The following is a 72,089-nucleotide window of genomic DNA, read 5'->3' on the forward strand; positions in this document are numbered from 1 at the left end:
TTGAAAATCCCAACATAGATCTACCTAATTTTATTTAAGAATTTCTGATACAGATATTTAATTCAAATTATATCTATAATATCCAAAGCAACTAAAAAGATACTGTCATCTAAAGGCATTCTCATAAATCACATTACTATTAAAAAACACTTCTTAGTAATTTGTTGCATGAATTCAATTTTTTATTTAATAGCTAGCATTTGAGTGCTTACAATGTGACAGGTACTCTGCATATGTACATTATCTCATTTAATCCTTATAACCCGATCAAGGCATATGGAAACTAGTTTTTAAGTCACGATAAAAAAAACTTTTTAATGATGTAGTCTTTTTAAAGAACTTTATTAAGACATTTCTCACAAATTAGGGAAAAGCTTATTTGCCAGTAAAAGAAAAATCCTTATTTTACAACATAAGTGAAAAAACACCAAAGAGAATTTGGCACCATAACTTTCATAAACTCCAGAGTTCCTGGTTTCCAGTTCTTTTAAACTACACTCTTACGTAGTACTCAAAGCTTTCAGAAAGAATACCAAGTCCAGCCACTCCTGAAATGACACATAATAGCACTGAGACTACTCTTTTAATTTCTTCTATGTTTACACACATACACTAATATAGCTCATCAAACACAAATCTTCCCTTTCATTAAACAGAGATTAAGATTAAATATGATATACAATACTGTTTTTTTAACAAGATTACTAGTACCAAAGCAGAGTAGAACACAAATGTTACTAATTAAAGAATCAATAAATCTTTTTTTACTTCAGATGACATCCAATGTTCAATAATATTTTAAAGACTTTTACATATAGGCTAAGATATAGCCTATTTTTCTCTTATGAAAGAAATGTACGAACAGTACCCTTAATTATACCCCTGCAAATAGGACACTTTCTCAGAGCAGGGGCACATTCCTGGCATACTACCAGATGACCACAAGGAATGAACACAATAGAAACTTCTTTGTCCATACACACTTTACAAGTTCTTTCTTCCTGGAGCCTCCTCAATTGTTCTTCCAGCGACAGACCTAGTAACAACAACAAAAAAAACTTTAGTGCAATTCAGTTTCTACCTTATCTCCCATTAAAAAAAGAAGAAGAAGATTTCATGTTGGTCTTAAGTCTTAATTTTGTTTTACCTGAAACATCTTCTGTTGGAACATACTTCATATTTTTTTCCACTGAGGAAAGAAAAACATATGAAAAGCATCATCTACCAAATACAAGAGTGCTTCACCTATTACCTATTTTTTTTCACCTATCATCTATTGAACAACATAGATTCTAGCTATATATTATCAGGAATTATTTAGCCATACTATTTGGGTAATAAAAGAGTTCACTTTTTTAGAACAAGTTAAACATATAGACTATAGTTTGCTAATTGGATTTGTTTGTCAAACACAAAGATAAACATAATCCCAAGGATTTCTAAACTAATTTTACCAACAAACTCACCAAATAAGTTCTCATATAATGTAGCGTCAATTTCTTTTAGACAGTTTTTGAAGATGTTGGCAGCAGCATTTCCTTTAACTAAAATGGTATCAATAAGTTCTCTTGCTTGTAAAGGTATCTGCGTTTTTTGTTTAATAATATCATGTTCCTGCTTATTAATTACATTGGCCTTTAAAAGATTATCCAGGATAGGAAGCACACATGTCAACTGTTGAAAGAGAGCCATTCTATTCCTCCGAATTAATGACAAATCATCTTCATTTTTAAAAAAAAAAAAAAAGAAAGAAAGAAAAAATCCATTAGATTTTAAACTGCTCCGATTACACTCATATAGTCACTAACCCTACAAACAATTTAGGCACTACACAAACAGGAGATCAAAAAAGAACAAAATTACTTGTTTGCACTTTAATGTCTGTCATTTGGAAAACTTCCAGAAGATTTAGCTAAGGCATATTATACAGTACACATAGGGTTTCTCTTTTTGTCACTTTCTAAAGTCTATATATTTACGTATCTTAAAACCCCGCTTTATTCTGTTGAAAGTAAACAGAGAATTTTAGAAGATAGTAAAATTTTCCCACCTCTATACTTTCCCCCGTACAATTAATAATACTGCCTTCTATTTGCATGCCTTCTATTTGCATTCTATCAGTTGACTTTTATAAGCATTCTCATATAAATTGTCTCACTTGATACAAAGATCCTGTCAATTAAACAAGGCTTCTCATTTTCAGGTAGGGAGAAAAAGACTCAGAAAAGAATGAGTGACCTGTCCAAGGTCACAGAAGGAAATCAGTTGCAGAACCAGGTCTCCTAGATAAGCATTCTTTTCAACTCCATGCTTAAGACGCAGTACTGCAGTGCTGAAAAGTTTGAGCTGTAAGGTCAGGACAGATCTCGCTCCATGCCAGCCTAGCCACTTACCACCAGCTATGTGCCCTAACCTCCATACACCTCAGTTTCCTCATCTGTAAAATAAGATAATAGAACTTTCCTCAAAGAGTTGTAAGGATTGTATGAGATACATGTAAAGTATGTAACACAATATCTGGCACATAGTTAGCTACCAATATTATTTTACAAACGTCTAGGTTTATACCAATTTAAAAAAAACAAACTGCATATGAATCACGCCTAACATTTTTATAAGAGCAAATGTTTTCTCCTTTAACCTCAAGTCACATAAAATCCATATTAACTTCCTATATTTACGGAATATGGGCATGAATTCCTGAGGTATTCTTCAAAAAGTTCCTTCTTTTGGTGTCCTAATCACCATAATATTTAATTGCCTTTTCAGGCTTAAAAAAAAAAAAAAAAAAAACACATCTCTACATTTTCATGTTTAATGAGAAATAAGTTTTAAAAAGAGAAGTCTATTTTCCTTCCCCATTTTACAGATGAGAAAGCTGAGGTATGGTTAAATAAACTGCCAAGCTGATAACTGTCAGAGCCAGGATTTAAACACAAATCTGTCTCAATCTAGAAGTCAGACTTGAAACAATTTGCTATGTGGCCCCACAATAAAGTTCTCTTAAACTATTCCTATCATTGCAAGTTTAAATAGAAAAAGTGTCTTCCAACCCAAATACCCCAATTTAGACTATATATGCAACCTTCACCTCTGCTGGCTCTTTAACCATGTCTTTTGCACACTAGTCTCCAAAGCTAGTCTATAAGCTTCTTCAGAGCAAGCACCATGACTAGTACAGTATTTGACATAGGTGCTCATGCTCAATTAATATTTGTTGAAGGAATGATAACTCAAAAGACTTGTTTTGGGAGTCTGAGGCTTAACATAATCTGGATGAATACCAAAATCAGTTCCCCACTATCTTTGGGTTGGGCAGGGGTTTCTCATTAAGCTCTACGATTTCATCATCACTTCTATCTTTTGTATAAGAATCACTAAGCAAGGATTAGAAAGTCAAACACCATATTAAGAATATGATTTGAAGGAACTTAAAAAAAAAAAAGTAGAAACAAGACTTGTATCCAACTTTAAAATCTTGCTTTTTCAAAACAATTTGAATTTGTTATATATGAGGAAGAAATGCAACATAGCTCAAGAAAAGAGTTATACTAAAATCCTCTGATTAGTATAAATCAGGGATCTTACTGGAAAATAAACATATAGAAAAAAGCTGTAGTCAATGGTTCTCAACTCGGGCACTACACCGCCCACAGTGGAGACGGGAATGTGTGGTTTGGAAATGAGTGGTGGCTGCTCTGAGCAGTTAGCGGACAGACAAGGATGTTAACTGTCCTGCAACATGTGAGACAGTCCTATGAGCCCCACTGAGAAATAATGCAGATGACTAACACTCCCAAATACCTGATGCTGTCTCTTCAGTTTGTCTTTCCTTCTCCTCTTCCCTTTTTTCATCTTCAGCATTAAGAAGTGCTGACACAATGTCATTAACTGTTTTGTAATTCTCTCCAGTTGTTAGGATTTTACTCTGAACTGTCTGTTTTACCAGGCTTCTACTGAAGCCCATTTCCAAGGCAGCTTTAACCACAGGTGTATTCATCATGACTGCATCTTCCGAAGAACTTTCTCCAGGTCCAAAATGAACAACTATTTGAAAAGATATGTACCAATGTTAAATTCTACAAACACAAAATATGGAGAAAAATAAAGACTATGACACAATCTTTAATCTCATGCTGCTTATATCCTAGTAAGGGAGATGAGCTACAGGCACCAATTACCTCCAACAACCTCCAATCAACTCCAACAAAAGTTTGACCTTTTGATAAGGATCAAATGAGAGTGTAATAATATGCTGTACTTTTTTGAAACACCACTTCCAAGGCTACATCCTAGACCTACTTAATGAGAGACTCTCTAGGGATGCAGCTTGGGAATCTGTACCTTTTAAAAATTCCCCAAATAACTCCAATGTACAGTCATTTTTGAAAACCAATACGCCACACAAATTTAGAAGTGAGAAATTATCTCACTTCAGCCAGGAAAGTTGGGGAACTCAACAAAGACTTTCTGGAAAAGATGGCATTAGCGTTTGGACTTGAAGGATGGACAAGAGCAGAATCTAGGAGAGGTGGACAGATGACGCAGAGAGAATAACAAAGACGGGAAGAACAGTAAAATGGATACCTAGTTCATGCAAAATATTTCTAAAAATGTGGTTAAAGAAGTAATGTGATTTCAGATAGCAACACATGCTCTGAAGAAAATAAAGCAGTGTAAGGTGATTAAAACAAACTAGGAGGCAGGAGGACAATTGAGATAGGGGGGTCAGGGAGGCATTCTCTGATAACAGGGTCAATGCTGGCCAATATGGCACCTCTGTGAAAGATATAAAAAGACATCCTGGGCCGGCCCCGTGGCTTAGCGGTTAAGTGCGCGCATTCCGCTGCTGGCGGCCCGGGTTTGGATCCCGGGCGCGCACCAACCCAACGCTTTTCTGGCCACTCTGAGGCCGAGTCCCACATGCAGCAACTAGAAGGATGTGCAACTACGACATACAACTATCTACTGGGGCTTTGGGGGAAAAAAATAAATAAATAAAATTATTAAAAAAAAAAAAAGACTCAGTTGAGCCACAGTTTAAAAAAAAAAAGACATCCTTCTTTAAGACACTTTACTGCCATCTGCTGGAAAACTGTTATAATAAACATATAAATATACAATGGCTACGATGTATCCTGTGCTCCCTTGCTCAAACATATGTGGAAATGCTATCTGAAGAGATAACACCAGAACAAACCCTTGAATGATAAGGAATGAGCTATGGGAATATCTGAAAGAAGTCTTCCAGGCAAAGAGAAGAGCAAGTGTAAAAGTCTTAAGTCAAGAGAAAAGTCTCATATATTTAAGAAACAGAAAGAAGGTGGTGGAAAGTCAGAGAGGAGGGTGATGCCCAGATCATGTAGAGCACCTTGTGAGGAGTTTATATTTTATTCTAAGTTTGCTAGAATATTCTAGGAGGATTTTAAGCAGAAGACTGAAAAACCTGATTTGTTTTTTCAAAAGATGATTCTGGCAGCTCTGTCATCAACTTTTATGAGGTAAAATGGAATCAGAGACCAGTTAGAATATTATGACAGAAGACGACGACAGTCTGGATTAGGTTGATAGTGGTGGAGATGGGGAGAAGTAATAGGATTTGGGACATATTATGAGGGCAGAGATGAAAGGACTTCTAACAGATTAAATATACAAAGTAAAGAAAGGAATCAGGGATGATGCCTAACCTGAGTCAACTTTTTGACCTTAGCAAGTGGGTGCCATTAACTGAGATGGTGAAGACCAGAGACGGAGCAAATTAGAGGGATGAAGGACAGGGAGAAAATGTTTGCTTTGGTCATATCAACTCTGAAACACCCCTTATAGCCAACTAGAGATTTAAACGGGTAGTTGGACATGCTAGCCTAGAGCTCAGGAAATGGAGAAATAAATTCGGGCTGAGTGTTGAGAGGTACTCCCTCATTTAGAAGTTTGAAAAAGGAGTAGCCACCAAAGGATATTATTCATGATCAACCAGGGAAATAGGGGAAACCAAGAATGTGATATCTGGGAAGCCAAGCGAAGATGTCTTAAGAAGGATGCAGAATAGTGATGTCAGCAAGATTGCTAAATAAGATATCCCCTACTTGTATCCCCATTCAACAACATTTGGAAGCCATCCACGGACAAAAGTGCCTTTTTGGGAGCTTTGGGATCCAGGTAGAAGATTACAAAACCCCAGTGCAGTCCAAGACCAAGGAGAGACATTTTGAGAAGACAGGCCCGTACCCACATGGCTGACTCACCAATCATGGTCCTGGCTACAGACCCGAAACAGTTCCATACCTCTCAGGACTTGGGTACAGCCCCATTTGGCTTGGTCCTGTCACCAGCACCATATACCAAGGGAATGGGAAGGAGCCATGCCTACCCATGCTTTCGGTAACAGGCATACAGACCTCAGCCCAGCTGTGGACACTGAAGTTGCCTGTAAACCAGACCCAGCCAGGGTCTGGGAGCTGCCGGAGGTAAATCCGCCACAATTGTCAGACTGCAGATTCTGAAAGGGCCTCATAACTGAGTTCCAACCATCCCAGCTGTAGTCCACAAACAGTACTGCTGGCACAGGAACCCAGCAAGAGACACTCCCAGCTGTGTACCCTAGGCTCCTGAAAAGGGCCCTATACTTGGTTCCAGTCCTTCTCAGCCACAGTTCACGAGCGGTGCTGCTGGCACATGGAACCAGTGGGAGACACTCATGTCTGCACCTCAGGCGATCCTGAAACAGCTCCAGCCTCTCCACCCGCAGTCAGGGAGCAGTCTAGGCACCAAAGAGATGGGCAGGAGACATGCCTCCAGAGCCAGGTCTGCAGACCTCAATCTTGGCTGTAGCACCTGAAATAGCCCTGGGTCTCAGTTCTAGGCCCTCTCAGCCACAGTCTAGAACCAGTCCTGGCCACCAAGGGACCCATCGGTGACCAGACAGGAGCCTTCCCAGGAACCCAGCAGGAGCCATACCCATCTGCACATCTGGTAATGGGCCCGCTGTCTGAGGACTAAACTGTGGACCTTGACGCAGACCCTTGTCCCAACAACATCCTACTAAACAATGTACTGGAGGCAGTCCCATCCACCAAGGGGTGAAACAGAATCCACAACCAGCCCAAGCCCCTTGTAACAAGCCCACCAACCATGGATCACATCACAGACCCAGCAACAGCCTCGTAACCAGCTCCAACTAAGCACATCTGTGATTCCAGAGGTAATCCCACCAGCCAAGGGAAATGACAGAAGGTCTTTACCTGCCAAAACGAGTCTGCAAAGACTGTAGGAGGCATTTGCTCCTTCAAATACACAGACACCAAAGCAAGGCTACACATACCATGCAAATCAGGCAAATATGACAACACCAAAGGAAACTAATGAAGATTCAGTAACCGACCCCAAAGAAATGGAGACCTATGATTTGCCTGACAACAAATTCAATATAATCATCTTAAAGTAACTCAATGAAATTCAAGAGAACAAAGACAGACAACTAAATGAAATAAAGATAACAATGTATGAACAAAATCAGAAGTTTAATAAAGAAATAGAAACCATAAAAAAGAACCAAACAGAAATTTTGGAGCTGAAGAATACAATGACAGAACTGAAAAATTCAATCGAGAGCTTGATCACGCAGAAGAAAGACTCAGAGAACTCAACGGGAGATCAGCTAGTTATAGGAACAAAAAGAAAAGAGAATGAAAAAGAATGAAGAAAGCCTACATGAATTGTGGGACACCAACAAGTAAATGAACATTCACATCATGGGAGTCCCAGAAGAAGAGAGAGAAGAAGGAGGAGAAAGCTTATTTAAAGAAATAATAGCTGAATGCTTCCCAAATCTTGGGAGAGATATGGATACCCAAAAACAGTAAGTTCAAAAAACCCCAAGCAAGATCAACCCAAAGATTACACCAGGACACATTACAGCCAAAATGTTAAAAGTCAAAGACAAAGAGAGAATTTTAAAAGCAGCAAGACAAAAATGACTCATCACACACAAGGTAACCCCCTAAGGCTATCAGCAAATTTCTCCGCAGAAACCTTGCAGGCCAAGAGAGAATGACGTGACACACCAAAGTGCTACAAGAAAAAAACCACCAACCAAGAATACTAGCAAAACTGTCCTTGAGAAATACAGGAGGGATAAAGACATTCCAGACAAACAAAAGTCGAGGGAGTTCATCAACACTAAACCTGCCTTATAAGAAATGCTAAAGGGATTTCTTCAAGTTGAAATAAAGGGACGCTAAGTAACAACATGAAAACACATAAAAGTATAAAATTTACTAGTAAAGGTAAATACATAGCAAACTCAGAATACTCTATACTGTAACTGTATCTTGAGTATAAAAGTTAAAAACAATAATATTAACTATCACTACAATAATTTGTTAATGGATGCATAATACAAAAAAATGTAAAGTATGACATCAATAGCATAAAATGTGGGGTGAGAAGTAAAAGTGTAGAGTTTTGTATATGATTGAAGGTAAGTTATCAGCTTAAAATGGAAAACTATATCTATAAGATGTTTTATGTAAGCCTTATGGTAAATACAAAGAAAAAGCTATAATAGATACACAAAATATAAAAAGAATGGAATTAAAGCATACTACTACAGAAAATAAAACAGAAAGGAAGACAGCGAGAGAGAAAGAAATGAATAAAGGTACTAAAAAACAGTTTGAAAACAATTAAAATCGTAATAATAAGTCTTTACATATCAATAAATAATTTAAATGTAAATGGACTAAATTTCTCCAATCAAAAGACACAGAATGGCTGAAGTGATTAAAACAAAAACAGGATTCAACAATATGGTGCCTACAAGAGACTCACTTTAGCTTTAAGGACACAGGCTGAATGTGAAGGGATGAAAAAAGATATTCCATGCAAATAGTAACCAAAAGAGATGAGGCATGGCTACACTTGCATCAAATAAAATAGACTTTCAAAGAAAATCAGCGACATGAGACAAAGAAGGTCACTATATAGTGACAAAGGGGTCAATTAATCAAGAGGCTATGACAATTATAAACATATACGCACCAAACACTGGAGCACCTAAATATTTAAAGCAAATACTAACAGAAGTAAAGGGAGAAATAGAGAGCAATACAATAATAGTAAGGGACTTCAATACCCCACATTCATCATTAGATAGATCATTCACACAGAAAACTAATAAGAAAACAGCAGACCTGAATAACTCTATCCACCAAACAGACCTAACAGACATACACAGAACATTCCAAAAGCACCAGAATACACATTCTTTTCAAACTCACATGGAACATTCTTCAGGATAGATCATATGTTAGGCCACAAAGCAAGCCTTAACAAATTTAAAAATACTGAAATCATATCAAGTAATCTTTTCCAAGCACAATGGCATGAAACTAGAAATCAGTAACAGGAAGAAAACTGAAAAATTAACAAATACAGGGAAATTGAATAACACACTCCTGAACAACCAATGGATCAAAGGGGAAATCAGAAAATAACTTGAGACAAACAAAAGTAAAAACACAACATACCAAAACTTAGGGGATGCAAGAAAAGGAGTTCTAAGAGGGAAATTTATAGCAATAAATACCTAAATTAAGAAAAATGAAAGATCTCAAATAAACAACCTAAATTTATACCTCAAAAATAGAGAAAGAAAACAAACTAAGACCAAAGTTAGCAGGAAGGAAGGAAATAATAAAGATAAGAGCAAATAAATGATATAGAGATTATAAAGACAATAGGAAAAAAAATGAAGCTAAGACTTGGTTTTTAGAAATGATAAACAAAATCAACAAACCTCTACCCAGACAAACCAAGAAAAAAGAGAGAGAGGACTCAAACAAAATAATAAATGAAAGAGGAGACCTTACAAATGACACCAAAAATACAAAGAGACTACCTTGAACAATTACACACTAACAAATTGGATAATCTAGATAAAATGAATAAATTCCTAGAAACATACTACTCACCAAGACTGAATCATGAAAAAATAGAAAATCTGAACAGCCAAATAATAATTAAGATGATTGAAGCAGTAAGCAAAAACCTTCAAACAAAGAAAAGCTCACAACCAGATGGTTTACTGGTGAATTCTACGAAAGATTTAAAAAAGAATTAATGCCCATGCTTCTCAAACTCTTCCAAATAACTGAAGAGGAGGACACAATCTCAAACTCATTTTATGAGGCTAGCATTACCCTGATACTAAAGCCAGATAAGGCTACTACATGAAGAGAAAACTACAGGCCAATATCTTTGATGAATATAGATGCAAAAATTCTCAACAAAGTCCTAGCAAACTGAACTCAACAGCACATTAAAAGGATCATACATACAACCAAGTCGGATTTACCTCTGGGATGCAAGGATGGTTCAACATACGAAAATCGATAAACCATATTAATGGAATGAAGGATAAAAATCATATGACCCTCTCAATAGACGCAGAAAAAGTGTTTGAGAAAACTCAACATCCTTTCATGATAAAAGCTCTTAACAAATTGGGTACAGAAGGAACATACTCAACATAATAAAAGCCATATATGACAAACTCACAGCTAACACCATAATCAATAGTGAAAACCTGAGAGTTTTTTCTATAAAATCAAGAATAAGACAAGGGTGCCCACTCTCACAACTTTTATTCAAAATAGTACTGACAGCCTAGCCAGAGCAATTAAATAAGAAATAAAAAGCATCCAAATAGAAAAGGAACAAATAAAATTGTCTCTGTTTGCAGATGCCATGATCTTATATATAGAAAATCCTAAAAATTCCACCAAAAAACTGTTAGAATAAACGAACTCACTAAAGTTACAGGATAAAAAAAAAAATCAACATACAAAAATCGGTTACTTCTATACACTAACGATGAAATATGTGAAAAAGAAGTAAAGAAAACAATCCCATTTACAATACTATCAAAAACAATAAAATATAATTCTATCTCAATTTAAAAAAAATACTTAAGAAGACATTTAACCAAGGAGGAGAAAGATCTGGACATTGAAACTATAAGACATTGGTGAAAGTAACTGAAGACACAAATCAATGGAGAGAGATCCCATGTTCATGGTTTGGAAGAATTAATATTGTTAAAACATCCATATTACCCAAAGCCATCTATAGATTCAATGCAATCTCTATCAAAATTCCAATGACACTTTTTCACAGAAAAAGAAGAAACAATTCTAAAATCCATATGTAACCACAAAAGACCCCAAACAGCCAAAGCAATCATCAGAAAAAAGAACCAACCTGGAGGCATCACACTTCCTGGTTTCAAACTATTTTACAACGCTATAGTAATCAAAACAGTATGGTAATTGGCATAAAAACAGACATAGACCAGGGCTGGCCCGGTGGCGCAGTGGTCAAGTTTGCATGCTCCACTTTGGCAGCCCTGAGTTTGCAGGTTCAGATCCTGGCACGGACCCATGCACCACTCATCAAACCATGTTGAGGCGGCATCCCATATACAAAATAGAGGAAGACGGGCACAGATGTTAGCTCAGGGATAATCTTCCTCAGCGAAAAGAGGAAGATTGGCAGCAGATGTCAGCTCAGGGCTAATTTTCCTCACCAAAAAAATTTAAAAAATGGGCAGAAGATCTGAATAGACATTTGTCCAAAGAATACAAATGGCCAATAGGTACATGAAAAGATGCACAACATCACTAATAATCAGGGAAATGCAAATCAAAACCACAATAAGATATCATCTCACACCTGTTAGAATAGCTATTATCATAAAGACAAGAGATAAGTGCTGGCAATGCTATGGAGTAAAGTGAACCCTTGTACACTGCTGGGGGGGATACAAATTGGTGCAGCCATTACGGAAAATGGTATGAAGATTCCTCAAAAAGTTAAAAATAGAACTACCACATGATCTAGCAATCTCACTTCTGTGTATAGATCCGAAGGAAATGACATCACTGTCTCAAAGAGATATCTGCACCTCCGTGTTCACTGCAGCATTATTTACAATAGCCAATACATGGAAACAACCTCTAAGTATCCACCAACAGATGAGTGGATAAAGAAAATGTGATAATATATATATACAGTAGAACATTATTGACCCATAAAAAAGAAGGAAATCTTGCCATTTGTGACAACACGGATGGACCTTATAAGATGAATAAGTTATAAGATAAATAATTTCTGGGGATCTAATATACAGTGTGGTGACTATAGTTACCAATATTGAAATATATACTTGTAAGTTACTAAGAGAATAAATCTTAAATGTTACCATAAAAAAAAAACTAATTATGTGAGGTGACAGATGTGTTAACTAACCTTAATGTGATAATCAGTTAGCAATATATGTGTATCAAATCATGCCATCGTACACTTCAAACTTACACAATATTATACGTCAATTATACCTTAATAAAGCTGAGGGGAAGAAACAGAATGAAGCACTCAACCGTTTCAAATGCTGATAATAGGTCAAGTAGTTGATCTGCTAAGATGGTGGTTCTTGGTGACCCTGACGAGAACAGTTTTTAGTAGAATAAGTTAAAGAAAGCATGGAAGATGAAGAAGAGAGTAAGCACAGATAAAGCTATCTAGGCATTCTGTTGTAAAGAGAAGCAGAGAAATGAGACAATAGCTAGATGGGGAAAGGAAAGGTTTTCTTAGGATTGGCTATAGTACATTATGTTTGCATGCTGAAATAACTGATTTGGAGAGATTGAAAAATCTATGATGTGAGAGAGAAAGCATAGATCACTGCCAAAGCAAAGTTCTTAAATTGGCAGTAGTGGATGAGATTCAGAGGACAGAGGACAAGTGGAGAAGCTGGCCTTAGATAAGGGCAAGGACAGTGTATCCTTATAAAAGAACAGAAAGGAGAGTATATGAATACATTATGTAGACCGGTGGTTTTGCTGGTGAGAAGATGAAGTAGTTCCCTCTTCACTGTTTTTTTTTTGTGTGTGTGAGAGGAAGATCAGCCCTGAGCTAACATCCATGCTAATCCTCTTCTTTTTGCTGAGGAAGACGGGCTCTGAGCTAACATGTATTGCCAATTCTCCTCCTTTTTTTTTTTCCCCAAAGCCCCAGTAGATAGTTGTACGTCATAGTTGCACATCCTTCTAGTTGCTGTATGTGGGATGCGGCCTCAGCATGGCCGGAGAAGCGGTGCGTTGGTGCGCACCCAGGATCCGAACCCAGGCCGCCAGTATCAGAACACGCACACCCAACCGCTAAGTCACCGGGCCGGCCCCCTCTTCACTGTTTTTATTTTCTCAGCGAAGCAAGGTTATGAGCTGAGAATAAGTAGGAAAGAGAGTCTTAAAAACTTATGAAGAGAGAAATGTGAAACAGTCATTTGGAAGTTTAGCAAAGTGATTTTATTAGGGAACTGCAGTAGGATTGCAGGGCAGCTCACTAGAAAGCTGCAGTTATAAATTTAAAGTAAGAACAATGAGGACTACTGTCTATCATTTCCAGCTCCACTACCCAGGAGACAGTAATCCTGTACCCAAGTAACTCTTTTTCTTTTCCAAGTCAAATACTAACAAATCCTCAACAATCCTCCTGAGTCATAGTTTCTAGGACTCTTATACATCTTGGTCATCTTCTTCTGGTCCTGCTACAAATCTGCCAATATCCCTCTTTGAAGTAGCGTGCCAAGAACAGAACACCTCTTTCTAGAGCAGTGCAGAAAACAGTGGACTATTATCTTCACTATTTTGGACACCATAACATATGTACATTACATACATTAACTAAATGCCAGACGTGGCTAAAATTAAGTTTTAACCAGAAAATATATTCCCTGTCTTACACTAAAATACTGTATGCTTGACAAATACCTAACATCTAGTCCAATTTTTAAATCATAAGTGAATTGGGCCTTTTCAAACATGCCAGCTTACAGCAAACTTTTCCTGTTCGGAGGGCTTTTTATTTGCACCTCTCATTCTTTGAGCTATCTGCTATGGTTGTTTTTCTTTTGCAGGTGTCTTGTCTCTCCAGTTGGAAAATCAGCACTTTAAGAACAAAGACCAGCATACTTCCTAGAATCCTCTAAAAATGTCATCAATCTTGGTAGACATAATATTTATTAGTTAACTCCCTGGCACTTTTTCCTATGACCTCAGAAATCCTTTATTTACATACTTTCATTCTTAACATTCTTATAAAAATTCCTATTCCATATTTGAAGTATTTTCATACATACTTGGTGGATCAGCATTTTCATCTCCAGGAGTGTCTGAAGTTGACAACAGCTATAAAATGGAACAAAAATTAATAGGTAAACTCAGAAATCTCAAACAATTGAACAGAGCAACAATTAAATAAGTTTACATTAAGTAATGTACATACTCTTTGGAAAACTGGGTAATTTACATACTTCATTTTGCTTTGTTTTACCTTAATCATCATAAAAATTTCCTTAAACTTCACCTACTTCCAAATTATAATTCAAGTATTTCTCTAGTTTCAGGAAAGTAGGAAAAAGTATTAATGGTTTCTTTTTCCATTTAGAAAGTCAGTTGGATCACTCTTAGAGGTTCCAAACTCCTAACAAGTTATTTTTTGTTTGTTTTTCTGAAAAAGATGGAGGAGATCTTAAAGATCCTCCTCCAATCCCACCACCAATTTGTACAATGGCAAGTTGAGTGATTTTTCGAAAAACTAAAAACAATCTTTTTTGTTTAGCCCTGAAAAGGTAGTTACAAAAATAAAAATTAAAGGTGTCATTAATATGGATACAAAACATGTAACTATAATTAATAAGAAAACAGATGTAAATATCTACTTATATTTTTTGTAATTATTATTTAGAATTCAATGTTGCCAATTATAAAAACTTATTTACCTGTTCAAGAAGATGAGGATACCTAGCTTGAATCTCATCAACAAACTCCTGCCCTTTCATGCGTATCAAGAACTCACATCTAAAACATAAAAGGAAAATTATTTTTAAAAATTGTTTTATACCAGAAATATAACCTGACCATTCTAGAAAAGTGGCTTTCAACCTCTTTGATTGTACCCCATAGTATAAACATTTTACATCATAAGCTACCACACACACATACCTAACACAAACAAAATTCTCATAAAACACTACAAACTCTTAAGTATGTGTTGATGCATTCTGATATTTTCTATTTAATTGCATTAACATAATAACAACAATAAAAGGGTCTGGACCTCAAAGGAGCACAAGCTAAGGCTTGACAAATGCTGTTCTAGACAATATACTTTGGGGGCTTAATATAGTTTCAGAAACTGTAATTCAGTATTTAAAATGTGATCTTTTACAATATAATAACTGCTAATCTTTCTCCAGTGTCTACTCTTCCATTACATTTGAAGCATCAACACTCCCTTCAAAAACACTGAATCATTTTCATCTATACATAATGTGACAGTGTTTCCCAAATACTTGTTTTCAAACTACTAGAACGTCTCAAAGGTGTTCCAGGAAGTTCACATAACGTGTTTCCATTTCATTCCTTTTGTTTTTCAACAAATGGTGCTACACGTCTTGATATCCATATGCAAAAAACAATGAACCCTGATCTGTGCCCATGCTATATACAAAAATAAACTACAAATGAATCATATACCTAAATGTAAAACCTAAAACAATAAGACTTCTACAAGAAAACACAGGAGAAAATCTTTTTTTGTCCTTAGGTTAGGGAAAGATTTCTTAGCTAAGAAACCAACAGCATAACCCATAAAAGATAAAATTGATAAACTGATGTCATCAAAATTAAAAACTTCTGTTCATCAAAAGACACTGTTAAGAAAATGAAAAGACAAGCCACAGACTGCAAGTTTTCAAAACACATCTAATAAAGGACTTGTATCTAGAATACATTAATAACTTTCAAAACTTAGTAATTTAAAAAAAAACAACTTTAAAGTGGGCAAAAGATTTGAACAGATCTTCACCAAAAAAGATATATAGATGGCAAAGAAGCAAATAAGAAGTTTACCATCGTTAATCATTAAGGAAATGCTAATTAAAATCACAGTGAAATACCACTACACATCTATTACAATGGCTAAAATCAAAAGGACTGACAACACCAAGTGTAGTTAAAAATGTGGAATATCTGGGGGCCAGCCCCAGGGCGTAGTGGTTAAGTTCGGCACACTCTGCTTCAGCAGCCCAGGTTCAGTTCCCAGGCGTGGACCTACACCACTCTTCAGCCACGTTGTGGCGGCAACCCACATACAAAGTAGAGGAAGACTGGCACAGATGTTAGCTCAGGGCTAATCTTTCTTAAGCAAAAAAAGAAAATGTGTAACACCTGGAGGTCTCATACATTGCCAGTGGTAATTTAAAATGGTGCAGCTGGGGCCAGCCCAGTGGCGCAGCAGTTAAGTTCGTGCATTCTGCTTCAGGGGTCTGGGGTTCGCTGCTTCAGATCCTGGGCGCAGACCTACTCACCACTCATCAGGCCATGCTGAGGCCACGTCCCACAAAGAAGAGTTACAACTCTACAACTATGATACACAACTAAGTACTGGGGCTTTGGGGAGAAAAATGAAAAAGAAGAAAATTGGCAACAGATATTAACACTGGGCCAATCTTCCTCAAAAAAATAAATAAAATAAAATGGTACAGCCATTTCAGAAAACAATTTAGCAGTTTCTTATACAGTTAAATCAAAACTTGCCATACAACCCACAAGTCCCACTTCTAAGTATTTATCCAAGCAAAATGAAAACATATGTTCACAAATGTTTATTAATGTTTAGAGTGATTTTATTCATTATCGCTCCAAACTGGAAAGAACCCAAATGTCCCTCAACTAGTGAATGGGTAGAATCAGTAGAGATCATACAGGCATGCTCAGGACTCAAGGTTATCACCCAGATAACAGAGCTACTTGTCATTGTGTTCTTCATCTTTATATAATTTTAAATTATTTTTATTCCGGGACTGATTAATTTATATTCATAATGATTAAAGACAGGAAGTATAACGAACCCTGGCTGCTCCATACTTCCCTTTTCTCCAGTGAATTCTATGAGGACACAGATTTTTGTCTGTCTTATTCACTGTTACATCCCCAGTATCTAAAATAGTATCCAGTAGGCACCCAAATATTTGATAAATAAACAAACTGTGTTAAAATAAAGTGATAACAATTATCCATTTTGACTTTTCATTTACTGAGATTTAAGATTATCCACAATTGAAATTTGTTGATTTCAGAAGTGATTACAAAAAGCACCCCTAAGCCTTTTGTGTTATTTAACCATTTAAAACAAAACACAAATTACAGAAACAAACCAAGATTTTGTTTTGTTTTGTTTTGTTTTATAAAGGACAAAATGCAGCAATTCAAACACTGAAATTGGAAAGCTGTTTTGGTCTCTTTAATACTATATTAGTTAAATTTCAAATTATATGTACACAATCCCATAGAGCCAGGCATAATTAGGTCATTTAAAATTCTGACAATAAAACATGCTTTTTCCTACATAAATGATTAAAAACAAACAAAATATATATTACTTTCCAGAGTTAGAAAGTCAAAATTTATCTTGATATATTATGAATATTAAAGATATAATTTTAAAATACAACTTTTAACAATGTACTAATCCATAAAAAAATATTTCTCACTTCATATTTCTTTTGTATCTTATATTATACAAAAATGACAAAAGGATTTTTTAATTTCCTGAAGGGGTTCAAGAGATTCCTCATGATTGTGAAAGGTACTCACAGGTCAAACATTATCTACATTATACAATTCCACTTATATGAGGTGCCTAGAGTAGTCAAATTCATAGAGACAGAAAGGTGAATGGTGGTTGCCACGGGCTGGAGGGAGGGAGGGAGGAATGGAGAGTTAGCGTAATAAGTGCAAGTTTTAGTTTGGAAAGATGAAAAAGTTTTTAAATGCACAGTGGTAATGATTGAGGAACAATATGAATGTACTTCATGCCAAAGAACTGCACACTTAAAAATGCTTAAAATAGTGAATTTTATGTTAGGTATATTTTACTACAATTAAAAAAACAACAACAACATTATCTAGTCCAATCTCCTGATTTTACAGATGAGGAAAGAGGTTCAAGGGATCACATGGCTTGCCCAAGTCGACATAGCTACTCAAAAACAAAAACAGAATAAATTTCTAATTCTATTTCCACTAACAACATTGCCTCTAAATTCTTTCTAAGCCATGGTAAAAAATAAGAGATACTGCTAGAGACAGAGTGACTAAAAGGACATAAGTGACATATCACAAGATAAAACTGTATAGAAAAAATAATTTACAATTATAATAAGACTTAACCAGCTTTTATTATATGCATTTTTATATTTGTCTTATTCCTAGATCCATTTTATGGCTCCCTTCTTGTTTTCCTGTTCCCTTCTTACTGTTTTCTAACTTATGCTCCTTTTGTTCTATTTTACATATCTTCATAATCCTTAAGTCTTCTTTAAAGTAAAATGGGAAATATGTAAATGAAATGTTTGGCCATAATTGTAAATGCATCATCAAGAATAAGTTAAATTACATCCCGAGTACATGGCTTGCAAAAGAAGAAAACACAGAACATTCTACAACATTTTTCATCAAAATAATTAACGTTAAAACTTCGTATTTTAAAAGACAAATTCCCCAATAGTAAAAGAAACTGTTATATTAAAATGTAAATTTAATCATGAAAGCATGCCTACTTCTCTTAAGCACAGAGCTTTGTGTAGAAATACCTTTCAAAACAATTACCTCGGAAACCACTTGGCATGTTCTACCCATGGGTCATCTCCAGATTCCCAACACCTTAAGCCACCATCACAACAAAAGCATTTGACATCATCGTTGCGACCTAAGGAAAACAAAAAACTAAAACTGAATACACACATATTCTAACATGTAAATCAAAATGAACTAGATAAAATGTATAGCTATATATTAGATTGTTTCTTACCCACATAATAGAATCCAGCACTTGCAAGCTGCTCAGGCTGAACTGGTACACTAGATGGCCAGTACATAAATGTTCTCAGTCGAGCTGCATGTGTCTGCATGCTCAAATTTGAAATGCTAAACCTCAGCGTTTCCAGAGAATTTTCCAAAAATGGACAATTGGGGAAATGCCTCCGGTGTTCTGACATAGCATCATCCTTCGGTTCCCAGTTACTTAGAGTCCCACCACAGGCAAAGCAGGCTACCCTATCTCCTGGTCCTATATAATAAAAGCCAGCTTTTGCCAATTCTGATGGTGACAAAAAGGTTAACGGCCACATATGGTAAGTAAGAAATCTAGCTTCTTCAGTACTCATTGCATAACTGTAGGGGTTAGTCCTCAACGGGGAGAAGTCTTCGACTGCTCTAGAATTAACAAGGTTTGGTGAAAGGTTAGAATAAGAACCACTGAATGACCCACTATGTTCCAAAGTGGGAGATAATGAATGTGTAAAACTGTTTCTCATTGGAGAAGTATTCTTAGAGGTGGATTCCAGACTAGTAACAGAAATCAGATTCTGAATAAAGCTACAGCTAGGATATAGCTGTTTATGCTTTTCAATAGGATTGTCTCCTTGTTTCCAGTTATCCAGCATCAGGCCACAACAGAAGCATTTGACCTTGTCATTCACACCAGTGTAATAAAAACCAGCACGAGCAAGACTCCTTTCTGACACAGGAACACCGGTGGGGAAAGTTGAATACGTAGACATTCTGTAGAGTTCACATGAAAAGTCATATTTCATTTTCTGTTTGTTGCCGACTGTCCAACTTGATAAGACCGTGCTATCTTCCATTATACTCTTAATTTTTTGATACGAGGGACCTGGGACAAGTCTTTGGGAGGTAGTTTTGTGCATGAGTGATTTTACTTTTGAATGGCTAAAAACCTTCACATGAAATTTCTCATCTCTTCACACTAGATTTTTACCATAAAGAATCAAATAAGCTCCTACTTATGTAAAACTCACTAAACCTTCTTTACTGGACTTACACCTGAGTTTACACTCAGGTAGGATGAATCTCTCCCCTCAATTACCAAGATACTATTTAGTACTCTTTGGGATTATATTAACTCTTTTAGGTAACTTAAGTGTTATGTGCTTCTTATTTGGTGCAATACTAACCTAATGGCCTGAATTAAGTTGATATACTTCTAAAAATAAGTTAAAACTCCTTGATTTTTCAAGTGGGTTTATATTCCCAAAATTCTAAACAACTGTAGAATACCTAAGTTATACCTTTAATTTGCTTCTGATTACAGCCTACAAAGCCTAGATGTCAAGCCAATTACTAATTATGCTACAAGAGGAAAAATCTATATTCAAGATTCTTTCCCTACAAGTACTTTAATATGATATATAAAAAAAACCTTGTTTTATTCTAGTAAACAAGAACTAAAGTCTTTGTATGGTCACATTATCGAAAGGCTAATTTCACATAGCTTATCATCATAGTATTTACTTAAGTGGGTTATATTAGCTTCAGCTAACAACTTTTGGGGACGTCAACACCCACAAGCTTTATTGAACTTATGCTCATTATAGTGTGTATGATATCAAATGAAATTAATTTTGCTTAAAGCCCACAAACTGCTAAATCTTCCATCTTTGTTAAATATTGTCTATATTTGTTTCCATTTCCTGCAGCATCATTATGTTGCCTTTCTTCCTAACTGCATATCACTTTATTACACTTGATCAACTGAAAGTATTTTCTCCATAAACTTAACTAGTTAACCATAAAATTGCCACAGCTGAAACTTTTTACACTCCATTTAAAAATTAAATCATCTGTCTTTCACTTAAGGTCATGCATCTATTATACACTCATTTTGTAATTAAAGATAAATCAATTTATCAAGATACAGCTTGTCCTTTTTAGTGTTAATACAAATGCCTAACAAAATATTGCACTACCAAGAGAATTACTGCTTCTGCAAAATGTACCAGTAATTATCCCTAGTAGCATTCTTTCTGAAAACCCTATTCATACACAAAATTACACTCCACAGAATTCAAACTATATCCCTTTATAAAGTTTCTGGGTCTCCATAACGGGATTTATTACTGCAGGGGGAAAAAAGAGGGGGAAAAAGTAGACTCTTCAGAGCTGTAAATCTGAAAAGAAAAAACAAAAGCTATTTTAGAAAACTATCTTCATGTTAAATAGAACTTACACACTCTTCAATTTATTCAGTGAAGTCTTAAAAATGATTTACACTTTAGATAATACCACATCTTAATTCCAGCAATTTGTCTCCAAAACTTTCTAAATGGAAAAGCTCTTAATTCAAATAAATGCCATATACCCCCCTTAGCACTAACTATACATTTTTTTTTAAACGTACAACTTTGAAGACAGATGGACATTTCCAAAGAGGAAAGTATTTTGTCCTTGGTCTCCTCCCCTTTTCTGGTGACAACTTTTAACGGTTTAAAGATGATATCTCTGGCAGTTTGCTAATAGCAAAAGGGGACAGCGGTGAAAAAGAGAGACTACATCCCATCAGCAACAGTACAGCAATAATTAGACAGTGATGTTATTTTTGAAAGTCACATCTTTCCAGGACTAGGCAAACTGACCAGTAAGCGTAAAATGCATCAGAAACTCATTAATATAAACCCTTAAACTCTACAACTCCCAAGCCACAACCACAGAAAGCAACTCGAAAACAAAACATAGCACAATGGGAAAAACACTGGCCTTGGGAACGTGACCACTGCACAAATGCTTTCGTTCCACCAGGACTTGATATCATATCTTTAAATTTGTATACACAAACACCGTACTGTGGATTCTGCCATCTTCATGCAAACTGTAGCCGGGTGGGGGGATAGATTGCAAGGGAAAAGAAGAGAAACTGTGGGATTTACCCACTGATTTCCCGGAGTTACTTCTCTCAATACACAACAGACTCCTGAAGTGGCGGAGCACAGCTCGAACTCTGAAACGTGAGATGTGGCCGCCACACACCTGTCTTCGTTTCAACATATTAAATTAAAGGAACACCGAGGGTTAAATTAAATTCCTGCAAAACCTCTATGAGAAAACATCTTGGTCAAAGTCCAAGGGCCGAAAAGTGGGCGGCGGCCAGGGCGGGCGTGCAAACAGGTCAATTTTTATCTCCGACTTCGAGTCTTGGAGCTGAAACTTCCGAATTAAAAAGCCTCGGGGAGAATAGAGAGAGCCAGTGGAGAGAGCTCACCGCGACCCGCGCCCCCCGGCCCCAGGGGCCCAGGGCCTGCCCTCCCTGGCCCAGCCGCAGCTTCGGGGAAGCGGGTCCCCGCGCGGCCCGGGCCCGGGCCCGGAAGGAGCTGCACTCACCGCAGTGCCGGCGCAGCAAACACGGAAACAGCGCGGCTGCCCGGCGACCTCCACAGACCCAGAGCAACGGCGCCGACAGAAGACAGGCCCGCCGGCTCCGGTCCGGCGCTCCCGAAGCCCCCCGCCCAAGCAGGGCCCACGCAGACGCACGGTGACGTCAGCGCGCCTGGCCCGGCCCCGCGTCACCGCCGCTCGAGGGCGCCGGGGAGTCTGCGGTCCGAGAGCGGGAGCGAGGGCGCGTCCGCCTGCGGGAAGTTGGTCAGCCCGCGGGGCGAGGCGCGAGCGTCCACATCATCTCGGTGTTTCGATTTTTAATCTTGCAGTTTGAGTAACGTTTCCTTCTCTCTCAGTCCCTGACATTCTCCTGACGGGGACGTGGCAAACGGGGAGCCGTGGAGTTTGAATCTTGGGAAACCCTGCGGAAACGCCCCAGTGCCGGCGGTTTTGCGCCTCTTCCTCCGCGTCACCTCAGAGTTATGATCCAGCATCTGGCAAAATTCCTCCGGGGTGACACCTCCGCTCGTCTTAGATGAGTGCACTTGAAGATGAAGTCAACCTGGTGGCATTTTTGCTTCAATTAAGTAAACAGTTGCAACCGTTTTAAACAGTTGTAACCGTTTTGCCTCAGAGCGCAGCTGCGTAGCATCAACATTACACAGCCGGCAGTGGAAATGAAAAGCCAAGTGGTTGGAAAGTAGAACAGCGTCAGAAGATTAATTTTGAAGGCTTGATTTTATCATCTCTTGAGGATTATATATCTATTTTATAATCAACCAGTGTATCTTTTATTTATAAACATTGTTTTTAAACTTTCGGTTTTCTGTTCTGGAGACATATGCACTAACGAAAAAGTGTCTTGTTGCAAAACTCATCGCTAGCAACATGAACGGTGTTTTAGGCCAGGCTTCACTCCCGGGTTTTTCTGAATGTGACTAAAATGGAATGTGTACATTCATATATATGCGTGTGTATACATAAATCGTGCGTGAACCACAGAGGAGCCCACTTCTCAATGAAATTTTTAAATAGTTCACTGATAGAAAAATTCTAAGTAAAAAATCTTGGTGTTACTAGTTGTGGGCGTTTTGTGTCCCTCCTCTTTAGTAGTGCCGAAATGCAGAGGCGTGCAGTGTGTGTTTGTTGTATTGCAGGGAAGGAATTTTTTAATTTACTTGTGTGAAGACACTCTTTGTCAATGAAATCAGATGCTTTCTTCTCGCAGGGGAACTCCAGGGGACAAACATTTCAAAAACTTCCAAATAACAAGCCACTTAATTAGGCAGCCAGGGGAATTCCAAGACCCTGAACCATTTCCCATTTCCTGTCCCTGTCATTTCTGCCTGCCAGTCAGTCACAGAACAGGAGATCTTCTGTTCCAATGATAATAATAAAAAGAAAGTATTTGTAGCAGTTTGTGATACAGAGAAAAGAAATGCCATGGCTCCCAATGACTAAAAACTTCCAAATATGCACATGAATTTTGATAGTTCAGTATTTAGTCCAAGTCACTCTTTCTCGGAAAGTTACAGAATCTTCCTTATATATGTGGGAAAATACATATAGCAAGAATTGTTCATTCCGAGTTCAAGATTATTTCTCTTTTTCAGTTCTTGTCCTGACCAAAAAGTAAGATAATGAATATACTTCAGTATTGGGGAAAATTCGAATTTCAAAAACCCAAAGGCCTTAGACATTTTCCCAAAAAAGTATGTAATAACATTCAAGTATAATATTACTTTATAACTTTTAATCTTGTATAACCTTGTAGTTTGGCGTTAAATCTATTCAATTAATTTTTTTCATATTTCAAGTGTAGAATTAGGTTGCCATCCTAATATTTTTCACATTTTTGTAGAAAAAATATTTATAGGATCCAAGACAATTTTGAGGAACATAAATAAGATGGAGGGGACTTGTCCACCAGATAACGAGTTATTTAATAAAGGCATGGTAATTAAGACAGTATTGTATTAACACAAGGATGGACAAATAAACAAAGGGACAAGTTAAAGAACCCGGAAAAAAGACATATATATATGAATTTGATATATGACATTGATATTATGTATTAGAGAGAAAAGGATTAACTAGTCAATAAGTAATGTCAAATAACTGATTATTCTAATAAAAAATAAAATTAGATCATGACCTTAAACTATTAAAAAAATTCCTGGTGAATAAAAACCCAAAAAGTGAACAGCTATCATTATCATCTGAGGATTTAAACGTATCTTGTGAGTTGTAATCCATTACAGTTATTGTCATTATCGGTGCCCAAAGTTGTTTAATCTCAGGCCAATGGGAGCTTATTCATATTGGCTCCTGAGTCCTTTCAACATGGCCCTAGTAGTCTTTGATTGCTTTTCAGGCTGGTTTTGTACATTTCTTACCCCATACCTGTAGTAAGCCATTTATTCCAAGTGCCCTGTTTCCTTTCATGGGAAATAGTATCTGAAGACCATAATCTGAATGTTTGTGGTGCTAATTATTAGAGTTGTATTGTTTTTATAACCTATTCCATGGACAGAGTTGGGTAATATGGTCTTGTTTTGTTGTAGTTTTTTTTTTTCCCTAATAAAATGCATCATGGGGCCGGCCCCGTGGCTTGGTGGTTAAGTGCGCACGCTGCGATGCTGGTGGCCCGGGTTCGGATCCCGGGTGCGCATCGAGGCACCACTTCTCCGTTCATCCTGAGGCCGAGTCTCACATACAGCAACTAGGAGGATGTGCAGCTATGACGCACAAATATCCACTGGGGCTTTGGGGGGAAAAAATAAAATAAATAAAATCTTTAAAAAAAAAAAAAAAAAAAAGTTTTAAAAAAAAAAAAAAAAATGCATCATGAACTCTTCCAATTCAAATTCAGGAATTCAAGGTTTTATTTAACCTCATTGATCGTACATCTGTGACTTTCTCCCTTCGCACTGAAAAATCCTTGTTCTCACCTTTACTACTCCCTTCCTGCTCCGTAGGTAATGATTTAAACATTTTTTATGGTTCATTTTTTCATTTTAAAAATATAGTTAATTATATATGTTTATCCATAGCTCCCTTTTTCTTAGATATATGATAGCGTTCTTTTTCTCATCTTTTTTCACTTAATAATAAATTCTGGTGATCACTCAATACTAGTATATATAGAGAGATATTCCTCATTTCTGCACAGTACTCCACTGTGTAGATGTAGCATATATTCAACTAGTACCATAATGTATTCAACTACTTCCCTATTGATGGACATCTGGGTGGTGTCCAATATTTTGCTATTACAAACAGTGATGTAATGATAAACATGGACATACATCTTATTTTAGGATATATTCCCAGAAGTTGGATTGTTAGGTCAAATGGTAAATTCATATGTAATTTTGCTAGATATAGCCAAATACCCCTCCCGCTCCATGGGAATGTTAGCATTTTACAATCCAGCCAGCAATATATGTAAGTTCCTTTTTTCTGTACAGCTTCACCAGGTGAGTATGTTGTCAAACTTTTGGATTTTTGCCAGTCTATCAGATGGATATTTCAGCATAGCTTTAATTTCTTTGTTATGAATGAGATTGAAAATCTTTTCATATGCATCAATTGCATATGTAACATTTTATATATTTTTTTAAAATTAAGCATAAAAGAATATTAGGATTGGTTATGTGGTATTGTTAAAGGAAAAATTATTCTGACACTTGTTAAAATGTCAGTAAGTAAGGAACAACAGAAGGAAGACTTTATTCAGGACTATCGCATGCAGTAGGGGAAAGAGATCAGGCTCAACTCTGAATACATCAAAGATGGCTGAGGATTTATAGCCAACCAGCAGAATGAGGGGAGTCAGTGGATGTATAATTACTTAGTGGAGACATCAAGGGCAGGGGGATTCTTGCTGAATATAGGCCGAGGGCTTATATATCAAAGGTGGAAGATAAGGAATTTGGTCAGATATCAAGGGTGGGGGCATTCTCACTAACCTGACTTATAGCAGAACTGTTGCTAAGATCAGGATAGGTGGGCCAAAAGTGGGGTGGGAGGTGACAAATGGAGAAGGCACTGACTTAAATCTGCATAACAAACTTTACCCTGTTTACCATGCTTTTCCTGGTAACCTCCCCATAACTGGCCTCCCCACACTCTTGATTTTGTCTTTAGCTGAAGATGGTATTTAAGCCTGTGGCTTAATTCACCTCAGGGAGTTACTCATCTTTCCTTGGGTATCTCCCACGTATAAATGAGGTATGCATATTAAACTTCTGTTTGTTTTTCTCTCGTTAATCTGTCTTTTATTACAGGGATCTCAGCTAAGAACTCAGACGGGTAGAGAGAAATTTTTTTCTCCCGTATGTCAGTATATACTGAAGGGGAGGAAAAATCTCTTCCTCTGCCCATCTTAGGTTCTCCAGCTGGGGTCCTGTAAATTAGACTGGCCAAAGATAGATTATCAAGAGAAAAACAAACAGAAGTTTATTAATATGTGCGTTGCACGTGTTCAAATGAGAACCCTCAGTGATGAGTAACCCAAAGTGGTGGTTAGAACTTAGGGTTTAAATACCAACAAAGGAAAAGAAGTTTTGGGCTTCCGGATAAGAGAGGCAAGTTATAGGAAGGTCACCAGGAAAAGTATGGTAAACAAATTGTTTTGAGAGGGATATCACCTAGATGGCAACATAGGTCATTCCTGACTTCACCCCTCCTCACAAGAAGAACTAACACCTGTTCAAGAACAAGACACCACGGAGAGAATCCTAGAACATGGGGGTGAGGCTAAAGCACCACTCTGCACCTCAGAGACCAAGACAGACTGCAATAGAAGGGTAAGAGGAGAGGCTACACATTGACTGCATTGCCCCTCCCCCAGGCCAGCATAGCAACACGTGGAGAGGTCTCCAGGAGCCTCCAGTGGTGGCTTTTCCTCCAGTGGGAAAAGAGAACCCAGGGAGAACAACCAGCCCCCACCTAGCATTGGGGGGGGAGGGGTCACTTTGTAGGAGTCTCTACTCTGATCTCACACCATGGGGATTACAGGGGAATCTGACTGTGATGGAGGAAAGGGGAGGGCTTGCAACAACTAGCACACTGATCTTCGCAGACCGAGTTCCTACCTGCAGTGCCAAGTAGTAATCCCAACTAGCAGCTTTGCTCATGTGCAGAACCAAGTTGGGGGTGCACTCTGACTAGGGAACTCAGCAAGGTGCAGATCTGCCTGATTTGGATTCTCAAACGAGTTTTGCCAGCCCTAGAGCCTGGTTTGCCCAAGCCCAGGCAAGGTGCTGAGTCACAGCCCCACCCGCTGTGGAGAGGGTCTTCTGGCTCTATCTGACCAGAAGGGCTGGCAACAACTCCTGGAAGCTGTGCAGCCCAATGGCACACAAGCCGAGAGGCAGGCAAGCAGAACTGAACATCCCCAGAGCAAACCCAGTACTAGGCATGGAGGCTTCCCATGCTACAATCAGTCAGGGGGATTAATTAGTAGCTAAGGCTGAGGGTAGCTCCTGACCTCTCCCAACCAGAGAGCCTGTTTGGGAAATTGAGAGTAGCCTGGAGGGGCCCCCTCCCCCTCACGCTTAGGTGAGGGGGCTAAGACATAGCCCCATCTGCTGTGGAGTGTCTTCTGACAACATCTGACCAGAAGGGCTGGTGAAAACACCTGAAACCTGTGTGGCCCAGTGGCACTCGAGCCAAGAGAAGGGCAGACAGAGCTAAAAGTTTGCAGAGCAAAGCCAGGGAACTTGGCTTTGTTCAACCAGGGAACTTGGCATGTGGTCAGCTTGAATTAAGACAACAAATAAAAAGCTTTACTGGTTTTACAGCTGCTTCTCCTGCTGCACTGATGTAGGGAATCTCATTTGCAGCCCCACTCATTGCTGAATACAGCCTTTAGCCTGTCCAACCAGGGAACCTAACCAGAGCACACAGGAAGCTGTATAGCCCATTCAACAGCCCTACATATGGTGTTGCTTGAACACAAAGCACAGCTTGTGGCTTCCTCCCATCTGCAGAGCAAAACCAGTGGCCTCACCTTACCAGGGAATTCAGTGCACACTCAGGCCTGATTTGGGCCCCCAAGCAACAAGCTGTACAGGCCCTGGGACATGGCCTGCTGCTCTGCCAAGGCAGGGAAGCTAATTCATAGTCCAATCTACTACTGAATATAGTACCCAGTTCCGGTCATCTAGTAAGCCTAACCAGAAAATTTGGGCAACAATGGAGCCCATCCTACAGCCTCACCTGGGTAGAGAACCAAGCTAGCAGTCCTATCCAACTGTTCTCAGCCAGTGCCACACACGCCCATCCCTGTCCTCAGAACTTGAACAGTTGCCTCACCCAAGAATAGACCATAATAGCAGGCCCCACCTACCCCAAGACATTACCAGCAGACACATCCATAAACCCAAACTGAGCTGACTGGTGAAGAACTGTCTCTGCCAAAGCAAACCTGTAAAGTCTGGAAAAGGAGCCCCATTATTCAAATGTGCAGATACCAACATAAGGAATCAAGGATCACAAAAAAGATAAATGTGATGCCACCAAAGGAAATTAATAAATCTCCAATAAATGACCCTAAATAAATGGAGATCTATGAACTGTCAGAAAAAGAGTTCAGAATAAGCTTCTTAAAGAAGTCTAGTGAATTACAAGAAAACACAGAAAACTAAACAAAATTAGGAAAACAATGCATGAAAAAAATTAGAAGTTTAACAAGGAAATAGCAACCATCAAAAACAAATAGAAACCCTAGAGTTGAAAAATACAATAACTGAACTAAAGAATTCAATAGAGAATTTCAAAAGTAGACTCAACCATGCAGAAGAAAGAATCAATGAGCTGGAGGATAGGACATTGGGAATTACTCAGTCAGAGGATCAACAAGAAAAAAGAATGAAAAAGAGTAAAGAAATCCAGAGAATACTGGGACACAATGAAAAGAAACAATATTCACATTATGGGAATTCCAGAAAGAGAAGAGAAAGAGAAAGGGACAGAAAGTATATTTAATGCAATAATGACTGAAAACTTTCAGAACCTGGGTAGAGAAATGGACATCCAGATCCAGGAGGCCCAAAAGATCCCAAATAGGTTGAACCCAAAGAGGGCTACACCAAGACACATTATAATTGAATTGTCAAAAGTCAAAGACAAATAAAGGATTTTAAGAGCAGCAAGAGAAAAGAGAAGTTACATACAAGGGAACACCCCCTAAGATTATCAGAGGATTTCTCAACAGAAACTTTTCAGCCCAGGAGAGAGTGGGATGACATATTCAAAATATTGAAAGAAAATAACTGTCAACCTAGAATTCTATACCCAGTGAAGCTGTCCTTCAGAAACAAAGGAAGGATAAAGACATTCCCGAATGAAAAAAAGCTGAGGAAGTTCATTACCACAAGACTTGCCTTACAAGAAATGCTAAAAGAAGATCTTTAATTGGAAGTGAAAGAATGCTAATTAACATCATAAAAACACAGAATGGTAGCATAAATCTGGTCATGGTAAATATATAGTCATGGTTATATTCCGCAATGTGGTAATAGTGGTGCATAACTCACTTGTAACCCTAGTTTAAAAGTTTAAAAAAAAAGGACCATAACAAAAGTAACCTTAAACGAAATAATCTGTTATTGGTTACACGATATAAAAAAATATGTAAATTGTAACGACAGTAAAAGTGAGGACGAGAAGTTACTGTGAAAAGTACATGAATTCTATTGAAGTTAAGTTGTTATCAGTTTAAAACACAGTCTTATAAGTTTAAGATATTTTATGTAAGCCTCATGGTAACTACAAGGGAAAATCTTGTAGTATTACACAAAAGAACACAATAAAGACGTCAAAGCATATTGATACCAAAAGACATCAAAACACAAAAAAAGACAGCAGGATAAGAAACAAGGAACAACAGATCTACAAAACAACCAGAAAAAAATTGACAAACTGGCAAGAGTAAGTCCTTACATATCAATAATTACTTTAAATGTAAACGGATTAAATTCTCCAATCAAAAGACATAGAATGGCTGAATGGATAAAAAAACAAGATCCAACAATATGCTGCCTACAAGAGACTCACTTTAGCCTTAAAGACACACATAGGCTGAGAGCAAAGGGATGGAAAAAGACGTTTCAAGCAAATGGTAACCAAAAAAAAAAGAAAGAAAGAAAAGCAAGGATAGCTATATTTATGTCAGACAAAATAGACTTTAAACTAAAAATGGTAAAAAGAGACAAAGAGGGTTGTTATATAACAATAAAGGGGTCAATACATTAAGTTTTAACAATTGTGAATATTTATGCAAATATTCATATTTGCATATGAATTATGCTCTGACTATGCAACATCAGAGCACCTAAATATATAAAGTAAAAACTAACAGAACTTAAACAGTAATACAATAATAGTTAGGTACTTTAATACCCCATTCTCAACAATGGATAGATCATCCAGACAGAGAATCACTAAGGAAACAGCAGATTTGAACAACACTATAGACTAAATGGACATAGCAGATATATACAGAACATTCTATCCAGCAGCAGCAGAATACACATTCTTCTCAAGCGCATATGGAACATTTTCTAGGATAGGCCATATGTTAGGCCACAAAACAAGTCTTAGAAAATTGAAGATTGAATTATACCAAGTATCTTCTCTGACCACAATGACATGAAACTAGAAATCAATAACAAGAGAAAACTGGAAAATTCACAAACAAGTGGAAATTAAACAACACTCTCCTGAACAACCAATGGATCAAAGAAGAAATTAAAGGAGAAATAAAAAAAATTCTTGAGACAAATGAAAATGGAAACACAACACACCAGAACTTATAAGATGCAGCAAAGCAGTTCTAAGAGGGAAGTTCATAGCAATAAATGCCTACATTAAGAAGCAAGAATGGGGAGGCGGAGTCAAGATGGCGGTGTAAGCAGACTCGGAACTCACCTCCTCCCGTGGGCACAGCCAATTTACAACTACTCGTGGAAAAATTACCCCTGAGACAGAACTGAAAACTGGATAAGAGGAACTCCCGCAACAACAGACAACCCTAACTGAGGTAGAAGAGGCAGAGACTCCCTTCTGGAGAGGAAAAACGCCGCCTTCACAAGCCACCAGCTTCATGGCCCGCCGGGAGCAGCTCACAGGTACGCAGCCTCCCTGGAGGCGCGGGGCCCTGAGCTGGGGAGCGCCCCCGCTGTGGGCATTTTGTGGACCCAGCACAATCGAGATCAGCGGCATAATATCTGACTTTGCGTGCTACTAAAACACTGGGGAGCACCCCCAGAAAACCCGGTTCACAAAGAAACTAAAACTGGCTCTTAAAGGGCCCGCTCGCAAACTCACCCGTTTCAGAAAGCATCCTAAAATCACCAGAAAGAAAGGTGCACAGTGCTGTGGTGAAAAGAGACTCACCTAATAGGCCCTGAGTGCATCTCAGTGAGGGGTGAGACCTCTCCAGGGACTGGGACATTGGCGGCGGCCATTGTTGTGGCCAGGTGTGGGCGTGCTGACACAGACGCCATTGGAGTTCTCCCTGGGGCCTGCTAGCCCAGGGTCTGCCCCACCTGCTAGAGCACTGATTTAATCCAGCTCAGCCAGGGCAGGCAGCCCACCCTAGAGACTGGCCCCACCTAACAACAAGCCCTCAGGCAACTTGTGGGCCTGCATAGATTGGTGACTGGATTCTCTGCAGCCTGGCAACTGAGCCGACTTGAGCGGGGCAGGATGTGCACAAGGAGCCGGTGGAGAGTGTGGGGCGGTGGCAGAGTGTGTGGGGCTCCTGCCGTGGAGAGACTGGGTCCGCTTGGGGAGGTCGGGGCGCTCACACGGGGCAGGACTGTGTTGACTGTGTGTGTGGACCTGTGGGCGGCAGGGTTTGTCAGCTGCAGAAGACTTGTGCTTCTCAAAGACCCACATAGGAGGTTTGCCCCACCTTCCAAAGCCTGAAACGATTGAGTGCTCCTGTGCCTGAGGCCAGCCCCACCCAGCTGCAATCCTCAGAGAGCTGACAAGAGACCTAGTAGGCTAGAGGCTTACAGCAATTGTAAGGCCCTGAGCCTAACAACCTGCCATGCCTGGGGCCTACTCACTTAAAAGAAATACTGCAACACAAATGTGGTATTAGAACTTGCAGCCAACTGTGCCGGGGCTCCCCACACCTCATAAAGAGACTGAAGGGCCCACAACAACTACAAGCAGCTGAGCATTACAACAGCTGGCCAGGATCATAACTCAGCCTCCCTGGGCGCCTACAGGGAGAGCAAACAGGCCACAACAGAAGGACACACGTAGCCCACATAGGGGTCACCCCTGGAACATTGAGAACTGAGGGAAGCACACTGGAAGCCTCCTAAGGCATCACTTACATAAGGTCACCTATCCAAGAGCAGGAGACTTAGCTGACCTACCTAATACGTAGACACAAGCACAGGGAAAGAGGCAAAATGAGGAGGCAAAAGAATACGTTCCAAGTAAGGGAACAGGACAAAACCCCAGAAAAGGAACTAAGTGAAACAGAAATGAGCAACCTACCTGACAGAGAGTTCAAACAAAGAGTGTTAAGGATGCTCACTGATGTGGGGAGAAGAATAGATGAACTCAGTGAGAATGTCAACAAAGAAATGGAAGATATAAAAAACAACCAATCAGAAATGAAGAATACAATACTGGAAATGAAAAATTCATTAGAGGGACTCAAAAGCAGAGTAGAGGATACAGAAGAACGGATCTGTGAGCTGGACGAAAGACTAGAAGAAATTACCCAAGGTGAACAGGTAAAAGAGAAAAGAATTAAAAAGAGTGAGGACAGTCTAAGGGACCTCTGGGACAACATCAAGCGCACTAACATCCATGTTATAGGTGTCCCGGAAGGAGAAGAGCAAGACAAGGGGGCAGAGAATCTATTTCAAGAAATAATAGATGAAAACTTCCCTAACCTAAGGAAGGAAGCAGACATCCAGGTACAGGAAGCACAGAGAGCCCCAAACAAGATAAACCCAAAGAGGCCCACACCAAGACACATCATAATCAAAATGTCCAGAATTAAAGATAAAGAGAGAATCCTAAAAGCCGCAAGAGAAAGTCAAGTTACATACAAAGGAAACCCCATAAGGCTATCAGCTGACTTCTCAGCAGAAACCTTACAGGCTAGAAGAGAATGGCATGATATATTTCAAGCGCTAAAAGGAAAAAACTTACAGCCAAGAATACTCTACCCAGCAAGGTTATCATTCAAAATGGAAGGAGAGATCAAAATTTTCCCAGATAAGCAAAAATTAAAGGAGTTTGTCACCAAGAAACCAGTGCTACAAGAAATGTTAAAGGGACTATTTAAGGGGAAAAGAGAAGACCACAAATAGGAAAAATTATCTATTTCCATGATTAGAACGTAATGGATACGAGTACACAAAAAAGAGGTTAGATATGATATCAAAAACATAAAAGGAGGGAGGAGGGGAGTTAAGAGTACAGCTTTCAGACAGAGGTCAAACTAAAGTGACCATCAATTCTGTATAGAAGAAGAAAGGAACAGAGAAGGACTACTAAAACACTGAGAAAAAAAAAAAGGTTAAAAAATGGCAGTAAGTACATACTTATCAATAGCTACTTTAAACGTCAATGGACTAAATGCTCCAATTAAAGGCATAGGGTGGCTGACTGGATAAAAATACAAGACCCATATATATGCTGCATACAAGAGACACACTTCAGACCTAAAGACACTCACAAACTGAAAGTGAAGGGATGGAAAAAGATACTTCACGCAAATGGCAATGAAAAGAAAGCTGGGGTAGCAGTACTCATATCAGACAAAATAGACTTTAAAACAAAAACTGTAAAAAGAGACAAAGAAGGGCATTACATAATGATCAAGGGAACAATCCAACAAGAGGATATAACACTTGTAAATATCTACGCACCCAATGTAGGTGCACCTAAATATATAAAGCAATTATTAACAGACATAGAAATAGACAGTAACACAATAATAGTAGGGGATTTTAACACTCCACTTACACCAACGGATAGATCATCCAAACAGAAGACCAATAAGGAAACATTGGCCTTAAACGACACACTAGAATAGATGGACCTAGTAGATATATACAGAGCATTCCATCCAAAAACCGAAGAATACATGTTCTTTTCAAATGCACATGGAACATTCTCCAGGATTGATCACATATTAGGCCACAAAACAAGTCTCCATAAATTTAAGAAGATCAAAATAATACCAAGAATCTTTTCTGACTACAACGGTATGAAACTAGAAATCAACTATAGGAAGAAAATCAGAAAAGCCACAAATACGTGGAGATTAAACAAAATGCTACTGAACAACGACTGGGTTAACGAAGAAATCAAAGAAGAAATAAAAAAATACCTGGAGACAAATGAAAACGAAAATACGACATGCCAGAATTTATGGGATACAGCAAAAGCGGTTCTAAGAGGGAAGTTTATAGTGATACAGGCCTATCTCAACAAACAAGAAAAATCTCAAATAAACAATCTAACAATGCACCTAAAGGAACTGGAAAAAGAAGAACAAACCAAGCCCAAAATCAGTAGAAGAAGGGAAACAACAAAAATCAGAGCAGAAATAAATGAAATAGAGACCAAAAACACAATAGACAAAATTAATAAAACCAAGAGCTGGTTCTTTGAAAAGATCAACAAAATTGACAAATCTTTCGCTAGACTCACCAAGAAAAAAAGAGAGAAGGCACAAATAAGTAAAATCAGAAATGAAAGAGGAGAGGTTACAACAGACACCTCGGAAATACAAAAGATTATAAGAGAATACTATGAAAAGCTATATGCCAACCAATTCGACAATCTGGAAGAAATGGATAAATTCTTAGAATCATACAACCTTCCAAAACTGGATCAAGAAGAAGTAGAGAATTTGAATAGACCAATCACCAGTAAGGAGATCAAAACAGTAATCACAAACCTCCCCAAAAATAAAAGTCCAGGACCAGACGGCTTCCCTGGTGAATTCTACCAAACATTCAAAGAAGACTTAATACCTATCCTTCTCAAACTCTTCCAAAAAATTGAGGAGGGGGGGGAAGCTCCCTAACTCATTCTACGAAGCCAACATTACCCTGATACCAAAACCAGACAAGGACAACACAAAAAAAGAAAATTACAGGCCAATATCACTGATGAACATCGATGCAAAAATCCTCAACAAAATACTAGCAAATCGCATACAACAATACGTTAAAAAGATTATACACCATGATCAAGTGGGATTTATTCTAGGGATGCAGGGATGGTTTAACATTCGCAAATCAATCAATGTGATACACCACATTAATAAAATGAAGAATAAAAATCACATGATCATCTCAGTAGATGCAGAGAAACCATTTGACAAGATACAGCATCCATTTATGATAAAAACTCTGAATAAAATGGGTATAGAAGGAAAGTATCTCAACATAATAAAGACCATATATGAGAAACCCACAGCTAATATCATCCTCAATGGTGAAAAACTGAAAGCCATCCTTCTAAGAACAGGAACCAGACAAGGATGCCCACTGTCACCACTCCTATTTAACATAGTACTGGAAGTCCTAGCCAGAGCAATCAGGCAAGAGAAAGAAATAAAAGGGATCCAAATTGGAAAGGAAGAAGTGAAACTGTCGCTATTTGCAGATGACATGATTTTATATATAGAAAACCCTAAAAAATCCACCAGAAAACTTTTAGAAGTAATAAACGAATATGGTAAAGTTGCAGGATACAAAATCAACGACAAAAATCAGTTGCATTTCTGTACACTAACAACGAAGTAGCAGAAAGAGAAATTAAGAATACCATCCCATTTACAATTGCAACAAAAAGAATAAAATACCTAGGAATAAACTTAACCAAAGAGGTGAAAGATCTGTACACTGAAAACTATAAAACATTCCTGAAAGAAATTGAAGAAGACACAAAGAAATGGAAAGATATTCCATGCTCTTGGATTGGAAGAATTAACATAGTTAAGATGTCCATACTTCCTAAAGCCATCTATAGAGTCAATGCAATCCCTATCAAAGTTCCAAGAACATTTTTCACAGAAATAGAACAAGAATCCTAAAATTTATATGGAACAACAAAAGACCCCGAATAGCTAAAGGAATCCTGAGAAAAAAGAACACAGCTGGAGGTATCACACTCCCTGATTTCAAAATATACTACAAAGCTATAGTAACCAAAACAGCATGCTACTGGCACAAAAACAGACACACAGATCAATGGAATAGAATCGAAAGCCCAGAAATAAACCCACACATCTATGGACAGCTAATCTTTGACAAAAGAGCCAAGAACATACAATGGGGAAAAGAAAGTCTCTTCAACAAATGGTGTTGGGAAAACTGGATAGCCATATGCAAAAAAATGAATGTAGACCCTTACCTCACACCATACACAAAAATTAACTCCAAATGGATTAAAGACTTGAATGTAAGACCTGAAACTGTGAAACTTCTAGAAGAAAACATAGGCAGTACGCTCTTCGACATTGGTCTTAGCAACATATTTTCAAGCACCATGTCTGACCGGGCAAGAGAAACAATAGAAAAAATAAACAAATGGGACTACATCAAACTAAAAAGCTTCTGCACAGCAAAGGAAACCATCAACGAAACGAAAAGACAACCTAAAAATTGGGAGAAGATATTTGCAAACCATACTTCTGATAAGGGCTTAATCTGCAAAATATATAAAGAACTCATGCATCTCAACAACAAAAAAACTACCAACCCAGTTAAAAAATGGGCAAAAGACCTGAACAGACATTTCTCCAAAGAAGATATACAGATGGCCAACAGACATATGAAAAGATGTTCAAAATCACTAACTATCAGGGAAATGCAAGTCAAAACTACAATGAGATATCACCTCACGCCTGTCAGAATGGTTATAATTAACAAGACAGGAAACAACATGTGTTGGAGAGGATGTGCAGAGAAGGGAACTCTCATACACTGCTGGTGGGAGTGCAAACTGGTGCAGCCACTATGGAAAACAGTATGGAGACTCCTCCAAAAATCAAGGATAGAACTACCATATGATCCAGCTATTCCACTGTTGAGTATTTATCCAAAGAACTTGAAAACACCAATTTGTAAAGGTACATGCACCCCTGTGTTCATTGCAGCGTTATTCACAATAGCCAAGACTTGGAAGCAACCTAAGTGCCCATCAAGGCACGAATGGATAAAGAAGCTGTGGTATATATTCACAATGGAATACTACTCAGCCATAAGAAACTATGAAATCCGGCCATTTGTGACAACATGGGTGGACATTGAGGGTATTATGCAAAGTGACATAAATCAGAGAGAGAAGGTCAAATACCATATGATTTCCTTCATTAAGTAGTAGATAATAACAACAATAAACAAACACATAGGGACAGAGATTGGATTGGTGGTTACCAGAGGGGAAGGAGAGAGGGAGGAGGGTGAAAGGGATAATTCGGTACATATGTGTGGTGATGGGTTTTAATTAGTATTTTGGTGGTGAACATGATGTAATCTATGCAGAAATAGAAGTACAATGATGTACACCTGAAATTTTTACAATGTCGTAAACCAATGTTACTGCAATAAACAAAAAATTAAAAAAAAAAAAAAAAAGAAGCAAGAATGATCCCAAATAAACAACCTAACCCTACACCTTAAGTACCTGGAATAAGGAAAACAAACTGAGCCCAAAGTTAGCAGAAGGAAAAAATAAAGATTACAGCAGAAATAAATGAAATAGAGAACAGAAAAACAATAGAAAAGACTAAACAAACTAAGAGTTGGTTCTTTGAAAAGATAAACAAAATTGAAAAACCTTTAGCTAGACTAACCATGGAAAAAGGGAAAGACTCAAATCAACAAAATTATAAATGAAAAAAAACATCAGAACAAATATCACAGAAATTCAAAAGATCATAAGAGGCTACTATGAACAACTATACGTCAACAACTGGACAACCTAGAAGAAATGGAAAAATTCTTAGAAACATACAGCTTACCAAGACTGAATCAGATATAGAAAATTTGAATAGACCTATTACTAGTAAAGAGATTGAATTGGGAACCAAAAATCTCCCAATGGAGGAAGCCCAGGACCAGACAGTTTCACTGCTGAATTTTACCAAACATTCAAAGAAGAATTAACACCAATCCTTCTCAAACTCTTCCAAAAAATCAAAGAGGAGGGAACACTCCCAAACTCATTTTATGAGGCCAGCATTATCCTGATACCAAAACCAGAAAAGGATGCTACTAGAAAACTACCCTGATGAACACAGATGCAAAAATTCTAAATAAAATACTCGCAAATCAAATGCAGTAGCACATTAAAAGGATTATTCACCATGATCAAGAGGGATTTATCCCTAGGATGCAAGGATGCTTCAATATACACAAATCAATCAATGTGATACATCAGATTAATAGAATGAAAGAAAAGAATCACATGATCATCTCAATAGATGCAGAAAGAGCAACAAAATTCAACATCTATTCATGATAAAAACTCTTAACAAATTAGGCATAGAAGGAACATATCTAAATATATTAAAGGCCACGTATGACAAACACACAACTAACATCATACTCAATGGTGAGAAGTTGAAAGCTTTTCCTCTAAGATCAGGAACAAGACAAGGGTGCCCACTCTCACCACTCCTATTCAACACAGTACTGGAAGTCCTAGCTAGAGCAATCAGGCAGGAAAAAGAAATAAAAGATATCAGAATTGGAAAAGAAGAAGTAAAATTGTCTCTATTTGCAGATGACATGATTTTAGACTTGGAAAATCCTAAAGACTCCAGCAAAAAACTGTTAGATCTAATCAACAAATTCAGTAAAGTTGCAGGATACAAAATTAACATAAAAAAATCAGTAGCATTTGTATACACTAACAAGAAAATTTCCGATAAAGAATAAAGAAAATAATCCCATTTACAATAGCATCAAAAACAATAAAATACCTAGAAATAAACTTAACTAAGGAGGTGAAAGATCTCTACACTGAAACTATAAGACACTGGTGAAAGAAATCAAAGAGGACATATGTATATGCAAAGATATCCCATGTTCATGAATTGGAAGAATTAATATTGTTAAAATGTCAATACTATCAAAAGCTATCTATAGATTCAATGAAATCCCTATCAAGATTCCAATGGCATTTTTTACAGAAGTAGAAAAAACACTCCTAAAATTTATACGGAACCACAAAAGACCCCAAATAGCCAAAGAAATCCTGAGCAAGAAGAACAAAGCAGGAGGTATAATGCTTCCTGATTTCAAGCTCTACTGTAAAGCTATAGTCATCAAAACAGTATAGTACTGGCCTAAAAACAGACAAATAGAACAATGGAATAGAATAGAGAGCCCAGATGTAAACCCAAGCCTATATAGGCAACTAATGTTTGATAAGGGAGCCAAGAATACTCGATGGAGAAAAGATAGTCGCTTCAATAAATGGTGCTGGGATAATTAGATATTCACATGTAAAAGAATAAAACTAGACCCCTATCTTAACAACACTCACAAAACTTAACTCAAAATGGGTTAAAGACTTAAGTGTAAGACCTGAAACCATGAAACTCCTAGAAGAAAACATAGGAAAAAAGTTCGTTGACACGGATATTGGTAATAATTTTTTGGATATGACACCTAAGCACAAGTGACAAAATAAAAAATAACAAATATTTTTTTGTTTGTGTTGTCTGTTAGAATGGCCATTATCAAAAAGACGAGAAATAACAAATGTTTGGTGTGGATGTGGGGAAAAGGAAATCCTTGTACCCTGTCAGTGGATTGTACATTGGTACAGGCACTATGGAAAACAGTATAGAAGATCCTCAAAAAATTAAAAATAGTACTACCATATGATTCAGCTGTTTCACTTCTGGGAATATATCCAAAGGTAATAAAAATACTAACTTGAGGCGCCGGCCCAGTGGTGTAGCAGTTAAGGTCCAGCGCTCTGCTTCTGTGGCCCGTGGTTCCCAGGTTCGGATCCCAGGCACGGACTGACACACCGCTTGTCAAACCATGCTGTGGCAGCATCCCATATAAACTAGAGGAAGATGGGCATGGATGTTAGCCCAGAGCCAATCTTCCTCAGGAAAAAGAGGATTGTCAACAGATGTTAGCTCAGGGCTAATCTTCCTCACAAAAAATAAAAATAAAAAACCACTACCTCGAAAAGATCTCTGCACAACCATGTTCACAGTAGTATTATTTACAATAGCCAAGATGTGGAAACAATCTAATAGATTAAGAAGTGGTGGTATATACATATATATATATATATATATACACACACACACACACATACACAGTGGAATACTATTAAGCCATAAAAAAGCGAGGAGTCCAGAATGCCTTCTAAGGCCTTCTCAGGTTATAATCCTCACTCTGGCTCAAGTAAACTCACCTTATGTCTCTTAAAAAAAAAACAAAAAAACAAGGAAATCCTAACTGTTTGCAGTAGGGATGGACCTTAAAGGCATTATGCTAAGTGAAATAAGTCAGAAGGAGAAAGACAAATACTGTATGATCTCACTTATATGTGGAGTCTTAAAAAAAAAAAAACCAAATTCATAGAAAAAGAGACCAGACTTATGGTTACCAGAGGTGAGAGTAGGGGGGTGGGGGGTGTATTGGAAGAAGGTGATCAAAGGGTACAAATTTCTAGTAAAAGATAAATAAGTACTAGGGATGTAATGTACAATATGATGACTATAGTTAACACTGCTATATGATATGCAGGAAAGTTGTTAAGAGAATAAATCCTAAGAGATCTCATCACAAGGAGAAAAATTTTTTTCCTTTTTTTTTCTGCTTTATTCTCTTTTTATTGTATCTATATGAGAAGACAGATATTAGCTGAACCTATTATGGTAATCATTTCACAATATATGTAAATCAAACCATCATGCTTTACGTCTTAATCTTATACAGTGATGTATGTCAATTATTTCTCAATAAAACTGGAAAAAAATTGAGTTGTTTAGTAAGGTTTGTTAGGCAGATTTAAGTCCGTGCCCTCTCCTTTGATAAGAGTTGTTGAAAGAGTCTTTCTCTTCCTGATACTGAAAAGGGAGATGTCTCTACAAATGGAAATTTATAAAAGTAAATTTCCTTTAGGAAAGGAAAACTTGTGCCCTGTTTTTAGAGCTTTTCGTGCTGGTTCTCAATGGCCTTTAGCTCAGAATAGTCTGTATGCCAAACAGACTCATTTTGGGCTGGTTCCCCTCAGTACACAGATGAAATGTATACTTTCCTGAATTTTTGAAGTATTTCATTAAAAAATTAAATAAACAGAACCCAACACATTAAGAATTTGGAAATTTTGGCCACATCGCAACTTCTCTCCTCAACTTTTAGTTACTTACAAGCATTACCTTTCCATCTGTTGAAAAAACATCACTCAATCTGTCTTAAGACTTTGGATTTTTTTTTTCATAAGACCTTGTCATTAGGGTTTTGGAACTAGGAAGAATCTGAAAACTATCTTGGTTTAATCAATTTATTTTATGCATGATGACTTGATCAAGATAGCTGCAGAAAAGATTTCTAAAGTTATATTGTGGAGAATCTGAATGTTCATGACAACTTTGAAATTTTGTCATCTGTATCAAAAGTCAAATTTTTTAAATTTCAGAAATATTATTTAAAAGCTTAATTAGTGAACTTTAATCATTTAATGTAAACTAGAATCTCAGCAGCTCTAATCTCAAAAATCAATGAGTTAAAAGTTAGGATGATAAAGGTTTATGTAAATAGGTTAAAGATGGCCCCTGTGTATTGGTCTCACACTGTTTACTTCTTCACGGGAGGCTGGGACCATTAGCTCAAAAGCTTGCCTGCGCCAAACTCAAATTTTTACACATCTAATTGCTTTAAATATATCCCAAATAACCATAGTTTAAGCCATTTAGAGCCCACCTGCTTTGCATACCCAGCATTCACTAGCTAAAGACAAACTCTCAGGCTATAACAGACTCTAAGCTGTGGCTGCCCCTCAGAGCTCCCTGACTCAGAGACTCCCCATCTAACTGTGGTGCAACATCACCTAGATAGACATATAAGCTTCCTCTCTGGCTCCCCTCTTGCCTGGGGGTTGCCTTGCCCTCTTCCTCTTCTGGTGGTGGCCCTACACTTCTGTCTCTGACAGGGCTCCTGCTGTGAGGGACCTTCCCCTTGCATGCACCCTGTCAGGCACCACCAAAATAAAGCGCCTTGTGTGCTACTGCCACCTTGTGGTCTTTTCTTTAATAAGCTCTCAAATCCTCAAACTCAACAAGGAAGAGCCTTATGATTGGAGAAACTAATCACAAGTCACGCTGTCCAGCATAAGACATAGAGGACTTTGTTGTTTCCCTATATATTTCCTGTCAAGGGAGGAAAGATAAAAAACTTCTAGGATCCAAAAATTCATGCAGGTCCAGGGAAGGCTTTTCCTGTGTTTTTTCAGAAAGAAATCACACGGGAGACTGAGCAGTTGAATCTGTAGTAGAATTATTCAAAAGCCTTAGAAAAGCTCAATAAATAGATAAACAAAACTTTGAGTGACTTAGAAATTTGAATTGTCCTCCCATCTTAGGTAAACTAGATTATATTAAATATTGAAAACATATACTTTTAAAAAGATGACAGCTCAAAATCATTCCAGTCTGAAGTTTATGCAATACGTGGCACTGTATAAAACTTGGGTGTTAAGGTACAACAGGTTTTGCTTTAATCTCTGCTGCTTCTCCTTGAGTTATATGGCCTTGAACAAATTATTTAACTCTCATTCATTTAAGAAACGTGGAGGGCTGCCCTGTGGCTTAGCGGTTAAGTGCACGCGCTCCGCTGCTGGCGGCCTGGGTTGGCATCCCAGGCACACACTGATGCACCGCTTCTCCAGCTGTGCTGAGGCCGCGTCCCACATACAGCAACTAGAAGGATGTGCAACTGTGACATACAACTATGTACTGGGGCTTTGGGGGAAAAAAAAAAAGGAGGAGGATTGGCAATAGATGTTAGCTGAAGAGCCAGACTTCCTCAGCAAAAAGAGGAGGATTAGCATGGATGTTAGCTCAGGGCTGATCTTCCTCACACACACACAAAAAAGAAGGGATGAAAGTTAAAATGAGCATGACCTAAGTATGAAATTAAGCCCACTGCATAGTCCTGAATTATATCACTTATTATATATTGTATACTGAAGTTAAATTATCTACCCAATTCTGGGAACTAAAGGCCAGCTTGGAAGGGGGGTGAGGTTGCAGAGAATCAAATGAATTAATGCATGTCAAGCACCCAAAAATGGTGCCTGACATATCATCTGCAAATGGAGCTACCATTATTATCCACAATGATTTATTTTTTCCAAAACAAAATTTCAATTTAATTAACACATAAGGAAATAACAAAATATTTGAATAAATAAGTTGATTATGTTAGCTGTATATTACCAAAATGAGAAATGAACAAGAGTTTCACAGTGGAGATAGAGTGTAGTATGCAATAAGAATCAGATAAAAAATAGATGTTGCAAAAAGGGTATAGACTGTCTAAATATTTATACATAGCTGAGTTACAAATCACCTAAGCAAAATTGTTATTAATTCAGCCTAGCACCCCAAGAGGACACTGTGGCTAGCCAACTGAACCTTTTAACAGAGTGGCAAAATCAGTTGCATCCCAAAGAAAGAGTCTCCCAGCATCAGAATGAAGAGATGGATTCAACCCTACCAGACATCTAGAACTGGTTTAGACGATTGGCCTTTGTCTGTCCCCCCAAAATATTCCCCGTTATAGTGTTACTACTGGTGTTAAAGCCTTAATAACTCTACAAGAAACAAAGGATATAGAATTATGAATTGGACATGTTGAGTACCAAAAAGTAAGGCAAAGGAGGAAATTTTGCTGCACCGACAGTACAGAAAAAATTTATTTACCAGAACAAGCTGTTGGTTCCAAGGGCTGCTAACCACGGTACTTTCTAAGTCCTAGAATTAACACCAAAGTGGTAAGAATAAAACTAGGGCTTTTCCTAGTGGGTCGGGTTGGCATGAGACTTCCAGAATGAATCAACAGACAAATGAATAAACAAACTTACTGAGAGGATTGTTTGATTTCGTCTCAGACATGCCATAAAATCCTATAGATTAAAGCCAGGTGTGGTTGACCCCATGCTCTGCAGGTATAAATGAAAAAGCATCTTATAGAAAGGGATCTAAACTGTAGTTCAATATTCAACAGGTCTTAAGGAGGTATGGAAAGAGCCTAGGAGTGGCTAAACTATCCAAGATAGCAGAAATAAAGATATTAAGAACAAGAGTAATTTTGATTGCTTTATTAAAATGTTTATTACAGAATTCTTTACAAAAACACCATGTTCCTAAAAAGTCATTCAACAAATATCAAGACCTTGTATGTACAGGACACCAATCAAAAAGGCAGAAAATCCGTGTTCCCGGTTCTAAATACAACTCCAAAATATTTTAAAATTCTGAAAGGTTAATTCAAAAATCTCCAATTTTACTTCACTAAAAATTTCAATAGTGCTGAAATTTTGATTTAGTATTGTGCTTGTAGTGCTGTCTCTATTTTTTGTTCACAAGAACAAAAGCCTACCATTCTCCTGCTATCTAAAATACATATGTTCATATGTTTTAGATACATATTTATATAAATATATTTATATATTTATATTTATACAAAACAAAATTTTCTGAGTTGTAAATAAATAAAAAATCTTAAGGAAACCAAATATGTATAAAAGTTAAAGTTATAACACATTTAGTCCATTAATTCTAAAGTTTAGATGAAGTTTTGGATCTTCTTCATGACAGAAATGTACGAACTGTACCCTTGATTGTACCTCTACAAATAGGACATTTTCTTAGGGAAGGGGCACAATCTTTGCAGACTACTAGATGACCACAAGGAATAAACACTATGCACACTTCTTTGTCCATACACACTTTACATGTCCTTTCTTCTTGTAGTCTCCTCAGTTGTTCTTCCATTGATAAATCTGAGAAAAGAAAAGAACTTTTAATAAAAAGCAATTTGCTGCTGCTTCTCCAATGAATGCCAAGAAAATAAAAACAATGTTTCCTACTGGTTTAAATTATTAATACTATTTTACCTGAAACATCCTCTGTGGGAATATACTTTATGTCCTGTTGCACTAAGGGAGAAAAAGAAAAAGTATTACTATGACAAATAAGGTTTATATTTAGTCACAGAATATATATTTTTAAACTAACAGTTTAGACTCTGGCCAAATACTACAAATAATTGTCATAATGTCAAGGCAACAAAAGTCTTTAGCCTTTTTGTGCAATTAATGGTTTATAAATTAGATTGAATTATTTTCAATAATCACATTATTAATAAGAGAATATTTTAATTGACCTAGAAAGTTCCCAAAAGTAGTTTTCCAGCACTCACCAAATAAATGCTTGTATAACATGGGGTCAATTTCTTGTAGAGAGTTTTTGAATACAGTGGCAGCAAAATTTCCTTTTACTAAAATAGTATCAATCAGTTCTCTTGATTGTAAAGATGTTTGTGTTTTCTGTTTAATAACATCATATTCTTGTTCATTAATCACTCTGGCAATTAGTAGACTATCCAGGATCGGAAGCACACATGTCAAATGTCGAAAAAGTGCCATCCTATTCTTCCGGATTAATGAGAGATCATCTTTATAAAAAAGAAAAACACAAACATGATCAAACTCTGCTCACAAACTTCCTTCCACACCTACACATATTACTGAATGAAAAACAAGCATCATTCATAATCAGACACTGAAGTTGATTGCTAGATTTGGGGGTATCTGATCCCCTGTGCCTAATAATAATGCTGCTAATAATAAGGACTAACATTTACTGAGCACCGTGGTAGGCACTTTACATGCATTAACTCATTTCATCTTCACACCAGCCCTTTGAAGTAGGTACTACCTGATTTAACAGATGAGAAAACAGGCACAGTGAGGCAAGTAAATTGCTAAAGGACACACAACTAGCAAAAGTCAAACCAAGGCAGTTTGGTGTCATAATCTGTGCTCTCAACCATTCCGCAACACTGCCAAGCCTTTAACCAAATAAAACTTACAACCTGATAAAATTGAAATTTCAATTCAATCTAATCAAATTGGGGAAGAATTAAAATGATAAAACATTTTTTTTCTTAAATTATCATTTACTCATAAAATTTCTTTAAGATTCCATGTTAAGATGAAATTTTAATTATTTCTCCAAATTAGACATGATATTGCCATTACCTAAATATTTTATAGCAAGGGGAGAATAGCACTATGAGCATTTTGAAAAATAAATCCCACTTGTCAATAGCACCTTCCTGTCCTATAGGATCATTGTATTCTCCTTCAAGATCTGGATTTTGTATCTATTGGTAAAATATTTTATATCTGGAAACTCTGCAATTTTATTATCCATTTGGAATATGACTTATGAATCTAAGTTTATTAATTAATTATCATATAGTTTTGCCTTGATCCATAAAGCCACTTCTATAAAATAACTAATGACAGAAGATGGGCTATCTAAAGAAGAATTATTTGGGAGGAGATAATTGTCGGATTTTAGAAACACTGATTTTGTCAAATAATAGGACACTTAAATAGAACCATTTAGTAAAGAATGAAAAATAGTGCTTAGTCAAAAAGTCAAGGCTAGAGATATACAGTTTGAAGAAAATCGAAGCTCTGGGAATAAATGAGAAAAGGACCAGGACCTAGAACAACGTCTGGCACAAAGTCAACGCTCTATAAATATCTGTTGAACAAATGAACAACCAAAAGGCTTAGTAATTTAAAGAGCAGAGGGAACAAAGAAGTAATAGTCAGAGGGGTAGAAGAGTTAGAACTTATATTCTGTTAAATAATCTACATCAGAGAAGTAGTGATATATTAGAAAATTAAAATATAATTTAACTTGATATTGAAGTATATTAGTTTTTCAATCTAAGATTTATTTTTCTAGTTACATTGTACTTAACGTAATGTAATAAGTTCTCTGAAATTTTTAAGATTTCTAAAATTGGATTGCTAATAGCTGAGGAAAAAAGTCTTATTTCAAAGTCATAGACTATATTCTGGCTTATAAGAGGTTAAGACTTGAATATACCTTTGAAGCATATTATTCTTTTATTCTGGAAAAAAAATAACCTAAATTACCTCTTTATCTACACACCTGTCAAGAAATTACTCACCCACTGTTTTTGGGAAACTATAAAGTGATCAGTAACCTAAATACAAGTATTTTCATTCACTCATTCACAATATTTCTCAAGCACAGACTACGTGCAGACTCTGTGCTAGGTAGTATGGATATAATGGTGAGCTGAGAAGATACCGGATCTTTTTGACAATGCAAATTATTGTATATTGTTGACTTGGAGTCATCTCTGGAGACCTTGTTGATTTTCTTTGGAAGAAATAAAAATATTTTATAGCTGGATGACTTTAGGCTTCATAGGGTCTATAAACAATTGTGAAGATGGGTGTTCTCTTCTTTGAGCAATTCTTCACTGATGACCAACAGCTAAGACTGTGAAGACTACAGGAAGGACATGCAGCCTGATCTTCACGGTGAAAAAGAGAACTTGACTAGGCTGGGCAAAGATGAATTTGGACTATGTTGCTGCTGTCTTGGTGATGTGTAGGACTGAATAATTCACACTTTGGTAAATATAGGATACTGTATTACTATGGTCTGATACATTTGTCTGGTTGACCAGAAGACAAATCCACCTTCGTGGGCAGGAGTAGGTTTATCCAGGAATGGAATGGACAATCTCACTGACAATCATGTTGGGAAGAAATACATCCCATATGGCCTTGGGCAAAAATAAGGGGCTAACTCTTTTCCCTTTCTAGGTTTTGTGGATATTTGAGGGCCTGGGCTCTGAGAAGGGAAAACATGGTTGGGGCTTTCCTAGTCATTTGCGTAAACTGGCCAGAGCTGCACAGAGACGAACCAGAAGTTAGGCAGAAAGACTCATGAGGATGGGCTTAGGGGCACCAAGAGAGGCCACTTGTAGTTACAGTTGTCAATTGCCATCTGTGATAGAATGCCCTTCTGTTATCTCTAAATCTCCAGTAAGAGCTTGTTAAAAGTTGCAGTCTGTTTTCAGCTGTGTTGAAAGTTCTCTCAAATCTGGTCCATGCTTGGGAAAGAGTGGAAAGGAGAGATCAACATTTCTCTTTGTCTAGGCAGAGTGATGACAGCAGTCAGAGCTACCCGCTGAGAATGGACATGCTCAGAGGAAGAGAGTTTTGTGAACAGCAATAGAGTAGAGGCAATAGAGTAGCAGACAAGGCTAGCATGGAAGGACACAGGTAACTTGTCCTGAGAGAATGTGAAACAGTATCCCACGACTCCCCTAAATGACAGAGGGACACTCCAAAGGGGAACTCAGTTATTATGTGGGCAGGTAAGGAACTTAATCATATTTGTACACTAATTTACAGTCACAGGCTGAGACATACTGTTATGCTAATATTAAAATTAATCATTGTCCCTGATTCCACCCTAATTTACAGAAAAGCGAAATGAGCAACTAGCCTGGGACCAAAAACATGCCATGAATAATTACATATACAGTCAACTACCCAGAGTAAAAATATAAATTAAGAAAAAGCAAGAAAAGATGCAGTCACTCAATATAAACATTTTCGATTTACTAATAAGCAATTCAAACATATATTAGTGTGAAGAAATTTTTCAGAATTCAGATTCAGAATAATGAACATAAAAATCTAATTGGATTGACTATGAGTATATTTTCAGTAACTTACATGCAGTGACATCAAATCCTTATGCAAATAGAGCTGTATTAATAAACGTGTATACCTGATTCTTTTTCCTCAGTTGCTCTTTCTTTCTCCTCTTCCCTCATTTCATCCTCTGCATTAAGTAAGTCTAATACAAGATCACTGACGATTTTGTAATTCTCTCCAGTTGTTAGGATTTTGCTCTGAACTGCCTGTTTTACCAGCCTTCTACTGAAGCCCATTTCCAAGGCAGCTTTAACCACAGGTGTATTCATCATGACTGCGTCTTCTGAATGGTTTTCTCCAGGTCCAAAATGAATAACTATATGACATAAAGAATTTACCACATATTGGGATAGTCTGTATATTTTTTAAATTGAAACTTATTATAATATCAAAAACATAAAGCCCAGAAAATATATAGGCACTATTTTCTATTAACTTTTTTAACTCTATTTAACTTTTTTAACATAATTTTTAAAATAATGATATACATGTTCAGTCACTAAAATAAGAATATGGAATATTGTATTCAGATACAAAATATGCATTGTCTGGCATAACTGCGAGTGGGAGAAAGAAGCAGAATGCCAGGGATCACCCCCACCAGCACTGAGACTCCCTTTTCCCCATGTTGAATGAACAAATGAGCTTTATAAATCAAGTGTTTCACATATTTTTGAAAGGGGCCATTGTCATCTCTCACCTCTGTTACTGCAATGGCCTCCTACAATATTGCTCCTGTCTAGTTCATTGTCAACTTTGCAACCAGAGTGACTTTTTAAAAACACAAATCTGATTGTGTCATACTCCTTCTTAAATTCCATCAACAATTCCATTGCTCTTAGGACAACATTCAATTGTGGCTTACACAACCTCACACAATCTGGATCCTGTTTACCTCTTCAGCCTCATCTCTTGCCACTTATTCACATTCTATACCCTCGCCCAGAAGTCACAAACTGATGGCTCTGGGTCAAATTCTGCCTGCAGGGCTGACCACTCTTACAGCGGGCCTGCTTCATTCATTATCTGTTTGCAAATCCTACTACTGGGCATACAGAATTTTGTTCAGTTCTTCAAACGTGTCTGTTCTCTTTTGTCACTTAAGTCTTTCATGTGCTGTTCTCTCTGCCTGGAATATCCTTTCACTCCCTATGTCATTTGATTAACTACTGCTCTTCCCTTCAATTCTGTGCTAAGACAAATACTTCCTCTGGAAAGCCTTTTCTGATCTTCCGGGTCTGTGTTAATTGTCCCTCACGCACTCTCATAGTTCACTTTACTTTCCCTGCCATATCTCTTTCTTCTTTCTGTGTATTTGTCTGTGTCCCTTAAACTGCTAGCTCATGAGCACAGGTGTCATGTTTATTCTGTTTTCTCTTCTTTCCTCAGAAGAGCAGATGCACAATAAATAGTTATTGAATTGAATTGAATACTAGATAAAGAGTAGAAGAGCTTGTTCAAATACTGGTTCTACCGCCTTTTAGGTTTAAGGTGATGGACAGGTCACTTAACTTCTCTGAGCCTCAGGGTCCCTACTGAAGAATGGGAATAATATTTTCTATCCTCTCCATTTCATAGGAAGAATATGTGAGCAATCTGATGTCATAGTGCATCTGTTCCCACACTGGTCTGAGAACAAGGGTTAGGCTGGATGTATGTAGTTTGTTAAAATTATGGATGCTCAAGCCCTAACCTTAGATACTATGATTCAATTCAGTAGGTTTAAAGTGGAGATTAGAACCTGTAATATGTTTTTAAAGTTCCTCAGGCAATTATGATATGTACCGAAGTTTGAGAAATACCAACTTAATGTATTTGAAAATGCATTGTAAATTATAAACCATGATACAAATATACATTATTACTATTATCAACTTTCAATCTTAACAGTACCAAATAATTCTATTTAAATTCAGTAATTATTGTCATTATACATACTTGGTGACTCTACATTTTCATCTTCTGGATTGTCTGAAGTAGATAATAGCTACAGAAAAAAATATGTAAATTAAAATATAAATCTTATCCTGTCCATTGCAATAAAAATGAATCAAGAGACCTATTTTATTCAATTTACTGCAAACTGATTTGCTTACTGGCAAAATAATTTTTTATGTCAAAAGCAATATTTCATTTACATTCAACAGTAATTCTCTAGGCCATAAACTAATAGAGTTTCTTTGTGTGTGTGTGTGTGTGTGTATTAACAAATAAAATCTATTTTCACTAAAGCAGGAAAAGGGCTACATCTTATCAATGATCTATGAGACAATCATTGTTTGCCTTTCATCCCAAAGATCTTATGTTTCCTGGGTCATCCTTTGGGATAAGTTGGACCCTATATCAGTTCCATTGACTATGGCTAGGAAATGTTTGGCCCTCAAACTATTATATAAGTTCTTATTTGCTTTTCCAGGAAGATTAGAAAGAGCAATACAATTCTCTTTCTCAAAACTTTTTTTTTTTTTTTTTTGGGAGGAGATCAGCCCTGAGCTAACATCCGCCAATCCTCCTCTTTTTTTTTTTTTTTTTTTTTTGCTGAGGAAGACGGCCCTGGGCTAACATCGGTGCCCATCTTCCTCCACTTTATATGGGACGCCGCCACAGCATGGCTTACCAAGCAGTGCGTCGGTGCGCGCCCGGGATCCGAACCAGCGAACCCCCGGGCCGCCGCAGCGGAGCGCGCGCACTTAACCGCTTGCACCACCGGGCCGGCCCCTCAAAACTTTTTTAAAAAAAATTTATATAGTAAAACTATTAAATGCTACTATCCAGCCAATTTTTTTTCCTCAAATAATTTAATTTATTTGCAACTTTACTGGAGAAATACTTAGAGAGAAACATAACTTAAATACTATTTTTCAGGAAGTTTCTAATTCTGAATCTGTTTTTATTCAAAAAATTGTACTAAGATCATGTTGGATGTTGTAAAAAAGCAAATGTATTATTAAAGCAACTCTTTCTTTTCACTACTCTCTGTAATTGTCAGAAAATAATTTATCTGTTGTTAACCAATGATTTTAAAAAACACAGAAAAGGGGCTGGCTTGGGGCATAGTGGTTAAGTTCCCGCACTCCGATTCTGCAGACCAGGGTTCACAGGTTCGGATCTCGGGTGCAGACCTACGCACTGCTTATCAAGCCATGCTGTGACGGCATCCCATGTAAAGTAGAGGAAGATGGGCACAGAGGTCAGCTCAGGGCCAGTCTTCCTCAGCAAAAAGAGGAGGATTGGCAACCGATGTTAGCTCAGGGCTAGCTAATGTTCCTTACCAAAAACAAAAAACAAAAAAAACCATCCCTACCTGTTCAAGTAGATGAGGGTAACTGGCTTGAACTCGACTAATGAACTCTTGTCCTTTAATTCGTATCAAGTACTCACACCTGAAACGTAAACAAAATTAAATTTGGGGGGTTATTTTAATCAGGCCATTTGTAGGCTGCTAAATATTTCAAATGAATATAAACATACATATAACCACTTGACTATTCGTTTAGCACATGAGAAGTGGTAAGAGACACCGCAGTCAGAGCTAAGATGATGTGAGCAAGAGGAGGGCTCTAATGGGTCATCTGCCAAGGCTGAAGTGCATAAAGGTCGTGAGGATCTCAAGCCGCTGGAGTTAGGCGGTCTTCACTCAGAGTTCCTGCTGCTCTCTCCAACTATTCTGAGTCTTAAAACACTTTGAACATTAAGAACAGAACAAGGAGACAGGTAGAAAGCTCTCTAATAAACGATACTGTTCATGCATAAGCTTTGCACGTTTAAAAGCTGAAAATATACAAAGAGGGACAAGAGAGAAAGAATGAGGAAGCTGAACACATTTTCTAATAAGTCAGATATTCACAAGTTTGGCAATTCCCAGATAACATACATCCATTGTCAGATTTAAGTACAAAATGAATTCACGACACTACCAAAGCAAATTCACCATTCTTTTTATATATTCACAAAATTACCACAATGGAAAGCTAGCAACATTTTTTTAAAATGCCTGTGTAAGGTGTTCTTTATAATCTTCATAATTTTGACATCTGAAATATTTGGAGAGCACAAAGTTGCTATAAATGAAGATACAGTATTATATTTAAAAACCTATATAATGAAAATAAGATACCAAATTTAGTAATCAACATTAAAAATACTAAAAGTTTTGACCATAAAAAAATATAATTAAAGGCCACTTAATTTTGATTAAAAAAAGGAGAGTATAAACAAGTATGGAATAAACAAAAGTGTAAGACATGGCAAAAAATGCTATGTAGTGATCAAAACAGATGAGATGAGTCTATATTTACGCTGATCACCTCTTTAATATCACAACCTGCCTGGTGCTTCTGATCTCCCTTACCCTGCTCTCTATTTTCTTTTTTATCCATAGCACTTAACTATCTTCCAACATGCTACATAATTTATCTATTAAATTTTTATTAGTTGTCTGCCCTCTCCTGCTGTAAGATTAGCATGTGAGACCAGGAGTCTTGGTTTTGTTCAACGGAATATTTTAAGTACCTAGAAAATGAATGGAGATATGTCCAAGTCATAATACAGACTGAAAAAAAGTTTCAAAACAGTATGTATAATATATCTATAATATCTAATTCATGTAAAACTGTATACATTTATCTACATATGTACAAATGCATAAAGAGATGTCTGGAGGGATGTTCACTAAAATAGTAACTGTGGTCATCTTTAGGTGGTGAGATTTCTGGACATTTTAATTTTTTGTCTCTACCTTTCTACAACATATAATTTTGGTTTTATAATAAGTATATATTATTTTAAATACATACATATATTTTTAATTACACACACACAAAAAAATCCCAAACCTATTTCTTCTTTGTCTTAAATTTCCATCAAAATCTTTTAAGCAATTATTTTTCTAAGTAATCCATCCTAAATTTATTTACAAATGTATTTTTGAAATAGAATAAAGTAACAGCTGACTACAAGGTAAATACATATAACCATCTCATGATAATCACACACATTTGCAAAGAGAATTTCAAAACCACTACCTTGGAAACCACTTGGCGTGTTCCACCCATGGATCATCTCCAGATTCCCAACACCTCAAGCCACCATCACAGCAAAAGCATTTGACATCATCACTGTGACCTAAAATTAATTTTGGACCAAAATTTATGAATACATATAATTTGCCCACCAAAGTATAAAAAACGCGTTGAATGTTTTTTAGTATTATCAGATTAAGTTTCTTACCCATATAATAAAAACCCGCACTTGCAAGCTGCTCAGGATGAACTTGAACACTAGAGGGCCAGTTAAAGAACGTTTTAAAGCGGGCTGCGTGTGTCTGCATGCTCAGGTTAGAAACGGTGTATCTTAAAGTGTCTTGAAGCTGATTTTCTAAAAATGGGCAGTTGGGGAAATGTCTCAGGTGTTCCGACATAGCATCGTCCTTTGGCTCCCAATTGCTCAATTTTCCACCACAGGCAAAGCAGGCCACTCTGTCCCCAGGTCCTATGTAGTAAAAGCCTGCTTTTGCCAGATCTGTTGGCGACAGAAAGGTCAGAGGCCACATCTGGAAAGTAAGTAATCTGGCTTTTTCAGTATTCATTGCACAATGGTAGGGACTTGTGCTCAAGGCAGAAAACTCCTGATTTGGTCCAGAGTTTACAGGATTTGATGGAAAGCTTGAATAACAGCCACTGAAATATCCACTGTTTTCCAAACTTGGAAGTAATGAATGTGTGGAATTTGTTACTGAAGAAGAAAAAGCAAGCTGAGAGGTGGCTCCTGAAATGTTAACTGAATTTAGATTTTGAACAAAGCTACAGCTAGGATACAACTTTTTATGCTTTTCAATAGGATTGTCTCCTTGTTTCCAGTTATCCAGCATCAGGCCACAACAGAAGCATTTGACCTTGTCATTCATGCCAGTATAATAAAAACCAGCACGAGCAAGACTTCTTTCTGAGACAGGGACACCAGCAGGGAAAGTCGAATACGTAGACATTCGGTACAGTTCACAAGACAAGTCGTATTTCAATTCAAACGTGTTCGCGTTTTTCATCAAATTTGATAAGAAGACGCTATTTTCTACTATGTTCATAATGAAATGGATGGGGATGAAAAGGGACTAGCCTCTCTCTGGGGAGGTAGTTTTGTGCATGGCTTTTGATTTTTGTTAGTTTTAGTACTAGGTTGAACACCTAGAATGCGAAAATTTTCATTCTTTTTTCTTCTATGAATTTAGGGTTTCAGCACGGTGAGATTTTAAATCCTATAGCAATACATTTTAAGGGACAATTTGCACAACTACATCTTTGTATAGTCTTTATACATACAATGTAAACATGATGGTACACAGTACCTTGTGATGAAAATTAAAACACTTTGTAAAAGTGTATAGTGCTTTAGGACATCAAGATGCCACAGAGGGTCAGGCATCTCCACAGGTAGGTCAACTTCTCCGCTGTAATGCTTCGGTGACATTCGGCCAGCCTGAAGATAAAACGTCTGACTCACGCAGCTAGCTTGTTTTCATGGTGGAAAGCTATGCTCTATAAGTGCTCTACCCAAAAAAATATTTAAACTATTTCTATTTTGCTTTTTTCAAATTTTGAAGTTTGGTAGCCAGAAAAAAAAAAACAAAAAACAAATGTAAGATCTACCTCAAAAGAGGAAAAGAATGCATTACTATATTTCACTGATTCTAAGATGCATGTTTTAATATCTCTGTTATCAAGAGGTATTTTACAATTAATGGCACGTCATTTTAATTAGCAGCATTTTTATTTCTTAGAGGTACATAAAATAATGATGTGTCTTACAATTGATAACATCTTAGATTCAATGAAATATAATATATCCCAAATATTGCTCAAATTAAGTAATTTTTCTTCCCACAATCATTTTAATAGGGAGATCAAAACAATCTAAAATTTTCCTCCAAATAAAGTGCTCAAATTGTAAAAGAATTGGCTGATACATTTTAAGGCCTGGTTTCAAAATTAATTAAATAATAATTACTTCCTATAGGTAGTCAGGAACCTGGTTGCTTAGTCATAGTGATACCATTGGATCTTAGCAAATTAAATGTTCTATTTCAAATGAATTATCAGAGAAGAATGTATTTGCTCAATTGGTCTTTCAGGCTCAGCTTCACTCTGTTGAGAGCCAACACCAAATCTTCTACTCTGATAGCGGATTTATTTTCAGAAACAGTCAAAAGTCAGAGTGCTGAGTCTGTAGGCTAAGATAGATAATCAAACTGTGCAAATTTGGCTTTGGTCATAAATTATCTCACAGATAGCATACCTTGAACCAGAATTTATCATGACAAAAAATAATAATAAATTTACTTTGTTATAATCCACTCTTCTTGAACAGCAGAGACCTTCTCAAAATTCAGAATTTCTCAATTATGACTAGCTATTAGTAAATAGATTCTGCATCAATGACATCAGCAATGACCAATAAACAAGTCATCATGGTTTTCCTAGCAGTGATTTGCAAGCATGGTTTCCTGGGTCCCACAGATGTTGGCATTTTCTACTGCAGACTTTTTATTTCCAGGTGGCTGGAGAAATGTATCTCAATACCTGTGATTATTTCCCTCAAAGGTGAGTTATTGTGTCTAACTTCAGTATGTTCTTCATTGGTCAAAAAGTTTACACATTGTTATAAAAATCTTCTTGGTGTTTATTACTCTTTGTGTAAATTTTCTTTCTGAATAAGTTTGTTCTCTTACCAAAATGTAACCATCCAGCCCTCAATCTCATTCTTATTAATCTCAGAGATAACAACCCATTTGAACAAACTAAACTTTAGACTTTTAAAATATCAAGTCTTATAAATGGTTAATTTCTTTACCAATCATCACGTTTATCTTTCATACTTTCTCTCAATTTGTTGTACCTATCAAAAATTTTTGTTCTTGACATTTCTTTATGATTGTAGAAGTCTTTTAACATGTCAAAGGTGTTATTTGCATATGTCTCTAATTTAGCAGAGGGTTGAATATTAACTTTTTGTTCTAGATAACTATCACTCATTTTTAAATCTTTACCAAACACAGGTACTTTTTTCTATTCTACACAGCAGCCAATGGGAGAGTGCCTGGCCAATTTTGAAGAGTGGTTCAACAATATGTCCCAGCTACAATCACTTCTCTTTTACATCCACAAGTCAAATTCAAAATCAAATTCATTATTACTTTATAGTTACACCTCACATAATTGAGATCATATTTTCAAAATTAACATTCTTTGGATACCAAAAACTCCAGTTGACTACTTTGTTTATTCATGCACAAAACTACCTCCCGGAGATTAGACTAAGTCCCTTTTAAGAGTTTTAGGCTTCCATTTTGAGATGTTTTGATTTATAGAAAAAAACTGGGGAAAAAATTAGAGGAAGTAGAACAGTTCACTTCTTTTGCAAAACCTGTTAAAAAAAAAAAAAGACAGTTTTAAAATCAAAAAATTCATAGATGTAACACAATCATCTCTTTTTAAACATTTTCTCCAAAACAGAGCACTAGTATTTACTGATTGTACCATGCACTGTGCTAGGTACCATAGAGGCCAAGAAATCCCAGATAAAAGCCAGAGGGCTCAAACTTGTGGCCAGCAGAGGAATTATGTTTGGCTTGCACAGAATTGAACTCTAGCGTTTTACAAATTTTTTTAACTTTTTATTGTGAAATTAATTTATACATAGAGAAAATGTACAAAAATAACAGAGTTCCCAAATACCCTGCCCTCAACTTCCCCAAAGTTAACATCTTACACAAACATAGTACAATTACAGAAACCAGGAAATTATCATTGATACAATGCTGTGAATTAATCTACATGCCTTATTTGAACTTCACCAGTTTTCCAAATAAGTTCTTTCTTGGACCACAATTATTTTTAAATGTTTTAATTAACTACCAACATTTTTAAAAATAAGAGATTTCCCATAACATTCTAGATTCCAAGCTTCTCATGTAAAATCAGAAGATCAGGCAACACTGGGCTTATATTCCTGCACGACAACAATCAACTAGTGCTGAACAGGGGCTGTACCCTTTAGAGAAGGCACGTGCTCTCCAGTCTGGCATCCTGAACAGAGACTGGCTGTCAGTTGCTATTTATCACTAAGCTGGCACTATTGTTTTTCATATAGTGGAATTACAAAGAAAGTGAAATTGTTCTAATACCTGTGTCTATCAAAAGTAACAAAAATGAAAGGTAGGCAAAGAGCAACACATGTTTTAAGAAATATAAGAGCACTATATTTCTTTATGGAGGGAAGAATATTCCTACATGTTAAATATGTAAACAAAGTGTGTTTTTGTTTAAATGAGACACCCACAGTTTTGTTCATTTATATCACCTGTCTGGCCTCTATGCATTTGAGATTACAAACCCCTTACACAGATCCTACATTAAAGAAGCTCTGGTGTGGACACAAGGCACGTTTGTGGAAATTTAGGCAACAGTTATACAATAAACATATAAACATATGCCAAGATGCCAACCCTGGATCAATTCAAACTCTGTCTTAACCATTTCCAACACCTAGACTTCTAAATGCTGCTGGGGAAGATCTGCCACCTTGCAGACTGGGACCAGCAAGACTTCAGACTCTTCCTTGGCTGGCCCTTCGCCATCCCTTAGCAATTTTCCTTATCCCTAGCCCACTGCCCTATGCAACTCTTCTAAACCTTCAATCCTTTCCTCAAATTTCTCCTCCACTACTCCCCATCTCGCTTTCAGTAGATTGCTTGGCCTTCTATTTCTCAAAGAAAAGAGACATCACTGAGCAGTAATCCTTTCACATTCTCAAATCCATGCTTATTTCACTCACAACCTACTTGCTGCCTCAGTTAAAGACACCTGCCCCTTTGCAGGATCCCATCCTCTCTCATCGCCTCTGAAATTTTGTTCTTAAGCCCATCCCCCTCACTTCTTCAACTCTTGCTCTCTACTGGCTCTTTTCCTCCAATATAATGAGCATGCTTAAGTCTGTCTCAGCTTTCAAATGAAAACAAACAAAAAAATCCTCTTTGGCCCCACTTTCCACTGGAGCAACTACCCTGTGTCTCACTTTCTCTTCACAGCCAAGAGAACTAACAAGTGTCTATGGTTAAGGTCTCCCACTACAATTAGCTTTAGCCAGCACCACTTAAAACTACTCTCGATATTAATAACAACAATCTCTTCTTTCCCAAAACCAATGGAAATTTTTGCATCTGACACTGGGGCCCATTTCCTCTTAGAAATGTTCTACTGGCTTGGCTTCTGTGATACCACCCTCTTGGAATTCCTCTTTCCTTTTTAGTGGTTCCCTCTCAGATTGGCTCAAGTCCCCAACCTCTTCTCCTCTTACACTTTCATTTCCGTTGGGCAACCTCCCTTATCCCAGGGTTGTTGTGTGTCTCTACCTTCTTGGGCACTTAGCATATCCATGTCTCTGAGACTGGGGGGTAAGTGTGCCTTTTCTTTCTTCCTCCCCCTAGACTGTGAGCTCCTTCAGAGCAGAACTATGTTTCAGCTCTGTTCCAGCCCTCCCACCCCCAACATCCATCCAGCCTGCCATATAATACAGACACTAAGACTTTTGGTTGAAGAAGTGAACGTTGGCAAACTTGACTGAGCCCCTCCATGACCATAACACTCTCATTTGCATGGTATTAAGGACCTCAATTTCATGTTAACTACAAAGTCTGCTCACTGACGGCTTAATGGAGTCAGACACCTTGGGTTTCCAATACTATTCAGTCTTCCCATACCAGGGGTGTGGCCTTGCTTGGGCAAGTAACTCTCCCTAAGCCTGAGTTTCCTCACTGTCAATGGAGATAATTATGGTAACTGCTTAAGACGGTGAGAATTAAACCTGAAAAACACATGTAAAGTGTTCGACAGGGGTCCTAGCATACTGGTAGGTATTAGCAACACCTACTGTTAGCAATAAATAATAGCAAACAAATTTAACATTATTGTTAGTTACTCTAGCATCGGGCAAATGCCTCTAGCACTTTGCTAACTAGATTAAGAGCACTACAGGGTTTCCATGCTGATCACCAGAGAAACAACCAACAATCTGCTTTCTGCCACCTCTTGGAAACAAACATTCCTTCATTTGTTCACTAAATAAAGATTTTACTGAGTCCTTACCATGCCTAAGCTCTGCTTCAGGCTCTGTCCTGTAGCTTATTTGGCACCCTCAAAGACCAGGTGATACCTCTTGGCAATCGAATTAAACCAATTGTCAAAGCTCTCCCATTCCACTTTCCCATCTCCTATTCCAGTTTCTTTTAAAAGTAAAATGGAAACTGAACACCGGCAGGAAGGCGGACGGAAGGTGAGGGCAGCGCGGGGCGGGGGGCACCCTCCCTCGCCCCGGGCCCCTGCCCTGCGCCCAGCGCCTCCCGGCGGCGGGAGAGCAAAGTCTCGGCGGCGGCGGTGGCGGGGACCGGCCGGAAGAGCGCCGGGAGGGGAGAGGCCCCCGGGCTCGCGGGGGACCCATTCTTTTGCCTGTCCCTGATCGGCTCGAGAGCCAATCTGGGGCCGACCTCGGGGCCCCGGAGCGGCGTTTGGATACGGTGCCACCCCGCTGACGGTCCTCCGCCGCGGGCCCCGCCCGCCCCTCCACAAGGAGCAGCGGACGCGTCCCCTACCCGCGCGGGAGGCGGGGAGCGCTTCACGCACACAGACACACGCGACACACTCACACGCACACTTACTCGCTCACAGCCTCGCAGCAGCCCTCGTCACCAACCTGCTGCCCCGAGGCCGATGCGCGCCAGCAAGGACGTCCTGGCCGAGTCTTCTCGGGTGACACCCGTCACCCCGCCTGTTCGGGAGGGCTAGAATGTCACGCTGCCTTTTGAATGTCTCACCCAGCTCGACCCACCCACCTCCCCACCCCCACCTCCATACACCCGGAGTCCTGTACTCCTCCCAGTGGTTTGCATGTGCGCTGGTGCTTTCCTCTTAGGACTTAGGGGAACTCCAGCGGTAATAACCACATACACTTCCCCTTAATCAATGGCCTGGCAAACCCACTCGGGGATTTCCATGACCCTAAAAGAGTGACTATTTCTTAACCGTGGCGTATCCTCGTGGCATTTACTGAAAGACCTTTGCTTCATTGTTCGTGGGTCAGAGGAAATCTTGATAAGCCGTGTAGAGACGATGATCACTGGTCTGCCTGACCGGAAAAGATCCATCTCCCATGTGATAAAAAGAAAAGACAAGACCAAAACTTTGTGACATCTCTCTGATAATTTTTACTTTCTGTTCTAAACAAGAAAGTAAGGCAGGAATGGAAATGTAGGGGTATGTAAAAAAATCACACATTTTCCTTTTCAGTTTATTTTTACTGTTTTAAAGATTGAGATTACCTTATTAGCTTCCTATATTGAAAGTTGGGGGGGGGCGGTGCGCTTTTTATAACTAAGGTAGAGCTGGCTGTAAAAACAATTCCTCCTTTTAGCCTTTTATCTCACAGGAGGGATCTCTAAGTTATGGTGATATTCTCATGGAAACCTGAAGTCTGAGTCTCACTGCACTGCCATGTTTTCCTCAACATTCTGTAAGCGATGAATTTGAGCAGCTTTATTTCAGGACAGTGCACGCCAGGGTAACGGATTGAGACAGCTCAGGTGATTTTCCTGTCTTCCAGTATATCAAAGGTGATCGGGAACCAAAGGCAGAACCCATAATATTATTCACGAATTCCTCATCCTGTGGAAAAAGGAAGGACGCCCGTTCTATTCAGTACAGTCAGGATGAGCTGGGGTATCTTCTAGGTGGATTTGGCTGCTCACAGCAGTTAGAGTTCCAGCTGGAATTATATCAAGAAGATTATCTATCATGTGGAGATTTCAATCCAATTTTGAACCTGCTAGTTCAAAATTTTATAAACCATTTCCCACTCACCTTTGAGATGATGGAAACCACTTTGTGGTCCTTATACACTTTTGATCAGGTACCTACCAAAAGAATTTTGAAAAATTCGACTTCTCTGCACTTTTTACCTTAACATTAAAACACAAACGCTGTGGTTGCAAAGGAACTACAAAATGTAGACATAGATATTTTAGATTAAAATTGATCTTGCACTGTTTTAAATTATTTCAATGAACTACAAATACCATAGCCATCTGATACCCATGATCATCCATTAAACAATTCATACATCAGCTCATCTTTAATAATTGGAAATATTATATCATTGCCGTTTGTCCTTGAATATTCTACTTCCCCCACAGAATTTTAATATATGTTTAAAATGGACATCTTTATGATCACTCTGGCACATATTTCTGAAACAAATATGTGTATAAATTGAAATTTAATTTTTTTCCTGTGATCATAAGACTCTAAATGTTAAAGAAAAATTTTTCCTTGATTGAATTATCATTGATACTACTTTCATTACTTATTACATGATTGGCCAAAACAATATAAATATGTTATAAATGTTGATAACTACTAAAGATAAAAAGTAAAATTCTATTACAAATGCAATCTTAATGGGAGTTGCACCTTATATTTGAACAGTTTTTTCAAGTATGTGTTCATGAATATTACCTATTACTGGAATATGGTAGGGTTCAGCATAGATTCTGTTCCTTTTTTTCGTTTCTTAAAATTATAAGCACTGAAAAACCTTTTTCACATAAATAAGTAGATAGGCCCAGAAGAAATGTTATTATATCAATTTTTTCACAATTTTTTGAACTTCTGTTTTATAGTCCAAAAACTCATTTACTGATCTTTAATCCAAAAATTTAATTAGTTATCAGTAGACAACTCAATTTGTTGAAATCAGTGACTTGGAAACCACAGGACTTTTGTTACCCAGATAAGGTTGCCAGAATTAGCAAATTAAAATACAGGACACCTAGTTAAATTTAAATTTAAGATAAACAACAGGTAATTTTTTAGTATAAGTATGTCCCTCTCAATAGAGTATTCACTGAATACATTATTCATTGATTATCCGCAATTCAAATTTAACTGGATGTCCTATATTTTATATGGCAACTCTATATCCAGATATTAGAGTCATTCATTTTCTCAACACTAACGCCAATTACTTCTAATTGTCCAGGAAGATTTTACACCCAGGGGCAATACACCATTTTAAAACACAAGATGGGTGAGAGGTGAGCCTGTCTTTTTTAAGAAGAGAGAACAACTGTGAAGAGGTTGGTGAGAAGACAGAACAGGCCTAGCAACCACAACAGCTCTTGTTTTTAGGCAGATCAGTTTTAGGAGCAACTATATGTAGAAATCGAGGATCAGGTGGTTAATTCCCTTAAAACTATTTGCGTTCCCACTTGCCCATTACTAAATCTTTGTAAAGACTTGGTAAGTTCACTCAAAGGAACACATCCCAATTTAAAGACCATGGCCTAGGAAATCCTGAACTGACTAGAACTCCCAAGTTCTTCAAACTAGTAAAGAGAGTTGGGATCAGACCTATGAGGGCCTGGAGTGGATCAATATGTCTCCTTTGCAACATTCTGTAACACAATTATTGATTTTTTTTAAGTAATTTTTTTCCTGTAACAATTCTAAGTTGCATATGAGCAAGGACTGTATATATTTTGTTCACTGCATTATTCTAGTACTAGCAGGGTACCTGCAAATGTAGGCGCTTAATAAATCTTTGTAGATGACTGACAAAAATGGAGTCAATCTATCCACTTCGGCCTTTTCTATTCTAAATCTGCACCCAAATTTTTGATAGTGTAATATACTTTACATTTTCCCTCTGATCCTTTGAATATCCCAAATATTTTATATAAAAACTCCCCTTTTGCTCCCAGCATCCAGCTTATCTAAATATATTTTCTCTCCAAATACTCTTTTACAGGCAGAAGTAAAAGAAATGTTTGAGAAAGTGACAAGGTAGACAGACACATGGCCATCACTATCTCTAGTTTGCCAGTTTTTCTCTCTGTTAATGTGTAAGCAGGGTGTGAGAAGTGTGTGAGATGCTTTTTCATCCCACTCCTGGTTTGGAACTTTGAGAACTCTTAACAGTGGTGTGTTCTCAATATCCTATTATTAAACAATCAACTTTAAAGTATTTTTTAACTTGAAGGTAATCATGATAAAAAATATTCTTTCTCTGGAAGGAATTTCACATAATAATAATGCTGTAACAACTTCAGTTCCAGCCTGATGCTATTTCACTGTAAGTTTTTACATTTTTAATTACAGAAATACATTATCTAGGAATCTAGGACTGAAAGTAAAAGTGAAATCTAACAAAAGAACCATGCTGTTCTGATCCCAAAATAAATGTAAGAATCATTGTCAATGCTAGGAATTTCCTAGTCTGTTGACAACTGCATATCTTACAGATAAAATATGATTAGATCAGCCTTGAACAAGTGCTGATGAATTTACAAAAAAATATCTTTTAGTACAGATGGACTCAATGTTCTCAATGTGGTGAAGTTTGCCCTTATAAATGGTTGGTTACTTTTGATTTCTTTGTTTGACAGTACTTTAATGACATATAATTTACACAGTCTAAACTGCAAATATCTTAAGTGTACAGCTCATGAATTTTAACAAATGTATATACTTGGGTGACCATCAACCAGAGCAAGATCAAGAACATTTTCCATCACACCAGGAAATTTCTTCACGCCTTTTTCCTGTCAGTATCTACCTATATCCCCCATCCTCCAGCCTCAACCACTATTCTGATTTCTATCCCCATAGATTTGGTTCTTGAACTTCATATAAATGAATCACACGATGTGTACCCATAAGGGGCTCTTTCACTCAATATAGTTTTAGTTTTATCCACATTGTAGCATGTATGAGTAGTTCGTTCTTTTTATTGCCAAGTGGTATTCCACTGGATGAATATACCATAGTTTATCTGTTCTCCTGCTGATGGACATTTGGGTTGTTTCCTGGTTTGGTCCCTTGTGAATAGTGAAGCTATGAACATTTCAGTTCAAGCCTTTTTGTGAATCTATGGGTTCATTTCTATTGCGTAAACACCTGGACATGGAATTGCCATTGGGTAGGTGTATGTTTATTTTTATTAGAAACTGCCAAAAACTTTTACAAAGTATTCGCACCATTTTACACTCCCACCGGCAATATATAAGAATTCTAGTTGCTGAACATCCTTCCTAAGACTTAGTATTGTCAACTATTTGAATTTGACCTCTTCTTTTGAATGTGTAGTGCTAGCTCATTATGCTTTTAATTTTTATTTCCCTGGTGATTAATCATGTTGAATATATTTTCATATGCTTTTTAATTATTTAGATATCATCTTTTGTGAAGGACCTTTTCAAATCTTCTGTCCATTTTTAAATTGAATCAATTGACATTTTATTATTGATTTAAGGGCGTTCTTTACATATTCTGGATATGAGTCCTTTGTTATGTGCATTGTGAATACTTTCTCCAAATTGGTGGCCTGCTTTTTGTCTTTATTAACAGTTTCTTTTAATGAATAGAATATTTTAATTCTGATGAAGTCTAATGTAACAATTTTTTTCTTTTATGTATAGTGCATTTTATATCCCATTTAAGAAATCTTTACCTACCCCAAGATCATAAAGATTTTCTTCTATGTTTTCTTTTAGAAGTTTTGTGATACTAGCTTTTACACTTAGGACTATGATTCATCTCAAATTAATGTTTGCATATGATGTGAGTTGAGGACCAAGGTTCATTTTTTTCTCTAAATATTATTCCAACACAATTTATTGAAAAGAATCCCCTCCCCACTTAAGTGCTTTAGTGTCTTTGTCAAAAATCAATTGAACTTATACACGGCAGTTTCTTTCTGGACTCTCTATTCTGTTCTATTAATCTATTTGTCTATCCTTATGCCAGTACCATACTGTGTTTATCACTGTATCTTTACAGTAAGCATTGATATCAGATAGCGTAAGTCCTCTATCTTTGTTCTTTGAAACTGTTTTGGCTATTCTAAGTTTTTTAAATTTTCATATAACTTTTAGAATTGTCTTCTGAATATCTTGTTAAAAGTTGCTGGGAATTTGATTAGCATTACATTTAGTCTATAGATCAATTTGAAAAGTATTAACATTTTAATGTTATTGAGTCTTCTAATCCGTGAGCATGGTATATTCCTCCATCTATTTGTCTTCTTTGTTTTCAGTACAAAGATGTTTCTCATCCTTTTGTTAAGTTTATTCCTATTTCATATTTTTGATGCTATTTTAAATACTATTTTTTAATTTAGATTTTCAATTGTTAATAGTATTTTTAAATTGCACGTTCAGTTATTTGTTGTTAGTATGTAGAAATAAAATTTATTTTAGTGTAAGTGTAGTAGTGTTTTATCCTACTACGTTGCTAAATTCACTTGTAGTCATTTCTTAGATTCTTCTGGATTTTCTTTAGCAAGCTATCAGGTCATCTATAGATAAAAGCAATTATATTTCCTCATTTCCTATTTTTATTCCTTTTTTTTCTTGCTTTATTGTACAACTCAGGACCTCTACTACAATGATGAATAGACTTGGCTAGAGTCAACATTCTTGCTTTACTCCTGACCTTAGGGAAAAAGTGCTGTTAACTATAGATTTCTCATAGATATTCTTTATCAGATTGAGAAAGTTTCTTTCTACTCTTAGTATACCAAGAGTTTTTTAAAATCATAAACGGGAGCTCTATCTATAGAGATGATCAGATAGCTTTTCTTCTTTATTCTGCTAATATGAAGAATTACATTGATTAATTTATGAGTATTAAACCAACTTTGTCTTTCTAAGATAAACTTCACTTTTTCATGATGTAATATCTTTATTACATATTTCTAGATTTAATTTTCTAGTATTTTGGTTAGGATTTTTGTGTTAAGGGTGGAAAAAGAGAGCAATAAGGGGGAAAAATGGAAATAGGATAATTGAGGTACCAAGAGAACACAGAACATCACTAGGACAAAATATTCAGATTTGGTGGAGAAGATAAGAACTAATTAAAAGTCAACAACTTATATTAAACACCGTTACTGTTTAGTGAAGAAAAAAACATGATAAAATATACTTATTATGTTTGATCCCATGACGTATTTCTGTGGTTGTTGTTAGTGCTGTCAAGTCAATTCTGACTCCTAGAGACCCTGTGTACAGCAGAGTGGAACCCTGCCCAGTCTTTTTGTGCCATCCTCTCTCATCTTCCTGTGCTATATCAGACAATGCTCTGCTGCTATTGCTATTCATAGGGTTTTCATGGTCAATTTTTTTGGAAATGGATGGCCAGGTCCTTCTTTCTTGTCTGTCTCAGTCTGGAAGACTCTGCTGAAACCTGTCCACCCTGGGTGATTCTGCTGCTATTTGAAATACCGGTGGCATAGCTTTCAGCATCCCAGCAACACGCAGCCACCACAGTATGACAACTGACAGACGGTGGTGTGGTCCCCTGACCAGGAAGCAAACCTGGGCCACAGCAGTGAGAGCACCGAATCTTAATCACTAGACCACAAGGGCTAGCTGAAGTAAGTATTAGTAGCAAAATTTCAGAGCCATGGGAGCTGTGGTAGTGGCCCAATATTCACATCAGCCAAGAATAATTAGCTGAAGTAGGTCACAGGTGTAAGCAGTTAGCAGCTTTCACAGCATTTGGGGTTTGGTGCATGGGGAGATCAAGCAGGCCAGTTCGTGACTGAAGGCTAAAGAACACTAGGTGTCTGCCCTCGGACCTGACCAATTTTTATAGGAGCCAAACCACATGATTTCTTTGAGGGTGAAAATGTTGGAGCTGACAGTCTCCTGTGCTGGCTAGGAAACATCACTCTCAGACCTGGGGAAGCTTGTTTTGAGCAAAAGAACTGGGCTAAGAAGACTAGAAGAGGTTGCAGGAGAGAGAATATCTAACTAGCTGTTGTGTTTAGGAGGACTCTAGTGTTGACTTGTTTTCCCATTCTCAAGGCTTTCTAGCCTTCCACTGCTGACTCCATGCCTGTGTAGGCTTGAATACATTTCTAAGACCCAGAAGTTTTAAAAAACGAGGTGATCAATTCCAGACGCCTACCTCCTTCATTCTATCATTTTCCCCACTGATAAGGTATAGGAAGAGGAACATAGGGAAATACCAGGATTCTTAGAGCCAAGCAGACTCGCTGTTGTCTGAGGAGAGGGTGTAGGATCACAACCCCTCTCTCAATGGCACTGGGCAAGGCAAGAGAGGCACATAGGGCACAAAATTTAAGGAGGTGCTCAACTCTCAGGGTTGTGAACCCTAGTCTTGGCCCTGGGCAAGTGCAAATTGTGCATTAAATAGGCCTTTCTGAATTGGGAGTGACAGAAACAAGAGAGTTCTTGTTGAATTAGTCTTGCAACCTCTGAATTAAATGGACATAAAATTTTCTCAAAAAAAAAAAAAAAGCTCTAATCCCTCTAGAAAAGCAGAAGGGGCTTGGCTTGGCAAGTCCAGGGCTTCCTGGTGGACAGTGCGCGAGGTATTTGATGGCAGTATTAGGCAAGTTTGCAGCAGGCCCTATAGTGGCAGCAGTGCAACTCTGGAGCCACTGGATCTGGCTTTGAACCCCACTCTCCCCTTCCTAGCTGATTGACTGCAGCAGACACTGTTGGTGCTCAGCCCAGATCCTTACCTCCCTGTGTACCCAAATCCCAGACGCTTCAGAGCTGCTAACAGCTGACACCTGTGACCTACTCTAGAGACTTACCCTTGGTTGATGTGAGTCTGAGACCACTACCACAGCTGCCACCATTGCCATCCCCTCCCCTTCTCCTTGTGGATCAGGTAAGGCTAGACCCCTTCCTTTCTCAGCTTATTCTCCTGCTCGATCCTGCTGCCCTCATTTGCTACAGACTTTCCTGAACATTAGGATACTCTCTATAGACCATCTGTTCCTGAACCCCCATGCTAGCTTCTGCTTCTAGAGTGCCTAACACAGTGGTTCCTAGAGCAAGTGACCCATTAGGCACCAATCTATACCTCAGCTGTAAAATGGGGATAATAATAGTACACACCTCTGAAGAGTGTTGTAAGGATTAAATGAGTTGATACTTGTGAGGTACTTAGAAAAGTGTCTGACACACAGAAAGAGCTCAGTAAGTTTAGTTCTTATGAGAGGTTGGTGCCATCTGATATAAAGATATGGCAGTTCTTTATAATAATTTTCAGAATGGCTAATTAGTAAAGTTGTTTTGGAAATGATGCTTCTCAGGCCAAGGCAGTGTCTTACTTTTACCATTAGTCACAAGGAACGTGTTAAGTTGGGTCAATGTTTCACAGCAACCCGTCACTACAACTGAGAAAAACAAACTCAAAGTGTAATCCATCCTAAGAAAAGGAAATTTACAATACTTTTAAGGCCCCCCAATGTCTCTGTCAGTAGAGTAGTTATTGAATAAATTATATGTTTAAACTACAAAACATTATACAGCTATAAAAATAATAATAATAAGTTGCCTGACAGAAGCTAATTCAAATTCTCTCTAGAGGAATGCATCCTCACACTGGGTCACAAGAACCCACTGATAGAGGCCCAATGAATAGGAACTTAATGTAAAAGCCATAAGACATACTAGAATCATCAAATATAAAAGAAGTATGTAAATATATGTTTAAAGAAATAAAAGAGGGAATAGATAATATGGGTAAGGAGCTAGAGATTATAAAAAATGAACAGGTAGATTTGTAAAAGAACAAAATAGAACTTCTAGAAACTGAAAATAATCATTGAATTTAAAACCTTAATGAAACACTTACACTGCAAGTGAAGAGATAATTAATGAACTTGATAAACAACTTGTAGAAACTATTAGATGAAGAAATGGAAAAATGCAAATGTTGTTAGACATGGAAGACGGGTCCTATATTTATCTAATTCTCTTGAATTAGAGCCAGAGAAAAATCCAATATAAAGAGGTGGTGGCTGAGACTTACCCAGAAATGTTGAAAGACACCTAGCCCAGATTCAGTAATTCAAGGTGGCCATTGCTTCATTAAGCCACAAGCAAACAGGAATCACCAGTGAATATTCAAGAACTTGTATATCTTGTACAAGGTTTTTTACTTGTACACATATTTGAAAAGTCATTTACAACTACCAATAAGAACTTTGATTTTTCTGGAAGTATATTATGAAAATGAGAGTAAATGCCAGATTTGGAGCTCTTCTGCTAATAAAATGAGTTTATGGAGAACATTTTGACATATTTTACTCAATTGTATTCTCACATCAGGTACTATGGAAAAAACCATTTAATAAATAAGAGACTATTCCTTTGGATATTTGGTGAATATGTTGAAAAAATGATTTTTAAGTGTGTAGAACATAATATTCATTTTCCATTAATAAAGATCAGAAAATAGAAAATAAATCAAATTCTTATTATTTCATTCTATAAAATTTCTTATTTTAGTCTGCAGATCAGATTAGGAAAATACAATTTAACGTAATGTGTGGCAAAAGGCATAGTTAAAGAAAAAAATAATTCTGACTCCTGCACTGGACTTGTTCAAAATGGTCTATAGAATTGTATGCAATACATGGGTGTGGTGATGGGTTGTAATTAGTATTTGGGTGGTGAACATGATGTAATCTATGCAGAAATATAAGTATAATGATGTACACATGAAATTTATACAATGTTATAAACCAATGTTACTGCAATAAACAAAAAATTAAAAAAAAAAAACAATTGTATGCAATAAATGAAGAGAACTACCTGACTTTATGTTATCCTATTTTTATCCATGACTATTCAAGTATAAAAGAACAGGAATTTGGAAAGGGAAAAGTAAATAAATTTGCTTTTTGGATAGATTCAAAAAAATTTTCTCTTAAAACAGAAAGCATTGCTTTCTACAAATTAAAAGTACAGTATATTGACTCAGAAACTGAGAATACTTGAGGTGTCAGGTTTTGTCTGTAAGGGAGTTTTGAAAATAGTCCTCATCTGATATGATTAACAGTGCCTCAACTTAGAGCAATTGTTCCAGTTTTTCTGATGCTTGAAAAAATTGTGAATGTGGCTGAGGTCAGTCATCCCAATAAGTAGGTATTTACCACGATGAGATAGGAAAAATCACAACATTCCAAGCAGTGAACCAAAAATAGTAAGACATATTAAATAAGAGAGTTCCAACTATTCAGAGAGCAAACTCCTGCTATTAAATGCTTCCACAATGAAAATTCTTAGGAATATTCTCAAAGATAACCTCTTGACTTACCTTGCTGATAAATATTCTCTTTTGTAAGACAGAGGAAGTGATAAGATCTGGCTCTCATTGTAATCAACATGGAAGAACTGGTTGATGAAGTAAAAAATAACCAAGACCTTAAGAGAAAGGAGGGATGTTGTCTTTGATTTTTTTCCATAACTGTTGTAGATTGCATTCTCTGGCAAACAGATCCTGAGATGGAGACTGTGTGCAGATGGGTTATGGGGTGGTGCTTTCAGAGACAACACCTGCAAAGGAATGAGAGCAGCAAGATTGAGCAGGGGTGTAAACTGAATCACAAGGCAGTTACAACAGTCATTAGATGCAGGATGCTGCCTGGGAACCATGGGAGAGGCAGCTCCTTTCAGCTCATTACAGTGCCTTCGGAGGGTCTCAGCTGAGTGCCATCAGCAGCTAACACCCCCAACAGAGGGAGTAATGAGTGACTCAAGGCTAAAGGGGGATCTGGACAGCACGACACATTCATTACAGTGGCCAAGGAAGAGCATGCTTGTTGTAGTCATACATCTACCCTCAACTTCAGGAATGTATGTTTCAGAAAGGTTAAAAGATCAGGAAAAAATTGAAACAGGAGATTTGTAGCTAGCAGAAGCATTTATTCAATCAACAAATACTTAAAATGGACATACTCTTTGTTGAACTTTGTTCAAGATACTGCACAAACAATGAAGAATAACAGATGGTCCCATCTAGCAGTGTACTGAAGCCAGCCACTGCCTGCTGGTAAGAGCCTGTTATCAGCATTTCTTCCCAACTCCCAGTGATGTTCAGTTGGTAGCTT

The 72,089-nt window shown here is 37.4% G+C and overlaps 2 protein-coding genes across 4 annotated transcripts; both read right to left on the minus strand.

Moving 5' to 3' along the window:
- Positions 1-323: 323 nt before the first annotated feature.
- BIRC2 (baculoviral IAP repeat containing 2) lies at positions 324-22,686 on the minus strand. Its single transcript, XM_058545332.1, has 9 exons — positions 22,299-22,686; positions 18,934-21,091; positions 18,732-18,831; positions 14,840-14,918; positions 14,198-14,246; positions 3,805-4,047; positions 1,467-1,721; positions 1,148-1,189; positions 324-1,036 (listed from the first exon to the last, which is right to left on the minus strand). Exons 2-9 carry the CDS (start codon positions 19,829-19,831, stop codon positions 843-845), a joined length of 1,860 nt encoding a protein of 619 aa, XP_058401315.1. The 5' UTR covers positions 19,832-21,091; positions 22,299-22,686; the 3' UTR covers positions 324-842.
- A 21,947-nt stretch (positions 22,687-44,633) lies between these two features.
- Positions 44,634-61,938, minus strand: BIRC3 (baculoviral IAP repeat containing 3). 3 transcript variants are annotated; one of them, XM_058545334.1, is made up of 10 exons: positions 61,217-61,938; positions 60,855-60,929; positions 54,342-57,530; positions 54,137-54,236; positions 52,417-52,495; positions 51,051-51,099; positions 49,186-49,428; positions 45,752-46,006; positions 45,447-45,488; positions 44,634-45,332 (listed from the first exon to the last, which is right to left on the minus strand). In XM_058545334.1, the coding sequence occupies exons 3-10, from the start codon at positions 55,192-55,194 to the stop codon at positions 45,139-45,141; spliced, it is 1,815 nt and encodes a 604-aa protein (XP_058401317.1). In that variant the 5' UTR covers positions 55,195-57,530; positions 60,855-60,929; positions 61,217-61,938; the 3' UTR covers positions 44,634-45,138. The 3 variants fall into 3 exon arrangements, with proteins under 3 accessions (XP_058401317.1, XP_058401316.1, XP_058401318.1); XM_058545333.1 differs by having other exon boundaries at positions 60,820-60,929; XM_058545335.1 differs by lacking the exons at positions 60,855-60,929; positions 61,217-61,938 and adding an exon at positions 60,251-60,361.
- Positions 61,939-72,089: the final 10,151 nt, after the last annotated feature.

This window comes from Diceros bicornis, chromosome 7 (assembly GCF_020826845.1).
Source record: "Diceros bicornis minor isolate mBicDic1 chromosome 7, mDicBic1.mat.cur, whole genome shotgun sequence".
Classification (NCBI taxonomy): Eukaryota; Metazoa; Chordata; class Mammalia; order Perissodactyla; family Rhinocerotidae; genus Diceros; species Diceros bicornis.

Excerpts from the sequence above, each read along its gene's own strand:
- BIRC2 (XM_058545332.1), bottom strand. The coding sequence starts at position 19,831 with ATGCACAAAACTACCTCCCAAAGACTTGTCCCAGGTCCCTCGTATCAA. Across the intron at positions 14,919-18,731 it reads CATGCCAAGTGGTTTCCGAG|ATGTGAGTTCTTGATACGCA; the intron begins GTAATTGTTTTG and ends TTTATGTTTTAG. Across the intron at positions 1,037-1,147 it reads TCCAACAGAAGATGTTTCAG|GTCTGTCGCTGGAAGAACAA; the intron begins GTAAAACAAAAT and ends TGTTGTTACTAG.
- BIRC3 (XM_058545334.1), bottom strand. The coding sequence starts at position 55,194 with ATGAACATAGTAGAAAATAGCGTCTTCTTATCAAATTTGATGAAAAAC. Across the intron at positions 52,496-54,136 it reads CACGCCAAGTGGTTTCCAAG|GTGTGAGTACTTGATACGAA; the intron begins GTAGTGGTTTTG and ends TTTACGTTTCAG. Across the intron at positions 49,429-51,050 it reads TGAAAATGTAGAGTCACCAA|TTATTCATTTTGGACCTGGA; the intron begins GTATGTATAATG and ends TATGTCATATAG.